Source organism: Nicotiana tabacum, chromosome 20, assembly GCF_000715075.1.
Source record: "Nicotiana tabacum cultivar K326 chromosome 20, ASM71507v2, whole genome shotgun sequence".
In the NCBI taxonomy this organism is placed as follows: Eukaryota; Viridiplantae; Streptophyta; class Magnoliopsida; order Solanales; family Solanaceae; genus Nicotiana; species Nicotiana tabacum.
Window position 1 is genome coordinate 151,576,474 of NC_134099.1, and position 72,089 is coordinate 151,648,562.

Sequence of the window (72,089 nt, forward strand, 5' to 3'; positions counted from 1 at the left end):
CGTAATGTAAATACAATTTCTTTGTCATCAACAATAAAGTTTCAAATTCGCTAGAACTACCACCTAAAAACGTGATCATGCTTTGCAATTTTTTTATCACCTTATAGTCAAGATACTTACTGAAAAAAATCTAACTATAAGATCTCTTAAAATAAAATCTGCAATTTAAAGATTTATCAGACTTTTTATGTTGACAACCAAGCAAACAGGGAAAGCACAAATCGTCCCTTTCCTAGTGCGGCCTTCTGCAGTAAAATAGACTTAAAGAAGAGGAAAAGGTGTAACTTTTTTTTTTGGCAATGGAAAAGCCGTAACTCATTAAGTTAAAGAACAGAAGAAGAGGAAAAGGCGTACTGAAGAACAAAAGAAGAGGAAAAGGCGCAAGGGTAATTAAGACTATTTATTGGACGTGACTTTTTTTTTTTTTAATTAGCACATTAATTAAAAGGAATATATGGGGAAAATTGACAAAAAAAAGGAGAAAAAATATAAGGAGGTTTGCTTGTTCAAGAAATTGCCACATCACATTGCATAAGTCCCTCAATTATATATATATACTCAAAATTTGATTCAATACAATAGAGGAAAAGATCGTACAGTTTCCTACCGAGACAAACTCTCAACGGATCCTTCGCGCACTGAGAATACCTCTTCCGTGCGTCTTTCTCATGGCGAGAACAGAACAACAGGGAAAGACCCAGCCCAGGGCGAGCTTTTAGCCAACTAATTTTCTGACACTATCATCAATCTTTCATAAATATTTTGTATTATTCGTATACCAACTAAGTATGAGAAGAATAGTGAGAAAACTACTAATTCTTTTTTAAAAAATAATTTTGAGGAAGACGTTTTCCTTCATATACAACAAAAAAATGAGAACATCTATGAAGGGAGGAAAGAGAAAGCATGCACAAGATAAGAGGGTCGCATGATTATTTCCATCCATCCCATTAGAAGAAAATTAGACTTGGGCCAAAAATCTTTGTTCAATTGGCCTAAATATTTTTCATTCATAAAATATATGACAAAAAGATATATCTATACACATATTTTATGAAATTTAATCTCACAAAACAAATTGGACATGAATGTAAAAGTTCTTACCATTAAGGGTGTGTTTGGTATGAACAAAAATATTTTTCAATTTTCCCATGTTTGGTTGGCTTAAATGTTTTGGAAAATATTTTCCTTATCAAGAGAAAGGAAAATATTTTCCAAAATTCTTCTCAACCTTCCCCGCCCTCACCAATCCACCCCACCCCCTCTCTCCAAAAAAAGGTTTTTTTCTTAAAATTTCAGTTTTTCCGTTACCACCCACCCTACTTACCCTCCACCCCCCACCCGCAAAAAAAATTATGTTTTTACCTTCTTTTTTTCATTTTTCTTCACCACCCACCCCCTTTCCCCGGAAGAAAATATTTTTTAACTAAATTTTTCAGTTTTAGTTTTTTTATTTATCGGTTTAAAGGTTCAAATTTTACAAATTCCAAAGTTATGAGTTCAAAGTTTTATGTGTTTGAAAGTTTATGTGTTTAGAAATTGTAAAGTTTACGTGTTCGAAATTCCCACGGTTTCAAAAGTTTATGAAATTTGTGAGTTTGGAAGGTTGTTGGTTTGAAAGTTTATGGCTTCATGTTTATTATATCTAAATTATTTATTAATACTCTTGAGAAGTCACTTCATCCTTAATTTGCATACCAAACACCGGAAAATGAATAACATTACTACTTATTTTCCAAGAAAACATTTTCTTGAAAAATATTTTTCACGGAAAACATTTTTTCGTTATACCAAACACACCTTAAGTCTATTTGAAATAACTATCAAGTTATTATATAAATACTAGTTTTTCACAACTACAAGTCCTATATTTTCTGGCATAATCTCAATTGTCTAACCTAGAATGAGATTGGCGACAAAAAATGCATTCTCGATTCAATTCAACACATTAGTAATTGATAAAATTTATCTGAAAAACTTTTTCAATTTTGTTCCTAGTTTTGCACAGAGGAGAGCATTATTCATCAAACCAATCAATATTTTATGAAATACACGCATAGAAGCATTGCTAATATAAAATTTATAAATGTAAAGTATTATAAACTCTTTAATTTCTCTACTAAATTTATCTAAAACAACTTAAATACATCACAAAACCAGTTCATCGACATTAGGCAAGGGACACCTTAAAATTGCAGCAATTTCTGTCAATTGAGCAAGTCTTTATCCTGCATCTTAATTACATTGGACAACTTTCCCACCAGCTTTCTTAACTGATTTTTCTATTCCTAAATATTTTTGAATGTCTTCATTTTTCAAGACTTCCTTAGTAATTAAAAGAGTCTCAATTGCCATCAACTTATGTGCATATTCCACATCTTTAGTACTATAACATACGCTTTTAGAATTTTCACAAATTCATCCAATACCTTTATATTCATTGCATTCTTTGTATCCTTTATCATACTCATCACAACCTTATCATGCAAAATCTCTTTTACATTATTCTTATTCACTAGAAGAATATGTGACTTGTTATTCTCAATTGATTTTATCTTTGACTTATGTGCCTCTAACAATAAGTAAATTCGAAATTCTATGTTTTATCGATTCACAACTCACAATAACCACATAAGGAATAACATTCATATCGATATTCTTCCTGAATGAAACAAAAACATACTCAAAATTAAAACCTCTTAGAACCTTGTATTGTTGCACAAGGACTTGTTGCACTTTGTCCAACCAAGAAAAGCTTAGCTAATCCTTCTTTCCTTAAAATAACAGCTAAATCAGCCTTTGAACCATCACTCTGATCGGATGCATCTCTTAATATTCCTATTGTTTCTTCATCCCAAAGCTTCTTTATGAGACTGAATTTTTTATTTTTTCTAACTCCAACGTATGAAAAACTCTTGACTTGACATGATCGTTTGACGTTATGGTCTTGCGACAAACACGAATAATGGAACAACTTTATTTCAAGTTCAAGTTTTACCTTTGATGTGTTCTTTTTTTTGTTGGTCGAATATGAAGAGGTTTGTTTTTCTTGTGGTAGGGGCAAAAATTATGTCACCATTGGCAATAAGATTGTACAAAAGCCATAAATCATCTGGTTATTCTGGGATTATGGTAATTGTACTTGGTTGATTAGGAACTAATTTTTTACCTAAAAGCTTCATTTTGTTTAATTTGTGAATCTATTGAAGGTATTTTTCTTCTCCTTATTTGTGTTTTTGTGTTTGTTATTATATTGTTTAATAGGGTATGGTGTTAAGTTGACGATTTAATTTCCTTTCCTACTTGTTTTGGTTTATGATTCCCTTTTCCTTACAGTTTTCTAATAAAACACTTTCTTTCATATTGTGGAATTGAATTTATACTACTCCCTAAAAAGAATAAAGCTAGGACTTTAAAATAATATCGGGGAGACTGACTTTCTGAACTCGTTAATTAAGGATTAAAGTACATTTATGTCAATAAATTTTCCTTTCGAACGAGTTTATTGAAAAAGAAAATTTGCACTTTTGATTCCTTAGTTTTTTTTTATGTAAAGTTCCCCAGAGCTCTGGGTGTTGTATTGCAAAAAGAGATCAGTGAGGGGGGGCCATGTCTTACCTCAGAAACAAATACAACATGGTGATTCCTATCACCCAAAAAAGGACAGCAAATTAATCTACCAATATACTGTCATAACTATATATACATCAAATTCAACTAACAAAAAAATTGTTCTTCTCATATTTTGTTCTAATACTAGGCATTTGCCACTTATCCATAATGAAGGCGCATTTAGCTTCTTTTGGTAGTTATTCGAAGGATTGGCATATCAAATTCGTGCCAGAGATAGAGGCAATTTTAGCTAAAGCATCAGCTACATGGTTGTCTTCTCTATAATAGTGTTGGACTATTGCATTTGCATGCTAGACCAATCTTGTAATTCTATCCACTACCATCTTTAGTTTCATGTTCTTGTTTCCATCTTGATTGACCATGTTTACTATGATATTTGAGTCAAGTTCGAGAACAAAATTAGTGAAACCTAACTGGTTACACCATTTTCCTCCGAACTTAGCAGCTCGAGCTTCGGCCATGTTATGACTGCCACAATCAATTGACATTGCAAATTCCATGATACAATTTCCATCCTCATCTCTGATGATTTCTCCTATACCAGTTTTCCCACTTTCTTTGATGTAACTTCTATCTGTGTTAATTTTGAAAGAATGGAACTGCCACCAGTCTCCGACGACTGGGCAGTACATGCCTTTATACAGGGTTTGAACGAGTGAAGCTCGATTGCTTCTCGTCAACTAAAGCAGAACTTGATCGAGTATCCAGTTGTGACAGATGTGCACAACCGTTACCAATCGAAAATCAGGGTTGAGGACGACCAAATAGGAGCCCTCTCGGGTTCGGTTCATCCTAACAGGTTTTTGGCCATGCCCCCGAGGGATATGAATAGGGAATCAAGATCGAACAAGGAAAGGTATCAACCATATGTCGATCGAAAGAACCACAGTTCAGGTCGAAACGCTCCTCGAAACGATCGGAGAAATGATCGGAGCCAAAGTTCTCAGGGACTCATAGGCAAAAACGGGTTCGATAAGCATATCGATCTCGAAGAGACACCACGATTATCGGAGTACAACTTTAGCGTGGATGCATCGGGAATTGTATCAGCTATTGGAAAAATCAAAGATACCAAGTGGCCCAAGCCCATGCAAACCGATCTTTCCCAAAGAAACCCGAGCCTGATGTGCAAATATCACGATACACATTGCTATATAACAGAAGATTATTGGCAGCTAAGGGAAGAGGTGGCTCGAATGTTCAACGAAGGCCACCTTCGAGAATTTCTAAGTGATCGGGCTAAGAATCACTTTAGGGAGAGATACGCAAGGAAAAATGTGAAAGAAGAACCATATCACGTAATCCACATGATCATTGGCGGAGTCGAAGTCTCTCAACGACCTATATTCAAGAGCATCAAATTATCAATCACAAGAGAGAAACGGACTCGGAGCTATGCGCGCGAGGACGCTCTATCATTCTGCGACGAGGAAGCAGAGGACGTATCCCAGTCTCACAACGACGCCTTGGTAATCTCCATCCATTTTAATAAAGTTCAAGTTAAGTGTGTTTTAGTGGATCCAGGTAGCTCGGCGAACATAATCAGATCGAGGGTCGTGGAACAACTCGGCCTGTAAGATCAGATCGTACCTGCATCCTGGGTGCTGAATGGCTTCAACTTGGCAAGCGAAACAACAAACGGAGAGATTGTCTTGCCAGTAAATGTAGCCAGAACCATACAAGACACCAAGTTCCATGTCATTGAAGATGACAAGACACCAGGTTCCTCGGGAGACCATGGATTCACAACATGAGGGTAGTGCCTTCAACTCTCCACCATATGATGAAATTCCCGACAGAGGAAGGGGTGAAAACGATTCACGGAGAACAACATACTGCAAAAGAGATGTTTGCAATCAAGGAAGTGGTGCTGATACTAAAGCCCTTGGCCTCGGAGAAATCGAGCTCCAAAGGTAAGCAGGCGGCTAAGTAGAAGGTAACTGAAGGCGAAGAAGGGAACTTCCTTGCTCTCCGAACCTTCGTTGTTCCCGTGGAGTCCGATGCTATCAAGTCAACCGATCAAGAGAAAGGTACACTTGGGATCAGGATTAACTCCCGAACTTAGGAAAAACTCATTTAGTTTCTTATTGATAATATGAATTGCATTGCTCGGTCCTGTTTGGATATGATAGGGATTCCGCCAGAAATCACCACACATAAGCTGAGCATTGATCCTAGGTTTAAACCAATAATGCAAAAAGGGAGGCCTTAGACCAAGAAGCTATGTACCAACATCCAGTTGACAGGATGTTCGAAGAACAAGCATGTAAAAAAATGAAAACCCATGTTAATGATGTGACTGGTTAAGTCCCTGTGCGCAGAGGACCATTTTTATTCATTTGTAGGAAATACTCAATGTTTCGAAGCAATGCGACACAAAGCTTAACCCAGAAAAATGTGCCTTTGAAGTCGGCTCGGGTAAGTTTCTCGAACTCATGGCGTCAAATCTGAGTATCAAAATCATCCCCGATCATGTCGAGGCTTCGAAGATATCACGATTGCAATATAAGACCGTATTGAGCCCTTAGAGTTGTTGGTAGAGGATCTTACAAGATCGACACGATGGAAGCTATCAAAGGCGCGCGATCTCGAAGACGCCCTTTTTACACGAAGGTCTTAGGTTTTAAAGCATGCATTGCACTCTTTTTCCCTTGGCTCGGATTTTGTCCCAAATGGGTTTTACAAGCAAGGTTTTTAACGAGGCAACAACTATGTGCTGCCTAAGGAAAACTCAACATTATCCAAGGTTTCTTTTTAATCAACCTCGAATACTATGGGGGAATCACCCTCGAAGGTTATATTTTCAAGGAAAATACTTCATGCCTAAGAGGACCTCGATAGGGAAACTTTGTAATGGGCCAAACGGTCAGATGAACCGTGTCCATATAGTAGTCAAGCCCCGACAAGCAAAACATGTATGCATGTATGAATTATTTGAATAAGTGTTATGTTAATATCACAAACACTTTGTGCCTCAAATAAGTCCACTATTACATGAACTCTACACTCATAATCCTACGGGCAACTGCTCAAGAGCCAAAGCATAAAAGCACCCCCCGAACACTCGACGACTGTCATCGACAGTCAGTATATTCGAGTCATCGAAAACTCGAACTCATAAGACCTCAAAGAGGCAACCCCCCCCCTAAAATAAAGGCCAAGTCCAATGTACTCAGGGGCTAACTTTTCGAACAAATTCGGAAAGTTATTGGGAAACAAGTCCAAGTGACATACCCGAAGGCTACGACCATACTAAAGACTATGGTCATATAAAGGCTACGGCCAAAATAATGCAGCTCGAGTACGTCCGACTTTCGTTATAAATTAAAGTCATTTAAACATCGAAAAATCAGTTAAATCATGCTACCCTCGGCAAAAGAAAAATCTAAGGGCCTCGATAAATTCAGCCCTTGAAAAATCCAAGGGCTTCAATAACATCGGCCTTTGGAAATACCCTAAGAGGTATTTAATTATGTTTACACAAATATATTACCAATAAGGTTCTGATACGTCAAACCTTCAAAAAATCGACGGGTACAAAAAACACATGCTAAGGCATAATTAAATTTTCACTAAGTCTTTTAGCCGAAATGAGGGAAAAATTATATAGCTATTCTAAGAGCCTAAGGGGCGATATATAAGATCCCAAGAGCCAACCTAAAGAGCCTAAGTACCGATGTATAAGAGCCTAAGGGCCAACTTCGAAAGGCTTAAGGGCCAAAAACATATTATACGAGGATTCGTTCTCACTCTACCCGAGCTCAAGGATCATGATATCTTGAAGTTCACATCAGATCGATTTAAACTTGGCTCGAGGATTATTGTACCTATCAATAAATATCTAAAGGTTTATTCTCAAGTCCGAGCCAATTCTCTGACCAATCATTCAAGTTATGCAAAAGAAGTATTCCGTAAATAAAGACAGCATGAAACCCAGCACAAGTCAAAAATGAGATAACAAGTTCCTCTTATATTTCCAAAGGATGATTACAAGGAATACTTACATAAGGGACACTTGCACAAAAACAAAATAAGGAAACCTAAAACTACTTCGGAGAGACATCTTCAGCAGTCGAGTCCTCGAGGGCCTCATCTTTGGGGACTTTATCTTCATCCTCTCCGCTCTCGGAGCCACTGGTAGAATCATCGTCATCGGAAAGTAGAGTGGCAGCCTCTTCTTCCAAAATCTTTGCCCTTTCGATATCGGCTAAGAGATCGAAGCCACGAGCATGTACCTCCTCCAAGGTTACCCTCCGAGATTGACACCTAACATGGTCAAGTGCGCTCGATAACTTAACTTTTGCTGCAAAAGAAATCTCCTTCACCAGAGATTAGCTGCTTCAACATCAGCTCGATACGAAGACATAATTGCCTCAGTGTCAAATCTGGCCTTAGCCAACTCAGCAGCAGATTTAGATTTAAGCTCCACGATGTCGCGGCCTCGGGCTAGGCTCTCCTCATTCGCACTCTGAAACTAACGTTCGAGTGAAGCCAGTTCTTCTCGAAGAGTTTCTTTCTCAGAAGCGAGATTGTCCATGCTTTGCCTCCACCCCAAGGTCTCGACCTCTTTCATCTTAAGCTCCTCTTGAAGCTGCGCCACCAATTCGGTCTTCTGGTAAAACTGCAAAATTAAAAGTATTAGTCGTTAAAACAAACAAGTACATAACAAATCTCCAAGGGTTGTATTACCTTCTCAACATACTCGGTCTGACCTCGCCAAGCCTGCGAAAATTCAATTCGAAGATCGTTGATCTCTACCTCTTTCTTAACATAGAAGGTTTTAAGAATGTCCCTCTCTTCCTAAACCTTCTTAAGCCTACCCTCACATAGAGCGAGATTAGTTCGAGACTTGGAAAATACCCTTTTATGGAGCACCACATCCTTCATAAAAAAGAGGGAAATATGGATTCACAACAGCAGGAATAAAGGCGCGGGCATAAAAAATGGGAAACTCACTTATTTGAAAGGTCGACGAGCCTCATCAAAAATGAAAGAAGCATCTAGGTCGGGGCCATCTTCAAGCCCCGCAAGACATTCTCAGAAGATGTCATGCCCTTCATGGCTCGCTTCTACTTCAGAAGACCTCAAATTCTGAGCATCTCGAATTTGCCCCTCAGAGAACTCAGGACCCGACGGCGAGTCGTCCGCATCAATTACCCCAAGTGACCCACTCAGGGCATTCTCCTTTGTTTTTAGGGGCTCGGGATCGGGCCGTTCAAACTCACCTTCCAAATGGCCTCCTAAGCGAGGTGCCTTTTTTCTGCACGATGGCCCGGGGACTTTGTTTGAGCTCCCCTCGGAGATTTCTTCGGCTATAGAATGAGCCACATCAACCATCACGGCTCGACGGACATCAAGGCATCGGCATTTCCTCTTTTACGAGCTATCAGTAGACAAACGTCATCTTCTTCTTCCTCCTAATCCCAAAGTCGTTGGACCATTTCCGGAGATAAGGCCGTCGTATCGACCTTAGACCTCCGAGCCAAGCTCTTCTTAGGCTTCGGGGGATTTGCAGATGACTCTCTTTTTCTTTTTCTTTCTTTAGAAGACTTCGAAATTTCTTCTTCATCAGCCGAGTCCGGCCGCATAGCAATGACATCTCCAAGACATATACAAAACCGGAGTAAATATCCCATAAGGGAAGTATAAGAAAATTCACCGTGGATTTTGGCCTCCCATCGACCCTTGACCAAATCTTTCCAGCAACACTCCGAATAAGAAGAAGCGGAAGCTAGCTTTTGAACCCAGCCTTCGAGGTTTGGGACCTCACCAGGAAACCAAGTAGTGGTTGCGCCATCGGAAAAAGGGTTAAACTAGGGAAAAGGATAAAACTGAGAAAAAAAAAGAAATCGGGGTGTAAACCTGCTATGTACTTACGTTTCATGTTCCATTCCTCGGGGAACGGCATCCAGTCAGCGGGAATCAGGTCGGAGGTCCTGACTCAGATAAACCGACTCATCCACCCTTGGTCTTTGTCCTCGTCGATACTACAAAAGAGGGATTTCAAGGATCGACATTGAAATTTATCAGGCCACCACGATAGAGTCGAGGACTGTACAACCTGATCAGATGGTCGAGGGTACAAGACATCCCCTAGACCTGGCTCGAAAATAACCTGATCAGGTAAATAATTCGTCAAAATGATGGGTAGATCTGGCCAAGCGTCACTTGGTAGTGTTGGCAAAAGTTGAGGATAATTGGATCTATGGGACCCTGTGACGGAATTGCAGGACCCAACGTGAATGGGTAGGTGTATACGCTCAAGTACCCTACTTTATATGTAGTGATTTCCTCCTCGGAGGAAGGGATTGTAAGCACGTGATTTTTGACCCTCCCCTGGAATTTTTACGTTCTTAAGCTTAAATATCTAATTTAGGACTAGTATAGCTATTTTAACTATTTTTACTTTATTTCAGTGCAAAAAGAAAATTTCAAAAATATATATATAAATTTTAGTTTATGTATCTCTCATAAACTTGAAAAATACAAAAAATTGTACTTTATTTTGGTACTTTATATAAATTCGAAAATTACAAAAAAAATATATATAGTTCTATTAATGTTTGCGGTCATTATAATTTTGGAAATATACAAAAAATATTACTTTATATTTTATCTTTATATAAAAAACGAAAATTACAAAAAATAATTTTATTAATATTTTGTAGCTATTTTAAATCTTGAAAAAGATATTTAAAAAAATATATATAGTTTTGTTTGAATACTAGTCTTATTTTTGGTAGTTATTTTGCTTACATAGGACTAGTTAAGCAATGTGTTCCTATTTCTCGGGTCCGGGCAAAAGAATAATATTCGGGTTCAAACTACCCGGTTTTAGGCCTAATTTTCGGACCTAGCCCATAATAAACCGTGTCCAGGACACGTGGGGAACCCCACCACGCGTGAGGGACATATGCCTTGAACCCCACCACGCGTGGGCTCATTTTTCGGGGCAAAACCCATGCTAAATACACGGGTGAAACAAAGGAACAGGGGGGATTTTTGAAAAAAAAGAAGTACTGTACATCTTCTTCTCAAAAGAGAAGAAGCAAAAACCCTACAGGAGGACTACTGTTCAATCTTCTTCTTCAACAAGAAGAAGAAGAAAAAAACCTACCGAAAAAACGATCCCAGCTCCCCCCCTCGTCACCACTGTTCGCCACCTTCTTCCTCATCGTTACGACCACCAGTCCAAAACCAACAACCCGTCAGCCACCTTCCTCGTCGGAACTCCATCGTCGACCACGTCCAAACACCCAGCAAAACCCAGCAGCCATCGTCGACCACTATACACGATGACCTCCGTCGTTACTGTCCCCAACCCACTGTCCAAGCGCCGAACCCTCCTCCTCTCACCTTCACCATCATCTCAACCCAACTCCTTCCAGCTCCATCCTGTCCGACACCACCAAAACGACCAACGAACCAGTCGAAAACCCTACTCCAAACACCAACACCAAACAGGCCCGTCACCGTCCCCTCGACCTTGCTGTCGCCACCAGCTTCGTCGCACCCCACGACCAGCAAAACCACCAGAACCAGTCCGCCATTTTCAGTCCAACGTCGTTAACCTCCAAGCAGTCGTAGCTGCGTTTCCGAGCAACGGTGGGTTGCTTCGATCCTGCTTGGCCGAGTTTTCCGTTTTCCGTTGAGGTCGTCTTTGGTTCGTCGAGGTCCAGTACGTCGAGGTTGTTGTCCGAGGTTTCGTCGCGGGTCCAACGCATCGGACGATAATATCAAGTAGGTCATCTCTGTCCATGTCCTTCATATTTGTTGTTTAGTAACATGAACATGTGTTCGTTGAGATACAATCCTAGTTCATGCGAATAGTATGCAAATGAGCGAGACATATTCACATGATGTTTGTAAGTTGCTATTCCTTGTTAATTAACTCCGTATGATATTGAAATTTGTTCGGGAATGTATTTCTTTTGTTCCGTCATGTTAAGTAGTTATTCGGCATTTTGTTTCTTCACGCTCAGATTGTTGTTATCTCAATGTTTGTCTTAATAGTTGTTTGAACATGTAGTAGCAGTGTTAAAATCATAGTAGTAATTTAATCCCGCGGAAAAATACTCGTTTCATCAAATAAGTTTAATCTACGATCCATGACCTCGCGAAATAGCAAAGAAATGTAGTCATTTTAGCCTTGTCTTTTTTTTAAAAAAAAAATAATATAAAAAAATATAAAAATAAATAATAAATAATAAAAATAAATAAAAAAGAGACGAGATTCGCTAAATAAAAATGTACAAATTGCGGAGCCCTCGCAAAATATATGTATTAAATACTTAGATTCCGGGACGGGCCGTTTAGTAAATTTCACGGCCCTACCCCAAAATAATAATGCGCTAGTTGCTTTAGGCGCGCCTTTAATAATGTTATCTCCCTAAACTCGGGTGCACATTTATGTGACCCAAATCCAAATCTCAACGGAGTCGAAATATGTCTCTAGTCACGGGCGCATTGATTGTGGCGTGGCCCGGGATGCATTTCCATGACGTTGCAAATTCTTTAAAAAAATAAGAATGAGATGAGCCTCGCCGAATAAAAAATACAAATTGCGGGGCCCTCAGTAAATACTTGTATAAATTACTTAGAATTCAGGAGGGTCGATTAGCGAATTTCACGGCCTCCGCAAAATAATAACGCGATAGTCGCTTTAGGCGCGTCTTTAATAATTTAATTTTCTTAAACTCGGGTGTGCATTTCATGCGACCCAAATCCAAATCCTAAAACATCAAATAAAATATGTTTCGGATTGTGGGTGCATTTCATGTGACACAGTCCAAAGATATATTTTAAGCGATGTTCACATTCTTGTAAAAACAATAATAATAAAGTGGTTAAAAGTTAGAATTTGCATATAAGGTCATACTTGTATAAAATCAGATAATCAAGCCGAATATAACAGTTGAGCGACCGTGCTAGAACCACGGAACTCGGGAATGCCTAACACCTTCTCCCGGGTTAACAGAATTCCTTATCTAGATTTCTGGTACGCAGACTGTAATATAGAGTCATTCATTTCCTCGATTCGGGATTAAAATTGGTGACTTGGGACACCCTAAATCTCCCAAGTGGCGACTCTGAAATAAACAAATAAATCCCGTTTCGATTGTCCTTTAATTAGAAAAAACTCCCCTGCGCCCCCTCGGGCGCGGTAAAAGGAGGTGTGACAGCTCTGGCGACTCTGCTGGGGATTAAACCCAGAACCACTGGTTCAGGGTTAAGAATTCGAGCTTGAAATAATTGTTATTATTTGGCTTTATTTATTATCTGGTTTTTTTTTTACGTGTTTGAGCCTAATGTGCTAAATGCTGCTTTTACTGCTTTGATATTATTTGGATTGTATATATAAACTGTGCCGAAACCCCTCTCTTCTCTCTCTTGAGGAGTGCACGCTGGTCGTGGCTTCTTTCTGTTAGTGTCATATACCAAAATAGAACGAGGATTCGGTGGAGTTGCAAAATCGGATGGCCTTTTGGTTACCGGTACACAGCTCCCATCCTCGGCTCGAGTTGTCCGCTCGGGTAAGCCAGGTCTAGAACAAACACCTAGGCTTTAAAAACTTAGTATAACAAAGCCTCATGCCGGATCCCTAGTAGGAACGCTTATTTGCATCATGTGCATTTGACTTAGGGGACTCAACACAGGGGTTGGGTCCGTCTAGGACTAGCAACCTGATATGAAAAGACCATCCTGATGCATCATATTTGTTTTCCGTGCATTTATTTTGTCTCATTGACCGGTGTTTGAATATTATGAATATTGTGAAATTGAAAAAAAAAAAGAAATAGCGGTTAGGGAATTGATTGTTTATTTTTGAAAAAATCCAATACCCAAATACTGTCAAAACTCTGCCGAAATTTTGAGAAAAAAAAACGTCTTATTAGTTTGTTTTATTAAAAGCAAAGGAAAAAAATAGAAGGAAAAAAAATCGTTGTTCTGTCTCGGTTGATCAAAAAAAATAGAAAAAATAAACAAAATAGTTTGTTTGCTAAAAAATATTTTGTTTTGAAAGCGGTTTTATTATTAGTTGCAAATATATATATATAAAATCCAAAAGTTTTTCTTTATTTCCAAAAATGTATATATATCTTTATTTGTTGCAAAAATATTTGTCTTGCAAAGTCTAGAAAAGTTCTTTTAGACTCCCAGTTTTCGAAACAAAAATCCAAAAATATTTTCCATTATTGACTTCTTTAGAAAGTTTTTTTGTTTAATTATTAAAAAAAACGTATATATATATATATATATATAATAAAAAAAATCCGAAAATATTTTCCCTCTTCTTTAAATATTGAAAAGAAAATTCAAAATTCAAAAAAAAATAATATTTTTTTTTAGAAAGCATTTCTTTTATTAAAGGTAAAATTTCAAAAAAATTATTTTCTTTCTTCTTTAGAATAAGAGAAAATCAATCAAAAATCCAAGAAAAATATAATACTTCCTTTATTCTGTTAAGCAGTTCTTTCACAAATTCAAAAAAAAAATAATTAGTTTATTTACTTTATTCTTGATTGCCCGAACTACGCGGGTTTGATTCTCACCGGATGTGAGATACGTAGGCAAACCCCATCGGGTCCAACCCCACCTTTTGCTAAAAAAGCCAAAAACAAATAAATAATAATAAAAAACAAAAAAACAAATAATATGTCAAATTTTAATTTTGTTATAAATAAGTCAGGTGATGCTGTTTTGTCATAAATAGCCGAATGTTCCCGAAAGGGACGTCGGAAGGCTGACTTTGCATAAACAGCCACCTTTGGGTCATTTTTAAGACTTGGTCCAGTTGACCCCCACAGCCTAAAAATCTTCGTCCCCGAGACGTTGAAAGGCCGTGTTTGCAATATTGACTTTTCTAATTTGAAAAACGATAAAAAAGAGTTATAAATAAGTCAGGTGATGCTGTTTTGTCATAAATAGCCGAATGTTCCCGAAAGGGACGCCGGAAGGCTGACTTGGCATAAACAGCCACCTTTGGGTCATTTTGAGATATGGACCCACACAGCCTTAAAAATCTTCGTCCCCGAGGCGCTGAAGGGCCGTGTTTGCAACACCAGGTTTTTATTGCAATTTGAAAAAAAAAACAAAGAGTCAGCGGCCAGGTGAATACCGTTTGGATTTTTGGTCAAAATAAGCCGAGCCAGCTTCGGCCGCGTCTTAAATCGTTCTTGCCGAAATAGCCTTAGAGTATCTTTCAGTTGTCGAAAGGTTATTTTCGTAAAAGAACGGACAAGTTTGTAAAGTGTCATAAAATAATCCTCCCCGGCCTCAAAATTCATGTGAAATTTGGAAGGGGCCACATTTGCAAAAATAACCGTTTGGTTGCATTTGTCGAACAGGGAAAGGGAGCTAGCCTTTTGTTTTTGAGTTTATAAATCTCTTGATTAGAATATATGGGTTGTTTGATTTTCGAGTTTGTAGGTCATCTTTAAACCTTTGAAACCCAGTTTGTTTTATTATGAAAATTGATAAGAAAATATGTTTATTATTGTTTATCTTTTATTGGTCCGAACTACGCAAGGTCTGATTCATGCGGGGTCATGATACGTAGGCAATCTCCATAAGATTCGACCACAACAAAAAGAAAAGCAAAAAAAAAGAAAAAAAAAAGAATGAAAAAAAAGAAAGAAAAAAAAGGGAAAAGAAAAGAAAAAAAATGAGAAAAAAAACCCGAAGAAAAATGAAAAAAAAAGAGAAAAGGAAAAAATCGAAAAAGAAAGAAAAAGAAAGAAAAAAAAAAAGAAAGGATGTTGTTAATAATGGGGACCGACTGAGTCCATTCTAACCTGTTTGTTTTGCAAAGAAAGTTAAGGTGGTTGGTTTGTGGTAAGCCAGACAATGACACCCAGAATCCTTTACTTGCATCTCATGATACACACTCTGCTGGGATCAGGCCTGATAGCAGAAGCACTCGAATCCTATTGGGGACTTGCTGACGGAGGTTGATGATATTGAAGCTGGTAATGGTCTTGGCAGTATTGATGCGAAGTTCAGTGGCTAAGATGCCAGTTTTGAAAAAGGGGAGGACGCTCTGTTCCTTGGTTAGCAAGAGAGAAGCTTGTGGTGGCTTATTTTGTTGTCATTTCTGTTGTGCGGATTATTAAGGTTGTAATTTGGATTTTGTCCTGTGTCAAACCTTCTTATCTTTCCATTTTGTCATAGCAGTTTGTTTAAATTTTGTCTAGCTTGTGTTAGGATTTTATTCTGGTTGTTTTGTTTGTTTTATTATTCAAACCATTTCGCCGGTAGTCTAATACAAAGCCGGTCTTTTGATAGTTCTAGTCGTCTTTTTGTTTAGTCCTTTTATCATTTCGTTCAATGCCGATTCTAGGGACATGACATGCGCACACAGTTTGGGCCTAGCATTTAAAGTTAATCATAAAACCCCGAAAAGGTGATCAGACCATTTAAAGAAAATAAGGACGGTTTGAGATTATTCAGAGCTCGAGTCATGTGGAACTGGGGCAAGTTAAGCACAAAGAAAACTGTTAAAAGCAAGATTCGCCAAATCGGCATGAGGGTCGTTCATGAGAATGAGAGTGTCGCCCAACGGTGCTTTAGAAGTGACAAATCAACAAACAGATGTTGAATATAATTGTTAAGTCCAGCACCATCAGAAGAGGCTACGAATTTAAATTGTGTTGTTTGCACTTGGCATGTTTTGAAGACTGGAATGACGAAGGCATTTTGTTCTGCTACCCAAACACTTTATCCTTCGTTACCCCTTTTGAGCCTTATTTATTTTTCTTTCATACCCCTCGTTCGGAATCAGTAGCAACGAAAAAAAAGAGAGAGAAAGAAAGAAAACAACAAAACGAAAAAAAAAAGAGAAAAAAAGAGAAGAAAGAAAAGAAAACAACAAAATGAAAAAAAGAGAAAAAGAGAAAAGAAGAGAAAAATGATAACAAAAAAAAACAAAGGAAAGTCAAATAAAAAAAAAGGGGAATTGGGAACTACGTTTGACCTGATTCCTCAAAGAGGATACGTAGGCGCTTCACGGCTCGGTCATAGTTTTGAAAAATGAAAAAAAAATCAATTAAAATATCCCCAAGCAAGAAACTGGGGCAGATGTTGCGTTTGTTGTAAATAAATCTAGTTCCGAAGGTTGTAACTAATAACCCAAAATCGACGCGTTTTTGAGCCTTTGATACCATTTCTTTCTAACCCTATCCAAAACCCACATTACGGTCCAAAGAAAGACCTTCCGATCAGTTTTCAAAAAATGCCAAGTCAGACAAATGAAGAGTCTTACCGGCGAACATAACATTCTGTTCCACAGCAGAAAGGACTCTAATCTCCAACAGGAAGAGTCGTACCAGCAACAATCCAAATCCCCAGCTAGGGAGAGTGATACAAATGAGAGAGTCTTATCGGTGAAAACCTTCACAGGCACCATAAGGCGATGAAAGCTGAGAGAAAAGCCAAAAATGAGAGAGACTTGATAGTGAAAACCCTTTGGGCACTGCAAGTCGAATAAGATTAAGAATCAGATGAGGAATCACCAATTGAGGATCTTGAAAGATGATTGACGGTAAAGGATAGGCCCCATATGCATGTCATGGCCATTAAAGTCGGTATCTGCATTTGATAGGGTTTTTATTTATAGTTTCTTTTGTAAAAGAGTCATCGTTTCCTTTGTCTTTTATTTTGTTTCTGTTATCTTTCTCATTTCATAAAAAATTTCCCCAATAGAGTCTGTCCGGTCAGAACAAGTATGAAATGACTTCAAAATATGCCATCAGCTTTCCAAGATAAGATCTGACTAGTATATCCAAATGGTATAGTCAGCAAGGAACAAGTGCGAGGTCAGTGTCAAAAAAGATATCCCCAGCAAAGGGAATTTACAAAAGGATTGACGAGCATCAAGAGGGATATCCTTGCCAAAATCAAGGTTATAAACCTCAAAGACAAGGCCCGTGAACAGAGCAAGGAGAGCAGTGAACATGATTTGGCGAAATCCATACTAGACTAAAAGGTCGGGAAAATGCCAGTTTCCGAGCTATGCCACAAAAGAAGATGGATATCCCCAGCAGGAAGGGATTATCCCCAGCACATAATATCATCCCCAACAAGTTGTGGAACACAGAGCAAGGAGGGAGAAAGGGAAAGTCATCCCAATAGGAGTATCACAACCAACCACCATGTTTTAAACTAACAATTTTGTTTGATTTGAAACAGGTAAAGGAAATGGCATTGAGGCAGAAACGCATGCCACAAGGGATATTATCAAACTGGGGCAGAAAATTTTCCTTCCATTTAGAAAATTTTCTGGAAGTCAGGTACCCCCAGCTGATAACATTTTACCACCCAACAGGTAAGTAAATAATTCCCCAACAGTGTTATCCCTAGCGGCTGCGAGTAGTCCAACACAAGGTTGGAAAGTCGGTATCCTCAGCGGTTAGACTTCGAAGGAAGAAAAAAAAAAAAGAATAATAATAAAAATTGGGGAAGGTAGAAAAGGAAAATTCATCCCAATCCCCAGCAAGTATTCGAGGTAAGACATTTTCAAGTCTTAAGGATATTTTGGGTTCATCCGCCCTCGAATAGGATATTTTGGGTTCATCCGCCCTCGAATAGGATATGTTGGGTTCATCCGCCCTCAAATAGGATATGTCGGGTTCATCCGCCCTCAAATAGGATATGTTGGGTTCATCCGCCCTCAAATAGGATATGTCGGGTTAATCCGCCCTCAAATAGGATCTGTCGGGTTCATCCGCCCTCAAATAGGATATGTTGGGTTAATCCGCCCTCAAATAGGATCTGTTGGGTTAATCCGCCCTCAAATAGGATCTGTTGGGTTCATCCGCCCTCAAATAGGATCTGTCGGGTTCATCCGCCCTCAAATAGGATATGTTGGGTTCATCCGCCCTCAAATAGGATCTGTTGGGTTAATCCGCCCTCAAATAGGATCTGTTGGGTTAATCCGCCCTCAAATAGGATCTGTCGGGTTCATCCGCCCTCAAATAGGATATGTTGGGTTCATCCGCCCTCAAATAGGATCTGTCGGGTTCATCCGCCCTCAAATAGGATATGTTGGATTAATCCGCCCTCAAATAGGATCTGTTGGGTTAATCCGCCCTCAAACAGGATCTATCGGGTTCATCCGCCCTCAAATAGGATCTGTCGGGTTCATCCGCCCTCAAATAGGATATGTCGGGTTCATCCGCCCTCAAATAGGATCTGTTGGGTTAATCCGCCCTCAAATAGGATCTGTTGGGTTCATCCGCCCTCAAAAAGGATATGTTGGGTTCATCCGCCCTCAAACAGGATATGTTGGGTTCATCCGTCCTCAAATAGCATATGTTGGTTTCAGTCTTTACATTTCTTGACCAGGCGCCCACCTGAATAACGAGAGGAATACATTTTCTGTCTTTTCATTTCTGTTCAAGGTCACCCACCAGTATAATGCGGGCATATCATTTTTCATGTCTTTACCAGGCGCCCACCTGTATAACGAGAGGAATACTTTTATGTCTTAGTTTAAACAGGCGCCCACCTGAATAACGAGAGGAATACTTTTGTCTGTGCATTTCATATTCTAGGCACCCACCTGTATAACAAGGGAATACATTTTGTGTCTTTACCATTAGGCGCCCACCTGTATAATAAGGGAATACATTCCACGTCTTTACCCATAGGAGATGCATTTCCTCCTAGGTTTGTTTAGTTTTACCCATAGGAGATGCATTTCCTCCTAGGTTTGTTTAGTTTTACCCATAGGAGATGCATTTCCTCCTAGGTTTGTTTAGTTTCACCCATAGGAGACGCATTTCCTCCTAGGTTTGTTTAGTTTTACCCACAGGAGACGCATTTCCTCCTAATTTAAGTTTTACCCCCTAGGAGACGCATTTCCTCCTAAGTTTTAAGTCAGTTTCACCATAGGAGACGCACTTCCTAAAGCAAGTTTCACCAATAGGAGACGCACTTCCTAAAGCAAGTTTCATCAATAGGAGACGCACTTCCTAAGTCAGTTTCACCATAGGAGACGCACTTCCTAAAGTTCAGTTTCACCATAGGAGACGCACTTCCTAAGTTCATTTCACCCATAGGAGACGCACTTCCTAAGATATGTTTCACCATAGGAGACGCACTTCCTAAAGTTCAGTTTCACCATAGGAGACGCACTTCCTAAAGCAAGTTTCACCAATAGGAGACGCACTTCCTAAGCAAGTTTCATCAATAGGAGACGCACTTCCTAAGTCAGTTTCACCATAGGAGACGCACTTCCTAAAGTTCAGTTTCACCATAGGAGACGCACTTCCTAAAAAGTTTCACAAGTAGGAGACGCACTTCCTAAAAAGTTTCACAAGTAGGAGACGCACTTCCTAAAAAGTTTCACCAGTAGGAGACGCACTTCCTAAGTTCAGTTTTACCATAGGAGACGCACTTCCTAAGTTCAGTTCTACCAATAGGAGACGCACTTCCTAAGATAAGTTTCACCAGTAGGAGACGCACTTCCTAAGTCAGTTTCACCAATAGGAGACGCACTTCCTAAGCAAGTTTCACCAATAGGAGACGCACTTCCTAAGAATAGTTTCACCCAGTAGGAGACGCACTTCCTAAGAACAAGTTTCATCAATAGGAGACGCACTTCCTAGATTCATTTCACTCATAGGAGACGCACTTCCTAAGTTTAGTTCTACCAATAGGAGACACACTTCCTAAGCAAGTTTCACTAGTAGGAGACGCACTTCCTAGGTTCAGTTTCACCAATAGGAGACGCACTTCCTAAGCAAGTTTACCCAGTAGGAGACGCACTTCCTAAGAACAGTTTTTCCCAATAGAAGACGCACTTCCTAAGCAAGCTTCACCAGTAGGAGACGCACTTCCTAATTTGATTCATTTTAAGTTCGACCATAGGAGACACCATTCCTAGTCCAGTTTTTTGAAGTTTACCCGTAGGAGACGCACTTCCTAGTCGAGATTTTATTCATAGGAGACGCACTTCCTAGTTCTAGTCACTGAAGTTTTCACCCTTAGGAGACACACTTCCTAATTTAGCTCATTCCGATTCAACCATAGAAGACACACTTTCTGGTTTGAGTCATTGAGGTTTTACTTTAGCAGACACATTTGCTAGCAAGAGTTTTGGTTTTACTCATAGGAGATGCACATCCTAGCCTTTAGTTTACTCTCATCATTGCATCAGTAGTGTAAGTGAGTTACAATTTTGCTAACGACTCACAAACCTTCCCAGTACAAACTGGGTTAGGAAATTTTGTTTGTTTTGTTTGTTTTGATTGTCAGGGACCCGCCTGTAGAACGGAGAAACATTTTCAAAATCAAGCAGTGACCCATTGGAGAGTAGAAGGATTACAACAGAAATCCCCAGCATTCAATCCAAGTTAGAAGCTCGCCTCAAGAGCGCGAATCAATAGTCTGGGATGATCAACAGAAGCTGGTCACAAAAACAAAAAATAAAAACCAAAACAAAGAAAAAAAAAAGAGAAGAAGAAAGAGAAGAGCCCAAAATACGGAAGTGGAGAACAAATGTGGTCTGCTCAAGAACTAGCACCTACAACTAGCAAGTATCAAGGTTCAGATCCAAAGTCTGTATGAAGCACCATTCAAGATTCAAGACCAAGTTTCAGAAGACTTAAGAGATAGGAATCCTTGTAACTAGTGCTGATAGGCTTAGTTAGTCTTTTTCAATTTTCATTTTTGTTGTAATGACAGGACCGCGGACCGGAACCTCAATGGAACGGCACCTCGATCGGCTCTTCACCTCGGTACACTTCACTATCTCTCTCATATCCGAACTACACGTGGCCTGATTCCTGTAAAACCAAGGATATGTAGGCAGCTCAGATACCAGGGCTCGGTCACATTCCCTCCCTTTCCTTAGTGTAGTCCGTCCAAGTAATGGTCGGGTCAAAAACACGTCTAGTCGTTCTTTGTCGGAAAACTCTTCGTGTTTCCAGTCAAAGAGGGGCAGCTGTAAGCACGTGATTTTTGACCCTCCCCGGGAATTTTTACGTTCTTAAGCTTAAATATCTAATTTAGGACTAGTATAGCTATTTTAACTATTTTTACTTTATTTCGGTGCAAAAAGAAAATTTCAAAAATATATATATAAATTTTAGTTTATGTATCTCTCATAAACTTGAAAAATACAAAAAATTGTACTTTATTTTGGTACTTTATATAAATTCGAAAATTACAAAAAAAAATATATAGTTCTATTAATGTTTGCGGTCATTATAATTTTGGAAATATACAAAAAATATTACTTTATATTTTATCTTTATATAAAAAACGAAAATTACAAAAAATAATTTTATTAATATTTTGTAGCTATTTTAAAACTTGAAAAAGATATTTAAAAAAATATATATAGTTTTGTTTGAATACTAGTCTTATTTTTGGTAGTTATTTTGCTTACATAGGACTAGTTAAGCAACGTGTTCCTATTTCTCGGGTCCGGGCAAAAGAATAATATTCGGGTTCAAACTACCCGGTTTTAGGCCTAATTTTCGGACCTAGCCCATAATAAACCGTGTCCAGGACACGTGGGGAACCCCACCACGCGTGAGGGACATATGCCTTGAACCCCACCACGCGTGGGCTCATTTTTCTGGGCAAAACCCATGCTAAATACACGGGTGAAACAAAGGAACAGGGGGGATTTTTGAAAAAAAAGAAGTACTGTACATCTTCTTCTCAAAAGAGAAGAAGCAAAAACCCTACAGGAGGACTACTGTTCAATCTTCTTCTTCAACAAGAAGAAGAAGAAAAAAACCTACCGAAAAAACGATCCCAGCTCCCCCCCTCGTCACCACTGTTCGCCACCTTCTTCCTCATCGTTACGACCACCAGTCCAAAACCAACAACCCGTCAGCCACCTTCCTCGTCGGAACTCCATCGTCGACCACGTCCAAACACCCAGCAAAACCCAGCAGCCATCGTCGACCACTATACACGACGACCTCCGTCGTTACTGTCCCCAACCCACTGTCCAAGCGCCGAACCCTCCTCCTCTCACCTTCACCATCATCGCAACCCAACTCCCTCCAGCTCCATCCTGTCCGACACCACCAAAACGACCAACGAACCAGTCGAAAACCCTACTACAAACACCAACACCAAACAGGCCCGTCACCGTCCCCTCGACCTTGCTGTCGCCACCAGCTTCGTCGCACCCCACGACCAGCAAAACCACCAGAACCAGTCCGCCATTTTAAGTCCAACGTCGTCAACCTCCAAGCAGTCGTAGCTGCGTTTCCGAGCAACGGTGGGTTGCTTCGATCCTGCTTGGCCGAGTTTTCCGTTTTCCGTTGAGGTCGTCTTTGGTTCGTCGAGGTCCAGTACGTCGAGGTTGTTGTCCGAGGTTTCGTCGCGGGTCCAACGCATCGGACGATAATATCAAGTAGGTCATCTCTGTCCATGTCCTTCATATTTGTTGTTTAGTAACATGAACATGTGTTCGTTGAGATACAATCCTAGTTCATGCGAATAGTATGCAAATGAGCGAGACATATTCACATGATATTTGTAAGTTGCTATTCCTTGTTAATTAACTCCGTATGATATTGAAATTTGTTCGGGAATGTATTTCTTTTGTTCCGTCATGTTAAGTAGTTATTCGGCATTTTGTTTCTTCACGCTCAGATTGTTGTTATCTCAATGTTTGTCTTAATAGTTGTTTGAACATGTAGTAGCAGTGTTAAAATCATAGTAGTAATTTAATCCCGCGGAAAAATACTCGTTTCATCAAATAAGTTTAATCTACCATCCATGACCTCGCGAAATAGCAAAGAAATGTAGTCATTTTAGCCTTGTCTTTTTTTAAAAAAAAAATAATATAAAAAAATATAAAAATAAATAATAAATAATAATAAAAAAAATAAAAAAAAGACGAGCTTCGCTAAATAAAAATGTACAAATTGCGGAGCCCTCGCAAAATATATGTATTAAATACTTAGATTCCGGGATGGGCCGTTTAGTAAATTTCACGGCCCTACCCCAAAATAATAATACGCTAGTTGCTTTAGGCGCGCCTTTAATAATGTTATCTCCCTAAACTCGGGTGCACATTTATGTGACCCAAATCCAAATCTCAACGGAGTCGAAATATGTCTCTAGTCACGGGCGCATTGATTGTGGCGTGGCCCGGGATGCATTTCCATGACGTTGCAAATTCTTTAAAAAAATAAGAATGAGATGAGCCTCGCCGAATAAAAAATACAAATTGCGGGGCCCTCAGTAAATACTTGTTTAAAATTACTTAGAATTCAGGAGGGTCGATTAGCGAATTTCACGGCCTCCGCAAAATAATAACGCGATAGTCGCTTTAGGCGCGTCTTTAATAATTTAATTTTCTTAAACTCGGGTGTGCATTTCATGCGACCCAAATCCAAATCCTAAAACATCAAATAAAATATGTTTCGGATTGTGGGTGCATTTCATGTGACACAGTCCAAAGATATATTTTAAGCGATGTTCACATTCTTGTAAAAACAATAATAATAAAGCGGTTAAAAGTTAGAATTTGCATATAAGGTCATACTTGTATAAAATCAGATAATCAAGCCGAATATAACAGTTGAGCGACCGTGCTAGAACCACGGAACTCGGGAATGCCTAACACCTTCTCCCGGGTTAACAGAATTCCTTATCTAGATTTCTGGTACGCAGACTGTAATATAGAGTCATTCATTTCCTCGATTCGGGATTAAAATTGGTGACTTGGGACACCCTAAATCTCCCAAGTGGCGACTCTGAAATAAACAAATAAATCCCGTTTCGATTGTCCTTTAATTGGAAAAAACTCCCCTGCGCCCCCTCGGGCGCGGAAAAAGGAGGTGTGACAGGGATCACTACTTCTTTTTTCTCCCACTTGTAGTCCTCCCTTACTTGAGCAAGCTCGTCCTTTGTTATCAAGCAAACATATCGAGACATGGGCTCGTATCGGCCTGGTGTCGACACAGGTTTCTCGATTTTGAAATCAGATGTTATTTGAGATGGTGGGGGGATGCACTCCTCAATACGAGAGATTTGCTCTTGGTCGATCAAGAAGATGAAGAAGCTTTTTCTTTTTGGGGAACCAGTTTAGAGGTTTTATCCATCCAATGTGGAAATTCAAGAAACTGGGAATGTTGATAGAAAAGTAGAAGAGAAGGAAGAATTCAGGGAAATTGAAAGAGCTAATGAGACTTTGAGAATAATATGAGAATAAAGTTTGCAAAGGTGTGAAGTTTATCTATTTATAGGGGTCATTGAATCGTACTTTGGAATCCAAAAGGCCGACCGTCAGCCGTCCCCAATTAATGACTTTGGGAACCGCACAAAGGGTAACTGTTCAGTCAATTCAACCGTTGATGTCACGAGATTGGCATCAGGATCAAGGCGTCGAAGATTAATCCGCTTTTTATCGACCTATTTCGAGTTCGATCAAGCGCTAGCTCGGCTACTGAGCCCACGGACTACCCAATTTTGGGAAAATGCTCACTCGGGGACTGCCTACAAAGCCTAAGGGCTAACTTTAATTCAAGTTCGGAACCCTGCTTGAACTCAAAGCACCGATGTCTCGAGCTTACATTAAATCAATTTAAGCCTAACTCGAGGGTTAACAAAAACCTTAAGGGGTATTATGTCGATCGATTAAAACCTAAGGGTATATTATGTTCCGAGTCCAGTGTTCGGGCCAGTCACCAAGGTTATGCGATCAAAATTTTTCACAGGTAAAGATAGAATGAAAATTCAACACGAGCCAAAAATAAGACAAAGAGATCCTTTTATATTTACGAAAGATGGTTACAAGATATCATTACAACATCCACGAAGGATCCTTACACGGAAACAAAGGAGCGAAAAACAAAAATTAAGGACCTAATCTACTTTTAAGGTCGCGCCCTGGGGAGTGACATCTTCGGGAACCTCCTTCTCAGGGGCCCTTTTCGATCTTTGAAAATGTCCGAGTGATCGAAGAGATTCAGGGCAGAGAGCCCTCGATGAGTGTAACTGTATTTCCAGTAGCGGGGATTGAGCATTCTATTGAGATTTCGGCCCATCGTATGTTAATGAAAAAGAGCGACAAAAGAAAAAGACCAGAAGGAAAGACAAGAAGATGTAGCTTCACCTTCTACCACAAGAAAAATCAAAAGGGTTGCAAGATGCACGAACAACGATCCAAGAATGATCATCCTTGGGACATTGTTCCGGTGTGGGATGCAAAAGTTAGAAGATGATAGTGCCACCTCATTCCATGGAAAGCAAAAGGAATGAAATGCCACACCAGGCTAAAGTTAAGAGAGATAATCAGCAGTGTGAAGTTCACATGTTTTTTGACGCAAGAAGGGTTCGGCATCCTTCTCATGTTGTTTCAAATCGAAGCTTTGAAAAAGGAGACCTTGGAATAACTGGTAAAATTGCTCCCGTATGACCTTGTGTTCGCAGGTTGGAACCATGGAAATGGATGATTAAAGAATGAAGCAAAAAAGGGAAAAGATCAAAAGAAGATAAAGATGAGAAAAGTACAGTTCTTTGTTCAGCAGAGTGCCTCCTATTTATAGAAGGGCGACGATGAATCGGCAGCGCTAGTGACCGACCAAAACTGACACGCATTTGATGTTTTGGGGAAGAGCACCGACGTGACATTTCTGGACATTTCAAGCACCTACATCACGAGCATGACATCATCATGAGAAGCTCGAGAAGATTGAGGTGAACATCGTCTTATCATCTTTTCCTAAGAAACGCCGGGATATCTGTATACGGTCAAAATTATATGCCCCCGATGTGAAAGATCGAGGTTCCATCCTTGGCTCAAGTTCGGAAGAGGTCGAGTTCGAAATCGGTGGACCAGACTCAAGCTCGAAGACAGAGCATAGTGCCCGGAGACAGGAGTTCGAGGAGTATCAACGTCGAGTGCGCTCGACCTCGAAATAGTACAGTTATGGATTTGTACCGGAGCGAGCTAGATTCTTGCCACGTCCCCTAAGTCATGGCATAAATCACGGAATAGGATTGTACAATTTTGTACTAGACGGTTAGATAGTTGTACCAAGAATATTCCTTACTGTAAATGGAAGTATTCCTTATTTAGGGTTCCCTCCATTATATAAGGGGGATCCCAATCATTTCTAAGATTATCTTTTACTGAGCAAAGAATAGACTCTCTACTTTTTGCCTGTTGTTCATCAGAATTGTCCCTTAGCTTAATTGTTCTTACTTTGATCTTCTTACTTTATTGTTCTTATTGCCCTAAGCCACCTCGAGGTCACCTTCTCGAGGTCACTGCTGCTAACTAACATTGGTTTGATTCACTTCTATCTTTCATTTCTACTTCATATTTCTTGATTATTAATTGATATTGAACTAAATTACGTATCTTTAAAACCACAAATCAAGTTTAATTGTTGCTCGTATTTTCGAGGTAAACAATTGATTTGCTGCTTTGATTCATTACTAGAATATTAATAACTAACAAGGTTTTTGGTTTCATATAGAGATTATTTGTTACTTTCACTCAACACATATATTATTTTGATTAATCAACCAATTTTCTTTGTTATAAAATTTCAAATACTTTTAAATATAAAAGGCATTTAAAACATTTCATGTACAAATGTACTATAGAAAAGTACATGAATTTTTTTTCTCATTGATATAAATATATTCTCTTCCTTAATTCTCTCCTTTAAGGAAGTAATATTTCAAATATCATATTATCACATGGAATATTATATTGGAACATTCTTTGACATGCTTTACAAACTTTATTTGAAGCCTTTCTTTTTTTTAAAAAAAATAAATCCAAACGCTAACTCTTTGGTTCTATGGATTGCCTGCGAAAGAACATTTCAGAGGAAAAGTTCAGCTGCTCGTTCAAACCCTAACTCTTTGGTTCTATGGATCCTCGTCGTCCCTCTCGGGTTATAGATCCAAAAGTTCGTCGGGTGGGTTTTTTCGCACCCGACCCACACATTAACGACCCGGATAACCATCCCGGGCTTTCCTCATCTCCATCCGGTAATTCAATGATCCCTCATGCCTTCGAGAGCGTCTCACAGGCTGTTCCTGTTCCTAATTCTACGTCTACGTCGCGGCCTCGGCGGTCTTCTTTTGACGAGAGTGAGCAATTGGTAGGAAGCTACAATCCTATGCAGTCGGTGCTTGGGACTTCGCCGGCGTCTAGTGGAATTGGCGTAGAGGGAGAGTTTTCCGAGGACTCAACACACTGGAGTCGTCAAACTGACGGCTTCGGTTTGACTTCAGCTGCCCGATTGACAGAGTCGAAAGACGATCAAGGTACCTCTAGCATTCGTAATTTGGCCCATTTAAACTGGGCATTATTGTTGATTTATGATTCCCTAAGTTTTCGTATAGGTATTTGCAATGCTAGATAATGTGGAAAGCGTCTTTGTATTTGTGTAAACTGGCAGTACGAACTTTTGCTCTCTTTCTTTATTATTTACGACGGTGGCGTTCGAGCCAGCTTAGACACATTTTGATTATTCCAGAGGTACGTGCTACCTCCCCAACATACCTACTACCTCCCACCAGTACCGAGATACCTGCTACCTCCCACCAGTACCGAGATACTTGCTACCTCCCACCAGTACCGAGATACTTGCTACCTCCCACCAGTACCGAGATACCTGCTACCTTCCACCAGCACAGGTACCTGCGACCTCCCACTAGCACAAGTAGCAGTTAACTCTGCCCACCAAGGCTTAGGCAGATGGAGACTTTTCCTCATTGCATTCGTTGCTCGATTTGGAGTACATGACAATTAGATTTAAACTTTTGAACCCGATCCTAATATCAACTGAACACAAGATCCAGAGATTCTATGTAGTATACTCTTCTGAGACCATATACTCTGCACATTCAGTATCATCTTGTAACTTGTAATTCTAGCTTTATTTATGAGGCACTATATGGTAATGTTTGATCTTATAATTAGGACGACATGTGGAGCATTGTTACTGATGTAGTTCAAAAGTTTTATCTGAGCTATCATTTCTGACTTTTCACATCTTAGGAGCAAGAATGCTGGTGATAAATAATGCTTTCCTGCTCACATTATTTGCACTAAACCCCTTTATTCGTCAATTAACAACAATTAGGTGGGCTGAAAAGCGAGTTCTTCCTCCCAAGAACTTTGATCTTGCTAGAACCAGTGTTTCTCAGATGATGATAAAAAACATTTTTGTCTTGCAGAACTGATCAGTGCACAAGTTGCTGAAACTTCAAATGAGGTAGAAAGAAATGCAAAGCCACTGAAAGGGAAGACCACCAAAGCTGAAAGGCGTGCACTGCAGGAGGCTCAAAGAGCTGCAAAAGCTGCTGGAAAAGGTTTCAATCATCTTCCCTATTAAGTTAGGAAAGCAACCGCTATACGTTATCTTCACACAGGGGAGTAGGGTGGAAACAAGGATTTTAGAGTTTACTTTCTTTGTGATACAACTTCTGTTAACTAGTTTGTGTCTTTATTATTCAGACTTCATCTGGGGCTAACTTGTCTAGCGAAAGAATTTGTTATTGTTCATTTTCTAGAATCATATGATTTTCTGCTTACATACTTGTACAACGTTGTGATTTCTATGAAACGCCTCTCTCCGTCAGCAATCCCCACCTTTTCCAGTTGCTTGTGCTTCTTTCTTGTTAATGGATGCCTCTGTTTATTGAATGTGCTGCTTTTGAAACATCAATCTTGTTGTTTGATTGTCATGCTTGATAGTAGAATTGATAGAAAAAAAGAAGAAGATAATGGAACTGATAGAGGATAGAGTATATACTTGTTTAGGTTTTTTTTTTTATTTGATAAGTTATACTTGGTAAGTTTTTATATGACTGTGTTTGTGAGACTCCATATATCCTGATTTTCTTTCAGAGAAAAAGTTATGCCATCACCTGGCATCTATTTTTTTTTTTTTTTGATAGGTAGACCTGGCATCTCTTACAAGTGTTATTAGCTTTATTCTTAAAATAGCCATCTCTTTGTGATGTTGAGAATATCTAGTTGTGTGTCTCTGAGTAAAGATATGAAATGTACTAGCTGCTAATACACAGCATATGTATTTGCATCCATAAGATTCTCCAAGGACCTAGGTAGGTCAATGTCGAAGGCTTGCTTATTTTCATTTGTAACCACCAAATTGTGTCATAGAAAATTATTAGTCTTAATTATTATCTTCACGTTCTCTTGAAACATTGGGGGTTGGAGTGAAACGGCATTAAAGAAATGAATTGGTTCCTCCTATTTCACTTTTTATTTGCTTTCTTCTTGAAACATTGGGGGTTGGAGTGAAACGGCATTAAATGGAGCAAAATGAATATTGAAGATTCATTAGTCGAACACTAGTCCATGACTAGCTCGGACTTGAAGGCATAGTAGTAATAGTTGTTCTTGCTTTCTTTTTTGAAACATGAAAGAAGGTTTATAGTTGTGACTTGTGACATTACCGTAAGAAGATTTCTGAATAGTGAGTACATGATGGTAATTGGAGCTTCCAAAAGCTGTATGCTAATTAAAGTTAGGTCAAAAAATCTTTTTGCGGAGTCATTAAATCATCTTTCTGAAAATTTATTTTATTTTTGGATCATATATAGGTGGAGAAACATCTGGGACAAAGTTACATGGACAGTCTGGTAAACCTTCTAAGAAGCCTTCACAAAAGAAAGATGGTGGCCCCGTGATATCATCTGTAGCTACTTCTCAGACAAAAGGAGGTGACCGACCACTAGAGAAAGATCGCAAGAAAGATGTACCTGCTCCTAGGATGCAATTTGATGATAATAATCGTGTTGAAAAAGCTAAGAAACGTGCAGTAGTTAAAAAGACTGAAGCTAGAAATAGGGCAGAACTGTTTCGGCATTTACCTCAGTATGAACAAGGAACTCAGCTACCTGATCTTGAATCAAGGTTTTTCCACCTTGACCCTATGCATCCTGCAGTTTACAAGGTAACTTCCCCATGCGTCATGTCCCATTTTTGTTTATTTCTGCTTTGAAATGGGAACATTTCACAGAAGTAGTTGTCTAAGATACTAAGCTTGTCATGGAGGACTTTATTCAGCAAGTAACAAGAAGAGATGCACATTATCATCTTGCTTCGTGATATTGCATCTGTTGTCAGATGCACTAAGACTGTATTATCACCGGACTGCTGAGATCCCTGCTGTTTTGACTTTCACTATGCCTCAGTCCCAACCTAATTTGAGTCAGTATATGAATCCTCTATATTTATTTCGCTTTGAACCAGTTTCATTATGTTACTCAATAATTTAAGTTTCTCAAACTCTAGATATCCCCTACAATTTCTATGGACATACAAATCTCTAAACAAACTAAAAAGAACTTTAGCAAACATTGAATGATTGAACCTAATGGAAGTGTACTAGTATGACAAAACCTTAAATCTCATAAATTGGTATTACCTAGGTGGAGTTTTTGCTTTCTTTCCTTTTGATCTTTTCACTAAGTTTGTGTGAATTTCAGGAAATTATAAGTCTTTTGAGATAACTTCATTCGGTTCGTCCCATTTTAAACCCTCCAATCACTGTTGTACCTCACCTGCCGATGGATACATCTGGAGATCTAAGTAGTACATTGCTAGATCATATCAGATGTTCTTCTCTCATTTTATCTTCTATATTTTCTTACTTTAGGAAGCAGATGCTCTAACTACTGAGCTACATGCTCTTTTCCTAATTTTATCCTCTAAATTTTCTTACTTTAAGTTAATTTTATTTGCTTTATGATATCATTATACCCAATTTTTTTTTAGTTAAAAATTTGAATACAACTACTAGTTGTAGTTTGTGATTAAATGTGGACTTAAAGCATTGTTAATTCTAGTATGACACTAAGTGGTTTAGAAATGTCACATGTCTCCATGATTGTTTCTGAACTTCTTACCAGGTAGGACTGCAGTATTTGGCTGGGGATGTTGTTGGGGGAAATGCTCGCTGTGTTGCAATGCTGCAAGCATTTCAACAAGCCATCAGAGATTACTCTACACCTCGTGAAAAAGCTCTAGGTAGAGATTTAACAGCAAGGATCAATGGCTATGTTTCATTTTTTAACGAGTGTAGACCCCTTTCTATTAGCATGGGAAATGCAATTCGCTTTCTAAAAGCTCGTATAGCCAAGTTATCTTTAACTCTTTCTGAGTCAGAAGCAAAGGCTGCTCTTTACTCAGATATTGAGCGCTTCATTAATGAGAAGATAGTACTAGCTGACAGAGTAATAATAAGACAGGCAGTTACGAAGGTCAGAGATGGTGATGTTCTTCTCACATTTGGTTCTTCCTCTGTTGTTGAAATGATTCTGCTACACGCTTACGAGCTTGGGAAGCGATTTCGTGTAATAGTGGTAGATTCTCGCCCTAGACTTGAAGGCAAGGCACTACTTCGGAGGCTGGTGAAGAAGGGCCTGTGTTGTACATACACTCATATAAATGCTATTTCTTACATTATGCATGAAGTCACTAGAGTGTTCATGGGTGCTGCATCTGTATTATCTAATGGGACTGTGTACTCTAGAATTGGGACTGCATGTGTTGCTATGGTTGCTCATGCATTCCGTGTTCCTCTACTGATTTGTTGTGAAGCATATAAGTTTCACGAGAGAGTGCAGCTTGATTCTGTTTGTTCCAATGAGCTAGGTATGTCCTATTCATAGATTATATTTCCTGCCATATATTGCAATATTATCTGTGTGGCTATATTGTCTATTAACTCAATTGCAGGTGAACCAGATGCCATTTCCAAAGTTCCTGGTGGACTGGATGTCAATTTTTCGGATAACTGGACAAGCAATGATAATATTCAGCTTCTGAATTTGATGTGAGTGGTTTTCTTCTTTTAGAGTCTGTTTGGAAAGTCATCCTGTAATTGGAATTGGTGTAATTAATAGGGTAGTAATTACACAGCCTAGTAATTTCACAGTTGTGTAATTACGACGACTTGTTTGTTTGTCATAGTGTAATTACACTGTAATTACAAGTTTACTGTTTGGTTGCACAAGTGTAATTACACAGTTAGATTAAATTTTAAATTAAGTAATTATCAAAACTTAAAGCTAATATAATAGATATATGCCTATAAATTTTTGTAAATATAAATGACATTATATTTGGTATTTAAGATGTATATTTTTTCGTGAATATACATTAATTAGTAATCATGTATTTATAACTAATATTGTAATTTTTTTTATATATATTTATATTTAAATTAGTAATATTTAATTTAGATATTTACAAAAATTAAAGATATATGTTTTGTAAGAACATCATGGAATTCATGTTTGATAAAATAAATTAATATTTATAAAATAATGTCATAACATAATTCAAATGTTTGATAAAACTAATCAATCAATTTTAACTAAAAAATGAACGACATGCAATGTGAGCCAATACTACTAAAACAAGTAAATTGGAACTATGAATATAACACATTTTCAAAATTCAAAAAAAATAAAATCGTTTAACATATGTCAAATTCCAACATAGTAATAGTAAGTTCCACTGCAATTTAAGATAAGGAAATATGATATGTTTATAACCACATTCAACAACGAAATTCCACTTTAATTACATCACTCATTATATGCCAAGTTTGTTAATGACTCATTAATTCTAATATTAGGGGGTATAGTTTCAAAAAAATAGAATAATAAACTACATAAAAAATAAAATATAAGCAATTACATGGAATCACAAGAAATAAAGATAGAGAAATAAAAGATAAATAATGTACAAAGAAAAATATATTTTAAAATTTCAAAAAAAAAAAAAAGTAAAAATAAAATTAAAAAATTAAAAAAATAGAAATAAAAAGTTATAAAGAAAATAAATTAAAATAAAAACAAAAAGGAAAGAAACTAAAAAGCAACCTTGTAATTACACAGTGTAATTACCACCAATTTTCACCTCCCCCTTGAGAATTGGAGAGTGTAATTACACCCCTCCAATTACACCCAATTCCATGCTGACCAAGTAATTACTTGGCCAAACAAACATGTCAAACTGTGTAATTACATCCAATTACACTTAAATCCATTTCCAAGGTGGCTTTCCAAACAGACTCTTAATTTTCTCTCACAAATTAAGGATAAATTATAGTTTCCTTTGATTTTTATAAAGCTCTATCTGTCCATAATGTCCTAATATTGTTAAATCGAGTCTTTAGCATTGGGGAGTTTGTTATGGTTTATCTGCTTTCTTCCCCATCTGCATTAGATACATTACAAGGGCATTGGGGTAGGAACAAAAAACTTCACATATATCTAGGAAAAGAAAAGTTTCATGACATCAAGAAAAGGATGAACCTTAGTTTTATGATGAAATGTGGAGTAGAAGTGCATAACAACTTAAAATCCTCCGAAGCTACCTATTATTTACAAGAACAAACTGAATTGCCCTTGAGCTCCCTAGGAAAAAGTCATTTTCCACTACGCTGCTCCTTTCAAAATCACTGCCTCAACTCCTTAGTAAGCTGTAACTTGCTTAAAGTTTCCGGACTAAAATGGTTACTTGAGAAATCGAATGTTGTCAACTAGAAGTGAGTCGGAAAACAAAGATACGTTGTAGTGCACAATTTTAGGCTAGAAAACATAAATGTGAGTCCTAAGACACTACTCAAAAAGAAAGTCCGACTCCTAAGATGCTCTTCTGGTAATAAGATGTTGAAAACGTATTGACAAGTAGAGAAGAAGTAACTTTTCCTCAGAGAAGTTTTTAGTCAACCCTTAAAGGAAATTAAACAAATAAGATTTTCTCATTCATCTAATACCTAATCCATGATTTTAATAGGTATGATGTTACTCCTTCAGACTATGTCTCAATGATCATCACAGATTATGGCATGGTAAGTGAATTTCACAATTTTGCTTGCAACCTTAGTTCTTTAGATTTCATTACTGCAGTTTGAAATCTTTAGGAGTTGTATCCTTTTATCCCTACTCATTTCATGGTCTTTTGGTGTTTTTCAGATACCAACTACAAGTGTGCCTGTGATTGTGCGAGAGTATGGGAGAGAACACCTCCTCATATGAATTTAGCAATTGGATGTGGCAACGGCTACCAACTTACTGACAAATTTTTGCTGTCATATAATACCTTATAGGAAATGAATGCATTCACTAAAATCATTAACCTCACAGAAAAAAATGAATGCATGCATTAATTTTTTTTTGTCTTGGAGTTTATAGAAATTTACACAGGTCTCAGTAAGATCTTTTATTTAAAATATTATTTCTCTGACAAATTACTAGGTCATAGGTGTCGGGTGGCCCTTTGTTGGACTGATGTTTGTATATTTTACAATACAAAATCTCTCTCGGAAGATTCCGCTAAGATTTTGAGATTCTTGTGCAACTGTTTGTGCAGTTAGCTTCACAAGCAGACTAATATGCATGACTAATACTTTCTTAGCTTACTTAGAGCCCGTTTGGATGAACTTGTTTTAAGTGACTTTTAAGCCAAAATAGCTTTTAAGCTATAAGTTAGGAATTCTAACCTTTTGCTTTTGGCTTGTTTTTTGTCATTTTAGCTTAAAAATAAGTGCTTAAAAGCACTTTTTTACTTTATCCAAACACTACAAAATGACTTAAAAGCTATTTTAGCTTAAAAGCACTTAAAACAAGTCAATCCAAACGGGCTCTTAATCTCGAGACATCAGGGGCGGTCCGACGAATTTTGTGGCCTAAAGTCAAATTTTATGAGGGCATTAACTTTTTTTAAATATTTATTTATTTATTTGAAGTCTATTTTTCTAGCTTTTCTTAGATACAAAGTTTTTAATGATTTTCTTATAATCAATAACTCTTAATAAGTATTTCTCAATTGACAATATAACTAATCCACTTAACCTTTCTTGAGACATTGTGGATCTTTGGTAAGATTTTATTAATTTTAATTTTGAAAACTTCTTTCCACTGAAGCACCGGTAACATGAGTTATTAACATTATTCCATAAGTAATATAGACATTTGGAAAAGAATCAGATCTTTTTATTTGATTGAGTGTATCAATTAAATTGTTATCTTCTAATTGTACTATTTTCCTTAATACTTTTAATTAGAAAATAAATCTAAATCACCAATATCAAATTGATTATTATGCTTTAAGGAACATTCAAGATTAAAGCAATATGTTTTCAAATTTTCATCATCTAGTGATCTTAGTTTTTACCGCTAAATAGAAAATCAAAAATATTTTCATATGCTTCGAATTGCTCAAATATATTTTGAAGTGAAAAAATAGTCTTGTCTATTATGTATAAAAGTAATCAATGGGTAACGTAGGAGACATCTCTATTTTTTTTCCCAGGGAATTTTTGAATTTCCACTGGTTAGCTTTTACGTCGCTCCATAAAATAAAATGTGAATAACCCGTCCTCTAAAGGACTCTTCGAAAGATTTTGAGATTTCATTATCAACATTATCATCAAATTGTTACTTCATATATATTATACATTTCTTATGAAATTTGGGTTCGATATTCATTTCAAGTGCAAATTTCCTTGCAAAAATCTTAGCAGTTGCAAATTGTTATATTTATTAAAGAAAGAAATCGAACTTTTTCACTTCACAAAACTTTTTTAAAAGGCTGAATACATACGGAGACACTTAAAGTTGACACGATTTTTCATTTAGACACCTGAACTTAAGGGTGTTCCTATTGAGCACTTATACTAACCGAAACTTATTCCAATTGAGCACTTCTTTGACAATCAGCCAAGCTTACAAAGTTTGTACAATGCACTCGCTGCTGATGTGGCGAATGGCGAATAAAAAAAGGACATATATTATTTTGAGTAAAAAAAAAGGAAAAACTATGTTAAATCTATTTAATAAACAAAATAATCGGTGGCCTTGGTGTTCTTTACTATTTTCATGTGTGTTCTTGTTCTAAGCATGATTTTAATCCAAATTTTTAAGAGAAACTCCTCCAAATTTGTTATAACTTCAACTAAAGTTTGCCCACGACGACCCGAAGACAGACCCAATATTAATTTCCCAAACTTTCATCAAATCAAATAATCCATTTTAAACCTTCAAGCTTTTTAAATACCCCATTAATGGTGGCTTTCATTTAGTCGCAGTTCTCTGCAACAAGATTTGAACATTTTCTTGCTTGAATCCGGGAATCTCAAATCCCTCCAAAAGCTTCTCCTCTGAAAGTGGGAACACAACTCCTATCTTTGAATGAGGATATTGATCTGATATTTTCATTATCTCAACAGACATTTGCCTTTAGCATCAGCTCTTTTTTCTGCTTTACTTCATTGCTCCTCCTCTCTATTAGCTCTTAATGCATACAGTGAAGCAAGAATTTGGCAAGTATTTGTTTCAAGTCTTTACTAAATAGACTGGTGTCATGCCCTTAGTATTACACGAGAGAAAGAAGGGGGTGTGGCTGCTTCTCTACGGCCAGCGATGTCATGGCAGATTTATTTTGTTTTTGAGGGAGAAGAAGAAAAGAAAAAAGAAAAAAGAAAAAAATAAAAATCTGTTTTTTGGGTTTCACGCGCCTATATCGGATGAAACTCACTTTATGTGCCAACTCAGCAACAAGTGCTCAATTGGAATAAGTTTCACGTAGTATAAATACTCAATAAGAACACCCTTAAGTTCAAGTGTCTAAATGAAAAATCGTGTAAACTTGACTTGTCTCCGTATGTATTCAGCCTTTTTAAAACTAATACATAACCTATTAGGTGTAACAAAAAATGGAGCCTCCACAAATATGGGGCCTAAAGCAATTGCTTTGTTGCGAGACACTTGGTTATGAAAAAATATTTTTGTTATCGTTGGTAGATGGAAAAAAGAAAAAAGAAGAGCTGATAGCATCGATCCCTTGCGAGAAAATTTCAAAGGCTAGACCAAAATGTCCCTATTTCTGTATTCTTTTTTAGTTTGTGTCACATAAATAATACTGTAATTTTTCTATTTTTCCATCTTTTATTTGATGGTTTGAATGTACAAGTAGAAGAAAATGAAAAGAAATGGTTAAAAATAGTTCATAAAGAAAACAACACATACAAATTTAATTTTAAATAAATTTTGATTGTAATCTTTTTATAAAATAATACTGTAGTAAGTATTAATGTGTGTATCAAAGAAAGAACTGTCTCAGATTAAAACAGAGTAAGTTATGTTAGACATATCATTACTTGAAAAGTAAACTTTTCTATATCCTACTTGCTAAAAAAAAAAACCCGGTAATAGTATAGTACTTGATATCAGTATTAGCTAATTAAAACTATATCAAGTATAAAATAATACTTGAATTGAGATATTAGTTATACTACTAGTATTAGTGACACTGAAAATAGAAAAAGCCAAATACCAAGTTATATACTGGAACTTATTTTTTCCTAAATAGTTCCCACCAAACGGCCCTCAAGGGTTTAAGCCAGCAGAACAAGGGTTTAACGACCGAGAAAATTCACATTTCTGCAGAAAAATTGATATCAATGGCGTCTTCACTATCGAGAAAGCTTTTACGCACGATGCTGACGAACCCTATATCCATTAAAGCTTCGCAACTATCTTCTTTTTGCACAAAAATCTCTTCAGCTACAGAGGATTTCTCCTCTCCGGATGCTGACCGCATTGAGTTGGAGTCCGCATCGGACGCCGAACCCGAATCAACTGGGTTTTCATCACCTTCAGCTTCTGATTTTAATCAAGAACGCAAATTCGTTGAACGTCCCCTAGAGAATGGTTTAGAAGTTGGTATTTACAAGGTGAATTTTGATAAATAGAATTGGAATTCATATATTAATGCATTGGCTTGCGCGTTATCAATCATTTTGGACTCTAACCTAATGTTTTTGTATATATTAATTTTTATGTCTTTGTATGATATAATGTTCAAATGTACCGGTAAGAAGGTTTGTGCATACACCTATTGGGGTTTATATGCACGTATATTGTTGAACATTCACTTTGTAGTTACACGGCGGATTGTGATAAATGGAGATAAATTTACACTCTTTATGCATCTGTTAGTTGCAATTAATGGATTAAGAGATTGCTTTGGATAGCATGTACCAAAACAGACAGGATCCTATCTGTACATGTATGAACTTGTGTGTCCCCATAGATAAGGAGGTATAGCTTAGTCAAAAGGACCCCCCCCCCCCCAATCATGAGATTGGGGATTCGAGACACCAAGGGAAGTGGGAAAAGACTGTTGGACACTGGGGGAGGGGAGTTTGGGGGTGATATTTACCAATCTTTTTGGCTCTAAATGTCAATGTCGGTTAAGATGGATTGGTTATGTCCTGAGTGGACTTCCAGATGCATCGGTTTGTAGGTGCAAAACCATGGTGAGTGAATGTGTTAAAAGGGGACGAGGCGGACGTAGAATCACATGGAAGGAAGTTGTCTTAGAAAACCTACAATTTCCTGGAATCTATGCAGACTTAGTGAAAGGTAGGGCAGAAAGAAAAAAAATCTATATAGGTGATGCACGCAGGGGTTGGGTCTAGTGGTAAGAGCGCATCATGTGATGTGTGGTTTAAGTGCACATCGTAGGTTTGAACCCTTCCACAAACAAAAGCCTTACATTTAAGTGGACACTCGAGAAGTTGATACCAATTATTTAGGAATATAGTCATGTTAGTATGTTTACTTTAGATCCTATGCTTTCTAGGAGTCTATTACCCTTTCAGAGATCTTTATGCTTGTAGAAAATATAGTGAATTTCTTTATCGAAAAAGCTAGTAGAAAATATTGTGAACTTCCAGTACACTTTATTTTTATTTTTTAGTTTTTATGTTTTATTTTTTATAGTGTTGGTCTGATATGAATATAAATGGAGAGTCATAGTCGTGTGAGGATTCGTATAGCGGACCCCAAATTTGGGATTGAGGCATATTTGTAGGCATTTAATAGATTAAAACATTATTTTGCATACTATGCTTCATACAGACACAATCCTGACTAGACACGATCCTGACTGTTCAAGTGTAATTTATGTGTCTATGTATGTTATGATATGTAAAGGCACCAATAGAGTTTATGCATACATTTTATGGTGTTTATATGCTTGTAATTCTTTGACGATTGAGTGGGGATTTGTCTGTTTGTTTTTTGCTTTGGGTTGTGATCGGAATTATTTAGTATTGGAATGAAACAGATCCGAGTAGAGCGAAATGGATATAGATGATTCATCTAACCAACCCCTAACTGTAATTGGGATTAGGACACGGTTGATTGATTGAATTGTGTTTGAATTAGCCGTGTGAAGATTATGGTTTGCCAGTTTTGACAGAGAAATTGGTACAACTGCAATACCTACTTCCTATCCCAGCAAATGCAAAAAGATAAGAGGCAAAAATCATAGTCATATTAGCTTTCCGCGAATATAAGTTGGTTTGATGTTTTTCGTTGAATCTGAACAGGCAATCTTGGTTGGTCAAGTTGGCCAGACACCAATACAAAAGAAGTTGAAGAGTGGGAGGACCGTTACTCTGCTATCCCTTGGAACAGGTGGGATTCGGAACAACAGGAGGCCATTTGATAATGAAGAGCCAAGAGAATACGCCAATAGGTGTGCAGTTCAGTGGCACAGGGTCTCAGTCTATCCTGAGAGGTTGGGGGAAATGGCCATGAAGAGTATTGTTCCAGGGTATGCTTCCATTTTTCTTTCATCTCCTTACTTTTGAAGTTAAATATGGGTCATGTGATTGCATATATTCTTGTAATCCTGTGTTCTCTAAGGGTTTTAAGTTTTTTTTTTTTTTTTTTTTGCTTAAAATTGAACCTGAGGGGTTGTGTTAATCTAGAGCTCACTTCTAATTCCTTTTTGTTGTGAAGTCAATATAAGCGCCTGCTTCATGGTTAAGCCTTGAATGAGAGATCAATAGAAAAAACCAATTGACTTATTCACTGCTTTTCATTTTTTCCCTAAATCATAAGAGTCCCAAAAAAAAATTTCATACATGAAATTCTACATCCCTGACGTCTGGGTCAGTGTCATAAAATTACACAATATTTAAAAAAAATATAAAACGAATTGCTAGATTTTCAGCTGATTTTGAGGGCCAACTTCCTCCCAGGAAAAGAAATAGACTGAATTTTGCCATCTGGTGAAAGTTTGGTGTGCATCTTTGACTGAATGCTTACTTTCTAATCTGTAGTTTCATACTTCTGCTTCCAGCTCTTGTCAAATGATGTGCTAATCTTCTGATAGTAGTTTGATGCACTGCATATTGTAGTTCAATCTTGTATGTGGAGGGTAACCTTGAATCAAAAATCTTCACTGATCCTATCACTGGTCTTGTGCGGCGCATACGAGAGGTTGCTGTACGAAGAAATGGTAATTTCAGCCCTATGCATATTTTCTACTACTTCACTAAAGTTAGTTTCTCTTGCATTTTCCTGCATATAGTTTTAAAGCCTGTTACTATTTCAGCCCTATGGATAGCTTTTATTTTGTTTTTTCAGTATGCAATCATTTTGCCATCAGAAATGAGTGAGATTTCTAATGGCTGTATACATGTTTCACCTTGACTTGAAATTGTAGATTCTCTTTGGACATACCAGGTGGAATATACATATATACTGGATTCTAGTGTTAGGTTACCGTGCCTGTGTGGCCCTCTCAGCAACTGCTTCTTTTGAAGGCTGGGTCAGTTGCTGCAGTAACATTTCAGAGTCTGTAAATTGCACTTAGTTGATCCCTTTTCTCCATCTTCTATCATAGCTAGGGGTGGGCATCGGTCGGTTCGGTTCGGTTATGAATATTATCGGTTATCGATTTACAAATATCATAGCTCGATAACCAAACCTATAAGATATTGGTTATCGATTATCGGTTAATCGGTTATCGATCATTATCGGTTCGGTTATCGGTTTACCCGATAAGATAAAACAACTAAAACAGCTTCGCAATATATAAAACTGTTTTGCTAAAACAGTTTTATAAGATTTGCAATGTATAAAACAGTTTCGGTAAAATCAGTGTTCTTAGGATCTTCTTTGTTCAAACGACTAGCAGTAAATCTTTGTGCATTGTTATCTGTTTTTTTACTCTAGTACAGAATTATGTATATAGATTAAAAAGTTTATTAGTTATGAAATACAAATTTTATAACACTGACACAAGATAACTTTGTAACAGCTCAACAATTAAAGCACACTTACGTCGGCCTGAGTCTTGATGGGCGTAATACGATTGACGCCGACCTGAGTCTTGACGGGCTGACTGGTGAGGGCGTGAGGCGGAGAAACTGAGAAAGAATAGGGAAATCAAAGAGTGAACTATGAATTATGAAACCCTAGTATGTATATACTTAAGGGTAAACTAGTAAATTAGTTAATCCTTATTGGGTTATCGGTTTTACCCAATAACAGAATTGCCAAACCGAGCCCGAACTGATAACCCAATAAAAAAAAAGTTAACCCGTTACTGAACCGTTAACCCAATAACCCAATACCGATAACCCAATAAATAATTAACGGTTCGGGTTATCGATTTTACCCGATATATGCCCACCCCTAATCATAGCCCACCCTTTTAAGTTTGAATTTTGAAGATGTCCCGTAGAACTTAAGTTTATGAGCTTCGGGTGAAAGTAACCTAGGGGCTACACTTGAATTACAAGCCAATTTCGAAGGGCTTTAAAGCAAACCATGGATGCATATTGTACCGGCTTCTGAAACAACCTAGAATTCATATGTTAGTGAAAAGTAAGCTATTTTTTTTTTTTTTGAGATGGCTAGGAAAAGTAAGTTATGTCCCTTGACAAATAAGGATTTGTCTCTGAAATCTCATGGTACCACTAATGGTGGCGCTATCTCTATTCCCAAAGCATGTTGTGCTATAGTTTTTACTGGAAAAAAGGTTTTTTGTTCTAAAGCATGGGTGGTATGGTATTCTATCGTTGCCTGTAGTGATCATGCGTAAAACCATATCGGGGAATAGGTCCAGGAAACATGCAAACTTCAATAGAATTTGTTTCATTTGCCACGAAGAACCTTTATGAACCCTAATTCCCTGGCTCTTTGCAGGTCGTCTGGTTTTCCTTGGGAATGGGAATGAAGCCCAGCAGCCATCACAAGCAGAAATCAAAGGGGTTGGTTATTACTGAGAGTGAGCTTGTAATGAAAGTAATTGAATCTTTATGTAGAAGAATTGTATTTGAGTTGTTTTTTGTTTCTTTTCTCCTCACATTAATCCTAAGAGGTTAATTTCAAACCAGCCATCTGATGCTCACTATGTAAACTGAATCAGTGATCTAATAGTTCTGCACCTATTAAGTTGTGTTCTGATAATTTTTTTCATCTGTCTGCTGGCTAAGTTATTCATATTAGCTTTGGGCAATTATTACACACCTCAATCCTCATTGTCTCTTCCACTGACTAATCTGCAAGTGTTTTGTGGAAAGCAATACTTTCCAAAAAGGCAGTTGGTTACTTTAGTCTTTTAGAGCATATGGAGGAGTGTGATTTTGCCTTTGCTATTTTGGGAGGTGTCTTACAAGAGAGCAACTGATGCATAGCAAAAATCACTTGGTAGACTATTTTAGTAATTTTCTCCACAAGTAGGCCCTTACTATATTTCCCTTGTAGCTCCTTGGTTTGGTATAAACACCTGGTGTAGATATATGTTTACCCTCTTCAATGTTCTTGAAAAATGGTCTTCATATAGATGTTTTCTCTTTATACCTATCTAATATTATATTTTAGAAGGCAGTGGTTGCAAGTATATTCATGTCTTCTACTCAAACTCAATATAATCGAAAAAATGGTAGACCGGTGCACAAAGTAGGGCCGCACCAAGGGGTGTGATATAGACAATCTACCCAAATGCAAGCATTAGTGGCTGCTTCCACTGCTTGAACCCGTGACCTTAGGCCACAAAGAGATAACTTTGCCGTTGCTTCAAGGCTCCCTTCCACTCGAACTCAATATAATCTATTATTACAAGTGCACTGTCCTTTAACTACTAAATGAAGCGTCAATAGCAGACAGAAACAAATATAACAAATAAAACCTCTTTAAGTCCACTTAGCATTGGTGATGGTGGTTCTTCTTCTCAAATTAGATAAATTTGTTACATTTTCTATATATTTTTTCATATTCACCAGCCAGTTGTTAGGATCTCCTTGGATTTTCTTTTATGTGTTTTCTTTGTCCACTTTTTCTCTTTGTTTTCAGTTTCGGGAGCCGCGGAATCAATGTATATCACAAACCTTTAATGAATGAATATACCAATTAGATATCAATATATTGCGCATATAATCATTAAAGGACGCGATAGGAAAGTTGAACTCACTCTATCTTTAATCAGGTATTTCGAGATGCCCCGAAAATAAAATTTTACTGATAGCGAATGTTTTATCCCGCCTCATTAATGAATTTGCTTAGAGTGTATTTGAATTAGTCAACCAGTGAATGTTAGGTATCTAATGCCTGCAAAAATGAAGATGGCACACACTGCAAAAAAGGATTTTTCTGTAGTTTATGAGGTTATCTTTAACAAGCATTTCTTAGTTAAGTAAAGCAGCAACCAATGCCTTATGTACAGCAAAAAAAACTTTGAATCTTTTAATAATGATAAGAACATGATCAAAGAAAGACTATTGATCATTGTGATTTGTGAATGTAATCTTAACCTGATCTCTACGTTTGAATGTTGTACTCCACATGCGCCCCTACCTTATCTTTTTGCACTTTGCACAAAGGAAGCAAAGAGCAAATAAATGAATAACAAAGCCAAGAAACTAGGGGACTAATGATAGCTTTTGTTTTTTTTAAAAAAAACCTCTGGATGATGGCCAAACAACCCTATTTTTCTCATAATTAAGTTGTAACTTTTGGCGTTTAAGACAAGAGGATTGCTCTGATGGTAAGTAACTTCCACTTCCAATCAAGAGGTTGTGAGTTCGAGTCTCCCCAAGAGCAAGGTGAGAAGTTCTTGTAGGGAAGGATGTCGGGGGTCTATTTGGAAACAGCCTCTCTACCCCAGGGTAGGGGTAAGGTCTGCGTCACACTACCCTCCCCATTAAATAGGATTATACTGGGTTGTTATTGTTGTTGTTGTTGTTGTTGTTATTTTGGCGTTTAAACTTCTTTAAATAGCTCTTAAAAGCATTATCTTATTTCTCAAATATTTTATTTATTCAGTATATTCTTTCAAGAGAAGGGGAGCCTTGGTGTAATTGGTAAAGTTACTGTCATATAACTAGGAGATTATAAGTTGGAGCCGTAGAAACAACCTCTTACAGAAATAGGTTGCGTACAATACACCCTTGTGGTCCGCAGTGGCGGAGGTAGGATTTCTTGCTAAGGGGTTCAAAAAAGAAAAAAAAGAAAAAAATTAGAAAAGATTGTAGCTAGTGAGAATTAAACCAATAACCTTACAAAAGGCTTTGAACCCCTTGATCACTAAAATATGTTTTTGGGTTGTGATCAAGGGGGTCAAAACATAATAGATAGCAGTAAAAAATAAATTTTGCTTTATATATACAGTGTAACTTTTCGGCGACGGAAATTCGGGTGAAACCCCTCCCGCCCCCTAAATCTGCCCCTAGTGATCCGGTCCTTCCCCGGAGGAACATAGCGGAAACTTGGTGAACCGGGCTATCGTGTATTCTTTCAAGATCCGATTTCTCGAACTTAACGATTTACATTAATGAAAAGATAAAACTAAATTTTGCAGCCACATCACCTGTCAGTCTGCAGGCAAGAAAATTTGATTTCACTTTTGAGGACTTCTATGATTAAAAAATAACGCAGTTCAATTTATTGGGATTCTCATGTTTCTTTGATTTAATCCACACCAAAGATACGCACCATTATCAATGATTGAAACATGTACTAACATTTATTCCCTTTGTAGCAGATGCAGAAATTTCACATAGTAAAGTATTAAGCAAGTTGCCAGGAAAAGAAACTAAAGCTTTAAACTGTGTAAAAAAGCAGTCAAGAAAAGAAGGAAATTGAAAAGAAAAGCAGCAAACATTAGCTGATTGGGGGTTTCAATGATGACCATGGTTCAATTTCCTACAAGAGGACAAACATAGGACCCCTATTACACATAGACATAAAATCTAAAGTAAGATTTAGATGTTATTCTCACCTGTTCGGAAACAACTAAAATCATCAAATAATTTTTCTAACGACCATAGTAAACAGACATGAGCAATATGCTAAATAATACCCTCTCCGTCCAAATTTACTTGTTCATTATACTAAAAATAAATATTAACTTTTATTTGTTCCGTTGAAAAATCAATAGATAATTTATTTTCTTATACCTATTTTACCCTTATCATTTTCCAGCGTTTTGAATTTATAATAGTAAAAGTTAGTTTTTCAATAATAATAATAATTTGGGGTGATATATGTCACGCCCCGACCTTGGGGAGCGCGACAGGCGCTCAACCGAGATAACCCGACTGACAAGCCTGCTAGATTGCCTTCTACTCAACTCACTCATAAATAAAGAGAAGATATACATCTCGTTAATTAGATAATGAAAAGTTCATGTGAACAACACCAATTTATCACCATTAGTTACTTCATTTCTAAGTCTCTAAATACATACACTTTCATGGTTCGAAGTGGAACAAGTAATTTAAATACAACAAAACTTGTTTGACTTTTTTTCAACATCAATATACACCCCACACTGTGTCTACGGAGCCTCTGATAGATACAAAAGAGTACTATGATAATGCAAGCAATAAGGAACCGGCTATACCTCAAACACAATACACGGGGAACAAAAGATAGACGACCCCAAAATGAAGTGGAGCTCACTAAATCTGCTGGGAAGAGGGTGTACAGCTATCACTGATCAATGCCACCTGCTGCAGAACCACCTGCATCCATTAAAAATGCAGCGCCCTCGGCAAAAGTGACGTTAGTACATATGGAATAGTACTAGTATGTATGACTAAACATCCTCTCAATAGAACGAGTAATAACACAAGGAAGAACAATCATAGAATCACTGAGAGCCTCAATCAATACCAAAATATCAAGTTCGGAACAAGACACGTTTTTAAGTAAATTTTCATATTTTAGGTTGGAAGATCTTTAGTACCAATATACCACAGTGTATTTAGCACGGAGTCTGATCACAGCCCGATCGGCTAGACTGTCTCACCGAAAGACATTCAATCACAATTTCAAGCACAATCACCACCATATGTGTGGCATGGCGTCCGATCACAACCCGACCGGCTAGGCCGTCTCACCACAATGCCGTATGGATCGACATCACCCTTTTCTAGCAATCATCTCATCCCAATAAAGGGGAATAATCACATCACATCAATCTCATCCCAAATAAGGGGAACAATCACAATCCACTCCAATATCGGCACGTGTAGTTTCAGGGTTAGGTTATTTCAACCTACCCTTCCTCGGTGACTAACGATACTCCCAAAGTTTTTATTATTTAAAGGACTTTCAGCTCATTTCAATGTCTTTTACACGTCTTTTCATTTCATTGGCACTAGTGGCCCCAAATGTAATAGCATTCTTGGCACGTTGGCCGTATTTCATATTTCATGCTCACCTCTTTCACTCTCAAACATCATCATAGATTATCAACAACAAGGCATTTCTATTCAAGTCTTTAAATACATATATGAGCAAATAAGAGTCTTCGGGACAATGAGATTTCTTACACAATTTGACATAATAGCTTTCATTTGAAACACGACTTGAATTCATAACATATTAATACACAGCCTGTTAAAACTCATATTTTCGTACATGAAAATACGCCATAAATAAATTAATGAGAGCCCAGGAGTGAGATGTCACGTCCCGCAGTACTATATTACGACGATGTTGCACCCTGTAGTATTGTGCGTTGAATTTGTTGTAAGGTAATTGTCATCAGTCCAAGGAAAAGATTATTTGGAGATTATAAGGATTGTAAGTGATGAATAAATTCGTGAAGGTGAGAGGGAAAGCAAGTCGAAGAAAATGAATTTCGTTGAAATTTAGTATTTTGGGATAAAATATGGCCCGAGCTAAAATATCTAGTATTTATGGACAAGTACCATACAAGGTACCACATGACCATGATAGTAAGGTATATAAGGTATGTGAAAAAAGAGTAGTATTTTAAGTAAATAAAAATAATTCTCAATCATGCGGGTAATTGGTTAATTACCGAGTAACAGAAAACTACCTAGTTAACCAATAAGTGGATAATTTTTTTTGGATAAGCTTTACAAAAACTTCCACGTGGCAACACCCATTAAGCCCAAGAATGACTCATCAAGTTATTATACTATGTGGCAAGTTATACAAATAAGTCACTAGATTAAGTGACAATTCATTCTTACGCGTAAGGAACTCATGACAACTTTAGTGGAGAAGCATGAGACTTTTCCAAAATCAAGATAATTAACAAGGAGCAAAATTACAGTACTTTCGTCTGTATCACAAGTTTTTACTTTGAAGGTAAGGAAATGAACTATACAACTCTACATTACTTTGTGCTCACTACTTGGCATTTGCTATTTTTCATTCTCACTATCAGAAACGTTAAACCATAAGATGCCATGAAACATTAGCCATTCTTAAGGCTTTATACAGAAACACAAATTTTTGCAAATAGAAGAAATCCAACGAAAAGTCTTGCACAAAACAATTCCAATGAGAATTGTTAGAATCGTAACAACGTAAAATTTTGCGGTTCTACAGGAGTACGGTGCAATCTTCTCCAAGAATATAATACGGAGTTTTCCCTACTCCAGGTATGTTAAGGTTATCCCTTCTTTCTTTTGGCATGATCCATACGATATGAAAGAAACGTGAAAATGCACAAATTCCATAAGTGACTCTACTCATAGAAGTAATAAAAATATCCATGTTCTTTAATTCCCATGTGTCATAATATTTTATCATCTGTTCATGGGTCTCAGAAAAATACGAAAGTTTAAAAGATGTTACTTTATGATATTGCTCAAGAGGCAAAGTGGTCTTATGACCTTCCGAATGATTTTATTGACGTACTTTTCATGCATTGCATTCATGTGCATTGACCCATGACCAGATGGCGTTATATACGCGTATATATGTAAATATATGTATATGGGATATGGGAAAAATGTTACGGCGTTATATACGCACCACCACCTGATCAGTTGGTATATGATGATGATGTTGCCCACAGTGGCCGAAACATGATTCAAACGGCGTTATATACGCATATATATGTAAATATGATTCAAACGGCGTTATATACGCGTATATATGTATGTATGTATATATATATATATATGGGATATGGGAAAGGCTATGGCGTTATATACGCACCACCACTTGATCAGCTGGTATACGATGATGATTTTGCCTACAGTGGCTGATATGATATGATGGGATGTCCTCAGAGGCTAATGATATTATGAAACATGTACCTATGCACGACATGACATTCATATGCATATGCATGACGTTAAAAGTAATTTATGATTTACAAAGTTATTCTGACTTACAGGTTGAGTCATGTACTCTATATGTCTTCCATATCTCTCATGTATTTATTTATGTGCCTTACATACTCGGTACATTATTCGTACTGACGTCTCTTTTGCCTGGGGATGTTGCGTTTCATGCCCGCAGGTCCCGATAGACAGGTCGAGAGCCCTCCAAGTAGGCTATCAGCTCAGCGAAAGATGTTGGTGCACTCCATTTGCTTCGGAGTTGCTCGTTTGGTTAGTATGATTTAGACGTGTATTGTTTGGTATGGCGGGACTCTGTCCCGACCCTTATGACATTTATGTATTCTTAGAGGCTTGTAGACATATGTCGTGTACATAAAAGATTGTACGGCCTTGTCGGCCTATGTTTTGAGTTTATAAAGGATCATGTTGGACTATTAGGCCCGTATGCATGTGTATATGATGATGTATTAAGAAAGATACGTTACGTGGGTACTCGGTTGAGTAAGGTACCGGGTGCCCATCCCGGCCCATCGGTTTGGGTCGTGACAAAAAGTGGTATCAGAGCAGTTATTTTCTAGGGAGTCTACAAGCCGTGTCTAGTAGAGTCTTGTTTATGAGTGTGTCGTGCACCACACTTATAAGCTGGAGGCTACAGGGCATTTAGGATTGTCACTCTTTCTTTTTACTCTAGATCGTGTGGTAGAGCTCACTTATAAGAATTCAAATTCCCAAATTATTTTTTTATTATTCGTAATAAGACGATACCTACATCCGGAAAGAAGGATTAGAAAGAGAGATAGTTGTGGAAGAGGTGAGTCAGAGGAATTGAATTTTTGTATAATGCCTACGATAAGTAAATGTGAGGTCTTTAGCAGATCATGAGTGTACTGAAAGGTGTAGGCCTCTTTATGAGGAGCCTTAAGGCAAGAATGCCTATCCACCTTTATGGTGAAAGACAATGAGAGATTAAAAAGATAAATACAAGTTTCAACAAGCAAAAGAAGCAAGATGAAGAAGGGTACGAGACGCCCAGTTAATGGAGGTTAACAACTTTTATAATGAGGTAGAGGAACATAAGAATTTCGAGTTATATTCAACAGTAACAGAGGTATATACAATTGGTCGCACCCATTCCAGATATGCCCTATGGGGATTAATAGAAGTAGTATAAGAAGATATGATAGATGAATTGTTTGTGTCAGTTGACCTTTCCGAAGGATATTGCAAGTGATCTAAGAGATCTCCTTGTGAGACACCCAGATGGTACACTTTAAAATAGTGCAGCCAGATATGAGTACTACAAAGACATGCACTATAAGCCTTGAAGGAATAAATATTTCCTTAGTATGGCTTCCGCCCCAGTAAAGAAAAAAAATGTTAGGCAATTGAAAGAGTCAAGGGCAAAGGGGATCTAAAAGCGAAAGAATGTCGTATTGAAGTTTTCACAAGAAAAGGGATATGCAGAAATATTAGCAGAGTAATGAGAAGAGATAAGGAAGCATTATGAATAAGGTGTGATACATGGATAAAAATGGTAGAGTGTTACAAAACCTACAGTCAAATGAAGGAAGAAATGAAAGGTGATGGGCCTTATGACAATAAAAGAGTATAGGCCATAAAGTTATATCTTCATTCCGAGAAATAAGTTCGTGACTCTAGCGCGATTACCAAGAGGAAAAGTTAGACCCAAAGTAATAGAAATCAGTATTGGCTGGTGAATAAGATAAACTAAACATGAATTAGGGACTGAGTGACTGATGATATTCGCCATCATAAGAATTTCAGATTTTGTTCCGCCAATAATAGAATGAACGACAAAAGAAGATTCATGAGAAATTCAGAGAATGGTCATTCAGGAAAACGTTTTCCTACAGCAAGCCATGTGAGCAAAGTTCAGCTTAAGGGACTGTATGTGCCAGTTATATAAAATTTCACCCTCGTGAGTAAGGTATTTTGTTATCCTTGGTACGGAAGGATTACCGCAAGGCGAGTAGGAGTCATCGATAATGTGAAAGGATACCAAAGATGAAAAGGTGAAACATCTATAGGCAGGTCGTCGTAGCTCCAACTCTTAGTACTCCCCTAAAAGGAGGAATATGGAATGATAAAAGGAAGAATGCGATAAAAATGAGAAAGGGATGAGATTGCACTTATCCAAATACTATAGATATGCTACGCTTCCAGAACATTATGCAAACGTGACGTCAAGAGAAGAAGTAAGGGTTCCTGCCCGAGATGTTACTGATAATTAAGGAGCTAGTGCAAGACATAAGTTAAGACCAAGGAAATAACCCAAGAAAGATTTCACGGAATATTGACATGAGGATGGGCCAATGAGTAGTTAGTAGTTGATTCAGAAAGAGCCTAGCTATGGCTAGTCAAGAAGATACAAAACAAGACAGCAGGTCGCGCAAATTAAAGATAGTAAAACCCAATATAGTGAATTTAGCCCCACAATTATGACATTGTAATACTTGAGAAATATTCAAATAGGAGTTGGGGAAGTTAAAGGTACCGAATGAGTGTTACGGAAATAAAAGATAGCTCCACTGGGAAGATAGTCAAAACTTCAGTTTAGAAGCAGCCGTACGAGCAGATGAGTATGGAGGTAAGTAACTAAGGATAATTACAAGTGAGCACGAACATAAAAAAAATTCTATCGGGAATACGGTAAAATAAGCTCACATCTTTACAAGAGTCAAAGGGTCTTCCCTAAGTACTACAATGAAAGACTAGCTGAGGAGATAAGAAAGAAGGCTTCAACCCAAGTACAACGACCTAAAGAGGAAATGGTCGTGTAACAACAATGTCGCAACAACATTGTAAGCATTCCAAAGGAAAGTGGCACCTACCGTGGCTAATGAATAGGAAGTAAGAGTTAAAAGTAATATTCAAGATCATATGAGTTGTGTGAAAACTCTGGCAAGTGTAGGCACTAAGATAAGCTAAGTATGGATGCAACAAGGGGCAGAAAGACCAGGAAAAGTAATAGATTACATTGAAAGAAAGCTAAGAGGGAACGAAAGAATCATTCGATCAATGATCTAGAGTTAGTATGTTATGGATACACTCAAGATTTTGGAACATTATCCAGGCAACATATTTGTTGACAATCATACAGCCATAGAAGACTCCGGTATAAGTTAAAAGAAAGAATTGAGCCCAGGACATAAACAAAGGATTGAATTATTAAAGGATTGTATCATGCATATTCCATAACTCCCATGAAAGGCTAAGGTAATAACTGATACCACAAGCCACAGATTGGGAGATATCTTAAGCCTACATAGAGATCAAAAAGAAGAGGAGACTAAAGGATTACATTGACTAAGCAAAACAGGAAGGACCAAGAGAATTATAGACCTCAGGATCACTCTTAAGTAGCAGAGGTATAAGAAAGATAGTACAATAGCCATATTTTATAATAGCTCTATGATGAAAGCCAACTGAAGAGTACCAGCCTCATAAGAAGTTAGTACGAAGCTCCCACCGGATTGTGTATGCACCAGAGATGTAAGAATTACAATAGAGCTTCAAGTTATGGATGTGAATTATACCTATGTGGAAGGGAGGTCATAAAAGAGATAGAAGATACGATGCGAGATTATAAGGTAAGAAAGGTAAATGTGAACAACATACAAGATACTTAAGGCAGAATATGTGAATAGTCCATACTTCGGATAGAAGGATAGAAGTGTTGGGATTCATTATCTAGGAATAATAGTGGCATAGTCAGTAGCATACCTTCTAGCCTATGGTCTAGGTATCGAAAAGCTTGACTAAGAGAGTAAAGAAGAGTTGAGACGATGTAATGTCTCGCTTGACGTTCCAAGAATAACATAAGAAAATCTATGGTGCAAGCAAGTTGAAGGAAAGTTTATAAATGGATATGTATAGGTCGCAAGCTAAAGTATGGTAGAGCAACAAAGTTTTAAGGAAACATGAGTAAGGATGAGGAAAGGCAAGGGAAAAGGTGATGAGAATAGATAAGTCCTCAGGAATAAGTCTGAGATAATGGTTTCTCTATGTTATGGAAAGTCCAGTATAGCCTGAATGAACTCAAAGGAGTCTAACACTAATAACATTCAGAAGAGATGGAATGTTGCCCTGTTAATAGAATGAGGGTGTAATTATTATAGAAAAAAAATGACGTTTGGACCTTCGATTGAGTAATGATCTGACGAATAAAAGAAAGGGATCTCATGAATTGGACAGGATTAAAATACTCACGCAAGGTAAATCACATTGGGATTCCATGAGATACGGTTATGAAAGTATGGTATCGCCCCAGGTGGAATAATCTAATCATTTTAGATGTTCCCCGATAAAACGTGAATCCTAGCAGAAATATTACATAAAAAGTTAAGTTATCAAGGGTGGATTATGGATCAAAACTGAGGTGAATCAACAATGGATGGATAAAAGTTATAAAGTATGAGAAGAAATTATGTTGTCACTCTTAAGATGAACAGTAATGTGAAAGCATTAGAGGACATAGATTTATACGTATGGGATAAGCAATGAAAGTAATCTGGGATTTGGTAGCAGACCTTAGTAACGAGAAGTCGAAGTAAGAATTATGATATAATATGACCTATGTAGATGCAGTAAAGTCATACGAATGGATAACCACGTCTATAAAATAAGATATAGCAATATTCGTAAGTTCGACAAAAAGTGAAGAACTTCAGGATTGGCTAAAAACTAGAGGAAAAAGGAGAGGAGAGTCGCATTAGCACACTTACAAGGTCAGTATCATAGAAGCTGCATGATGGGAGTTAGCAACAGTTATGAGATTGGTAGGAATTTGATCACAAGTCATGGTGTGGGAAAGAGGCCTAAAGGGGGGGAATACCCTTGCCTTTGAACTTATTCACAGAACAGTTGCCTAGATGGCAAGAGGATTACTAAAGTATTCGCAAGAGCTATGGGATATGAGAACGATAAGCACATCAGTCAACATTCGAGGACGAATGTTCCAAAGGGAGGAATGATGTTATACCCCATATTATCGTACATGAAAATACGCCATAAATAAATTAATGAGAGCCCGGGAGTGAGATGTCACGCCCCGCAGTACTACATTACGACGATGTTGCACCATGTAGTATTGTGCGTTGAATTTGTTGTAAGGTAATTGGCATCAGTCCAAGGAAAAGATTATTTGGAGATTATAAGGATTGTAAGTGATGAATAAATTCGTGAAGGTGAGAGGGAAAGCAAGTCGAAGAAAATGAATTTCGTTGAAATCTAGTATTTTGGGATAAAATATGGCCCGAACTAAAATATCCAATATTTATGGACAAGTACCATACAAGGTGTCACATGACCATGATAGTAAGGTATATAAGGTATGTGAAAAAAGAGTAGTATTTTAAGTAAATGGAAATAATTCTCAATCATGCGGGTAATTGGTTAATTACCGGGTAACAGGACACTACCCAGTTAACCAATAAGTGGATAATTTTTTTTGGATAAGCTTTACAAAAACTTCCACGTGGTTGCACCCATTAAGCCCAAGAATGACTCATCAAGTTATTATACTATGTGGCAAGTTATACAAATAAGTCACTAGATTAAGTGACAATTCATTCTTACACGTAAGGAACTCTTGACATCTTTAGTGGAGAAGCATGAAACTTTTCCAAAATCAAGATAATTAACAAGGAGCAAAATTACAGTACTTTCGTCTGTATCACAAGTTTTGACTTTGAAGGTAAGGAAATGAACTATACAACTCTACCTTACTTTGTGCTCACTACTTGGCATTTGCCATTTTCCATTCTCACTATCAGAAACGTTAAACCATAAGATGCCATGAAACATTAGCCATTCTTAAGGCTTTATACAGAAACACAAATTTTTGTAAATAGAAGAAATCCAACGAAAAGTCTTGCACAAAACAATTCCAATGAGAATTGATAGAATCGTAGCAACGTAAAATTTTGCATTTCTACAGGAGTATGGTGCAATCTTCTCTAAGAATATAATACGGAGTTTTCCCTACTCCAGGTATGTTAAGGCTATCCCTTCTTTCTTTTGGCATGATCCATACGATATGAAAGAAACGTGCAAATGCACAAATTCCATAAGTGACTCTACTCGTAGAAGTAATAGAAATATCAATGTTCATTAATTCCCATGTGTCATAATATTTTATCATTTGTTCATGGGTCTCAGAAAAATACGAAAGTTGAAAAGATGTTACTTTATGATATTGCTCAAGAGGTAAAGTGGTCTTATGACCTTCCGAATGATTTTATTGACGTACTTTTCATGCATTGCATTCATATGCATTGACCCATGACCAGATGGAGTTATATACGCGTATATATGTAAATATATGTATATGGGATATGGGAAAATGTTACGGCGTTATATACGCACCACCACCTGATCAGTTGGTATATGATGATGATGTTGCCCACAGTGGCCGAAACATGATTCAAACGGCGTTATATACGCATATATATGTAAATATGATTCAAACGGCGTTATATACGCGTATATATGTATGTATATATATATATATGGGATATGGGAAAGGCTATGGCGTTATATACGCACCACCACTTGATCAGCTGGTATACGATGATGATTTTGCCTACAGTGGCTGATATGATATGATGGGATGTCCTCAGAGGCTAATGATATTATGAAACATGTACCTATGCACGACATGACATTCATATGCATATGCATGACGTTAAAAGTAATTTATGATTTACAAAGTTATTCTGACTTACAGGTTGAGTCATGTACTCTATATGTCTTCCATATCTCTCATGTATTTATTTATGTGCCTTACATACTCGGTACATTATTCGTACTGACGTCTCTTTTGCCTGGGGATGCTGCATTTCATGCCCGCAGGTCCCGATAGATAGGTCGAGATCCCTCCAAGTAGGCTATCAGCTCAGCGAAAGATGTTGGTGCACTCCATTTGCTTCGGAGTTGCTCGTTTGGTTAGTATGATTTAGACGTGTATTGTTTGGTATGGCGGGACTCTGTCCCGACCCTTATGACATTTATGTATTCTTAGAGGCTTGTAGACATATGTCGTGTACATAAAAGATTGTACGGCCTTGTCGGCCTATGTTTTGAGTTTATAAAGGATCATGTTGGCCTATTAGGCCCGTATGCATGTGTATATGATGATGTATTAAGAAAGATACGTTACGTTGGTACTCGGTTAAGTAAGGTACCGGGTGCCCATCCTGGCCCATCGGTTTGGGTCGTGACACAGCCCATACTTAGATCACATTCCCGAAGAATAATACAATAAGATAATAGCGTTCGGAACACATCTTAAACATACATCTTTCGACACAAAGCTTATTCGGAATAGTCAAATTTATAATGAACAACTCTGGGCTTACAAGAACATTGTGGGATTCAGTTCTAAGAGAGAAGTTTAGCCAGCATACCTCGCTTTGAGCTTACTTAAATTACTACAATGTTCCAAAAATCTTAGCAACTTCGATCTATTTGGAAATATAACAAAATTAAACACAAATTAGGAAGATATTCGTGGTTTCAGCTCTCTTGAGCATTTTAAACACTAGGTAGCCATTATGATTTCAAGATCCTCCTGTGGTGGAATCCTTCATCCCACAACCCAAAGTTTACCCATTTGAGCTCAACAACCTTTCAAAGAACCTGGATAGTACATGCATGCATAAATAACACTCTCACACCCCAAGAATCACACTCCTCATTAACCATCTTCTACCCCAAATTCGAAATTGAAACTAGGGTATAGAACCTTACCTCTTGGATGAAGAATTTGTGAATTTTCCTTGTGTATTGTCCAACTTTTGAGCAAGGATTAATGAACAAGTAGCTTAAGGACTTCTTTCACTCTATGGCACCGCCTCTCTAGAAATATCATATTTTCTCTTTACAAATGGTTCTTAACGTCTATATATCGAAATAGGGTCGGGTTATAAAATCAGAAAATGGACCCTCCGATTCCAACTCTGCGGTCGCAGAACAGGTGTGCGGTCCGCATAAGGGACCGCAAAATCACTCTCCAAAACTCGGCTGCTCGGGTCAGGTCTGCGGTCCGCAGACTAGTTCTGCGGCCAATCCTCCTCCGAAAATCTACGTGTTGGATTTGCGATTGATTGTGTGGTCCGCAAAATGATTATGCGATCGCATAATGGACCGTATAATGGTCCTCAAACTTGGCTCAATTTCTGCTTCATTCCGAGGTCGATCTGCGGCCTAAAAAATGGTTCTGCGGTCGCATAGTGGACCGCAGAAATGCCATGTTCAACAAACTTTTTCCTTCAACTTCCCGGCGTACTGTACAACCCAAAAGTCCGTACCGCGGCGAGCTTTGCTACAATCCTCAAACATATTAGCTTACCTCGACACCACGAAACCCCGGATTTTAGGTGAAATTTTATGAAGCCTTACAATATAATAAGATTATCATGTTATTTATTATTTCAAAAGAGGTGCGTCAAGTCAATACTAGTTCAAAAATTTCAACTTGACCCCTACCGAACAGCAATGTGAGAAAAGAAAGTAGTAGCATAATGCCAACTTTTGATGAAAAAACAAATTAATGAAACCAAAGGATATTGTATCTGACATTAGAGAACAAAAACAATGAACAGATGACACTACTAAAGCATTCATACAAGCTGGTAAGTGAGGGAAGGAGGGTTATTTATCCTGCATTTTTCTTATTTGATTATGTTGCAAACCATTCAATTGTGGATATAACTTATTTATAAATATTTCCACAATTAGTATATTATAACTTTTTCGTGTAACTTGCCTCATTTTCCATGTTACTAGTCCGACTTTTACAGACGATTATCACTTAACTGACCTAGTGTAATTTTTTTTACATTAGTGTATAAAAACTAAACTCTTCAATTGAAATGGGAAGTATATTTGGTAAAGCAATAAACACAAAATTCCATTCCACCCAAAAGAGAAAAAATACAGTATACCATTAACCATAAACCATCCTCTAACCACATTTTCTTCAAAACAAGAAGAAAAATACTAAAAACATTGGACGTGGCTAGACCTCCATGCCTTTGGAAGTTAGATCAAGAAAGGATTATAGTTCAGTTTAACTCTCTTAAAGAAAAGAGAAAAGCAAAACTAAGTCATTGAAAATTGGGATCTTCCATTGACTGCTTAGACTCTAAGCAAGTAGAAACTAAGTTCAGGAGCTCCATTTCTATCAGGATTCATCATATAAAATGCCTCTGAATCTCTAGAGCCAACAACTCTCTCAAACTTAGCCCTCATATACATAATCTCACCAGAGTCAGTACCCCCATTTTCATTCCCTGGCAAAACACCAGCACCTGTTGAAATTGGCTCCACAGCTTTAAGTATCTGCAATTCTTTCGGCCCACATTCCCGTCTTGTCGCATAACCACAATTCTTTCCATTACAGTAAGTTTTCCATTTAGGCTCATCTATCAGTCTTGCCACCTTTTTTTCTTCTTCCTTGTCACATTCCAATGCAATTCTAACCAAGCCTGATGCCATTTCTTGGACTAGTACACTTACAGGAGTGGCAAGCTCAATCAAGAAAGCTGGTTGTGAATTGGGATCTTTCTGAAATGCAAAATGTACGTGTCCACGCTTGTGGCCGAAAAGGGTGCCTACAACTCTTGTTCCAAGACCTTGTTGGAAGTGTATCCTGTTTCTGCCAATTGCTATTAGGACAGACTTTAGCCTGGCCACTGTTATTGTTTGCAGTTTCCTTCTTGTTGTTGTAACAGATGCTGATGAAACTGCTGTAGCTGATTCTTGATTTAACTTCTTGTCATCTGTCTTGTTGTCATGGATAGTGTTTAAAGATGAAGACTTGGAGTTGGTCCTTGAGACTTGAGGGATTACTTTTGAAGTTATGTTTTTGTTTGAAGAGGGAATTAGGGATGGATATTCTTCTACTTCTGCTTCTTCATTGCTGATTTTGGTTGTCCAGTGAAACTGCCTCTTGGAGGACAGGTCTTGAAAACTCTTAGCCATGTTTGTCTTCGTCTAACAACAACAACAAAATCAGTGAAATCCCACAAGTGGGGTCTGGGAAGGGTAGTGTGTATGCAGACCTTATCCTTACCCTGAAGGAGTAGAGAGGTTGTTTCCGATAGACCCTCGGCTCACAAAAAGACAAAGACAATAGATCAGTAACAGTAGCCAGACAGATAATACCAGTATCGTTAGGACCAGGAAATAGATGGTATTGTCTTCATGACTTCATCTAAGAAAGGGAGGAAAAAAAAAACTAGGAACCTTTTAAGTGTTTTTGTGTAGGAGAATAGGAGTTGAGGGGTGTAGAGAGTCTGTTTTGTTCTTTTGAAGGGAAATCTACTTTCTTTCCTTAATGTTTTGCTTCTACTACTTTTAGATATAGGAATCTGACAAAGGGAAAGCATAAGCTACCCCACCAACTTTGATGGGAATTAGGAATGAAATACAGGTCCTATAGGGTTGTGGGGGAGAATGCAACAGAGAGAAAAATTGTACATAAAGAAAGGAATCTCAGGGAGACACAGGATATGTTATTTCACTTTCTTTTTGGGGTATGGTGCAAAAGGAGTAACTTGACTGACTCTTCTTTGACTTGAACAGTTTATTTTTTCTCTTCAGAGAATAATCTGAATTTTATGACAATGTCAAGAATTTTTTTATCACTGTTTCTTATGCCGAAGGTTTATCGGAAGCAACCTCACTACATTCACAAGGTAGGGGTAGAGTCTCCGTACACATTACCCTCCCCAAATTACACTTGTGGGATTACACTTAGTTTGCTATTAGTGTTGTAAAGATCTTTTTGATATCAGTGTAGTTTAAACTACAATAGTAGGTTAGTTACCATTTTTACCAGTTTAGGATTTAGTGTTTTGTCTTAGAGATATACAAGTAGTTACGTCATTATTGACAAGACCATCACTGTATAGGAACTTAAAAGGCTTTTTGAAAAATGAGCAAGTTGTCACTGAAATCACAGAGGAAGAGAACCAAGGATCAGTCACTGTTTACAGTAGATATCCTCCCAGCACAATGTTCTGCCTCATGTTTGCTGCTTGTGATAAACCTGAATCCAAACCCAAAGGACAGCCAGTGATGATGTTGGATTCAGCTCGAGCAAGCACTCATATTCTGTCCTCAACCCCTAGAAAAGACATGAAACATAATGATACCAATCAAGAACCTGCAACACTGATATAAAGCTGAAGTTGGCTTTTAGGATTCACTGTTTCCTTATCCTCTTTCACTGAGGTGTAAAATCACTGCTCAACAACAAGCAAAAACTGATTTTGGGGCTAAATCAAACAGCATGGGAGGTGTATTCTCTTTTCTCAATACTGAATGGGATCACTAATTCAACAATGACCAATTAAATAACCATCACATTCACCATTCTTTCCCACAACTTGACAATTTAGTTTTATTTGGGTGGAACTGGAAATGCACACCCCAAAGATATTGACCACATTTTGCTCCTTGGGGCAGTGGCTAAGTTGAAGGGCCTTTATAGTGACAGAGAGCAGACTCGCCCATAGCGACAAACACTGAAAGCACTTGAAGAATGTAGATCATTCTGCTCATTAATTACACACAATATATGGAGACAAGTACAAATTGAAGGAGAGTTCACATAACTAGCACTCGGGACAGGAGCTTTTTGTACATAAAGATAAGAGAAACCACTTATAGAAATGAGTCAAAGGTGCTTGCCTACAGAACAAACAAAGAAGTCCTAAAATTAACTAGTCAAGTTTTGGTCCGCCTCTGAATCAGGCTGTTTCGAGGGAACTGTAACACCGCTGTTCATCCCTGCATGTGCCTCAGCAAACATTCTCTGTTGCTCAGCTAGTGCTTCTTCTGAATCAGGCTGTTTTGCGGGAACTGTAGCACTGCCATTCATCCTTGCACGTGCCTCAGCAAACATCCTCTGTTGCTCAGCTAGTGCTTCTTCTTCAGTCATTGCAGCGCCATTGCTGCACCTCCCTGATCTAACCGTGTCCTGTGGTTGAAGATACAGCAGAAGGCAATGCATTTATCAGACTCTTTGCTTCTTTTTTTTTGAAAAGCTACTTTATTTGGGTAAACCACATGCATGGGTTCATGGAGCGAGGGTGAGGATGAGACTGATTTTTTTTTTTTTTTTTTTTGGGGGGGGGGGCTAAGATGACAGTTCCACGAAAATGAAAAGAGGCAGTGGCTCAATAGATGGATAAATCTAGCTTCTTTTTTTTGTCCATAGGTAAATCTAGCTATTCAACAGGAAGTCATTGAAGCATCCTACATAACAGGTCAAACTAATGCACGAAGATATAGAAATGAGCAGTTACCATGGTCTCTAGCCTGTGTTGTTCATATGCAGCATAAACTTCTTCAATATATTCCCCAAAGCCAAGAACCTGAGAAATCATTAATTAATATAAGTTGTGAATGCGTATGTCAACTGCAAATAATTATCAGCATGTTATGATTAGCAAATCAGGTCATTAATTATCACTCTCATTGTAAAGATGCCATAAAGGCTTTCATATGCTTATGATTAAGAGGTAACCTATAAAGATACAAATTGATCAAACACTCTTGTTTGGTCACAAAAGTAACTGTAAGAATACTGAACAACATAAAACTGGTTCAGTTGATCTTCATAATGAATTGTTTAATCCTTTTTGGATAAGGTGGTGAATATTTGTTCCTTGAGACCTATATAAAATAAAATAAAAGATTTCACCATAAATGTGGATCAGTTATGAAAGGCCATTTGCATCAGATCATATATCTGGCCCAATATAACCTCAGACGAAAACTTGAAGGGGGAGAACAAAATTTACAATTGGTGTCCTTCCCACTCTACTATCACCTCAAAGTTAAACCAAGTTTCAAATGGCTTATATCTCCTCAAAGTAAACTCATATATAGCACAGTTTCAAAGTGATATGCCGCAGAAAATTGCAAAGCAAAATCAACATAAAGAAGATGAACATAAAAGATGAACTGCAAGATCAAGTCTAGTACCTCCAAAGCCTTGAGTACATGTTCTGGTGCAATTGTTCGTCTCTCTTCTCTATTACAAACTTCATTTGATTCTGATGAGATAAGATTAATGAACTCTGCAGAGATCAGAGAGTACCAAAAATTAATGCAAATTAAAAAAGAGAACCCCAGTACAATGATGCTTCATATACTAATTGAATCAATTATTTTGTTATCTAATCGTGGTATGTGAATAGATAACACTCAATTATCTGTTTTTCTTTTCTTTTGACTGTTAGATAACATTCAACTATCTATAAAGGGACGAACAGGAAGGAGAAGGGACCTCATCCTGTTCAAGCAGTAGAGACATGTTATCACGATTCTCTTAAAATAAGCTTCAAATGTGTTAATTTATCAGCTTATTTTAATATATTAACCTACACAATGTCTTAAACATGTTTTATGCTCATTAGTCACTACCATGCACTTGTACCATACTCTTCTTAGTTCTTACTACAACTCACCATACATTATTTGACTCGACAGCTTTTAGACTCAGTTTCCCTTTAGATCCATAATCCTACACTGGAAATATTAATTCTAGTCATGTTACATATTCCCTTAAATTTATAGAGAAAATCAGCTGCTATTATACGCAAAGTCACAAACACCACTAACAATAGCAATGACATATCACCAAACTTAAAATCTGAACCCAGCAACTAAATCAACTCACCTACACAACATTCAATCAAAAGATCCTGAGTATCTCGAGCAACACGGACATCTGGGGGCAACATCTCCTTAATAATTTTTGTCATAGTTGCTGAAAAGAAATAACAGCAGTATCAGATAGCCAAACAACAAATCAATTATAGAAGTAAAGCAACAACCAAACACATTGAGACCTCCTTAATAACGAACTTCTGCCAAAAACTAAATGAGCTTCAGAGTATAAGGCGAACCCAGACAACAACAACAACCAGTAAAATCCCACAAGTGGGGTCTGGGGAGGGTAATATGTACGCAGACCTTACCCCTACCCAGAAGGCGTAGAGAGGTTGTTTCCGAAAGACCCTCGGCTCAAGATAATAAGAAAAACAAGAGAGAATATTAGTTTCACCATAGAGATCATAGGAAAAATAGGAACATAAATTGCAGAAGAAAAATACAAGGCAGAAATGATGGCTAGTAAATAGATTTTGCACCGAAAAGAGAAAGTATTAAGACATGGCAATGCCCCTAGTTATTTTAGACTACAACCTTACCAGACTAGGCTCACAACAGTACAAAGTAACGCGAGACTCAACTACCTCCTAGCCTACAACCATAATACTCGACCTCCACAACTTCCTATCAAGTGTCATGTCCTCGAAAATCTGAAGCTTCGCCATATCCTGCCTGATCACTTCTCCCCAATACTTCTTAGGCCGCCCTCTACCTCTTCTCTTGCCCTCCACAACCAACCGCTCACACCTCCTTACTGGAGCATCTGGGCTTCTCCTCATTACATACTCGAACCATCTGAACCGCGCTTCCCGCATCTTGTCATCAATGGGAGCCACGTGCACCTTCTCCCGCATATTATCATTTCTAATCTTGTCTATCCTAGTGTGCCCATACATCCACCTCAACATCCTCATTTCTGCTACTTTCATCTTTTGGATATGTGAGTTCTTAACAGGCCAACACTTAGCCCCATACATCATAGTTGGTCTAACTACCGCTTTATAGAATTTGCCTTTGAGTATCGTCGGCACTCTCTTATCACACAAAACTCTAGATGCTAACCTCCACTTCATCCATCCTACCCCAATACGATGTGCGATATCTTCATCAATCTCTCCTCCCCGTGGATAACCGACCCAAGGTACTTGAAGCTGTCTCTACTTGGGATAACCTGTGATTCAAGCCTCAAATCCACGCCCACTTCCCCCGGATCAGTGCTGAAAATACACTCCAAGTATTCTATCTTCGTTCTGCTCAGCTTGAAACCTTTAGACTCATGAGTCTGTCTCCAAACTTCCAGTCTCTCGTTAACACCGGTTCGTGACTCATCGATCAGAACTATGTCATCAGCAAATAGCATGCACCATGGCACCTCCCCTTGGATATGGTTTGTTAACGCATCCATCACCAGGGCGAATAAGAACAGACTGAGCGCAGAGCCTTGGTGTAAGCGCAGAGCCTTGGTGTAACCCTATTTCAACCGGGAAATGCTCAGAGTCGCCTCCTACCGTCCTAACCCGAGTCTTAGCCCCATCATACATGTCCCTAATCGCCATAATATAGGGAACCGACACACCTTTTGCCTCCAAGCATCTCCAGATAATTTCTCTAGGAACCTTGTCACACTTTCTCTAGGTCAATAAACACCATGTGCAGATCCTTCTTTCTCTCCCTTTACAGCTCCACCAACCTCCTAACAAGATGTATAGCTTATGTGGTTGAACGACCCGGCATGAACCCGAACTGGTTGTCTGATATAGACACTGTCATCCTCATCCTCGCTTCAACGACCCTCTCCCATACTTTCATGGTATGACTCAATAATTTGATACCCTTATAATTGTTACAACTCTGGATATCACCTTTGTTCTTATACAATGGAACCACCATACTCCACCTCCACTCATCCGGCATCCCCTTTGCCTTAAAAATAACATTAAACAGCCCAGTCAACCACTCCAAACCTGCTCTCCCTACACACTTCCAAAATTCCACTGGGATCTCGTCTGGTCCGGTTGTTCTGCCTCTACTCATCTTACGCATAGCCCCCACGACCTCCTCAACCTTGATACGCCTGCAATGCCCGAGGTCACGGTGACTCTCGGAATGCTCCAATTCGCCTAGCACAATATTCCGATCCCCTTTTTCGTTCAGAAGTTTATGGAAGTATGTCATCTCCTCTTAATCTGGGCATCTTCCATCAGTATCTTACCATCTTCGTCCCAGAGGCAACAATAATTCCTATAATACCATTGTTTTCAATTGAGATCATCAATCTCATCAGCCTAACACAATTAGCATACTGTACCACAAAGCGAGAGAGAGAGAGAGAATATGTGACAGAACTTCAGTAATTTTTCACATCATATAATAAGAAAACCTAGAGAAATTGGAACATACAAGAACCAATAAGTTATCAAACTGATCTAATACTTTAGAAAGTGTTCACTGCTCAACCCAATTTCTCAACTCTATTTTCAACTACGACACAGAAACCCAAACCACTGGAGACACTTTATCCAATGTTTAGCAACCATTCATCTGAGAAGATTTTCTCCAACAAACTTTGGGAAAACAAGGCAAACCCTCTATTCCAGCTACAGCACTCGTCCACATATGGAGAAGGACTGATCATCCAGTTTTCTAGTATCTCAATAGTGCTAATATTATCCTAAGGGAAATATAGAAAGTTCCAGCTATTATACAATTCTTCTCACCGAATACTTCTAACTTTTAGTCAAAAGGGAACTCAATAAATTTCGTACAAACAAATCTGAGGGAAAGCAGTGACATCAACATGCATGTGCTGTTCCAAATTTATAGCATTTACTTGCCACCGTAGTTCACAGAGAGGCCTATACATGTCAACTACTTTAGTCATTGCAAGTCAATGCATGCTCCATAAATTGTATTAAATGCATCTCTTAGATTTCAGAAGAAAACCTCCCCTCCCTGAATCATAAAAGTCGCAAAGGCATGCAACTATATTGGCATAACCCAATACCTTCCAAACAAGCACTTAATCATCAACCCTTGCGCGATTACATCATATTCATCCACTCAAAAGCTCTTCAATTACAAACTATGCCAAATTCCAAACTAGTCTGTGCACAGCTATACAAGTCCTGAATATACATTCCACTCCATTCGGAGCCGTTCCATTCCAATACTAAATAATTGTCCTTTCTTCAAGTTAGGTATACAAAAGTGAAACATAAACTTTGCACTCAAGGGTGCGGCCTAGTGGTCAATGAAGTCGGTGGAAAACCATGAGGTCTCAGGTTCAAATTATAGCGATAATAAAAAAATATTAGGTGATTTCTTTGCATTTGTCCAAGCTTTGGTGGACACAGTTACGCAATACCAGGGATGGTGGGAAGTGGTAGGCATATTTAGTAGCTTAATCGAGGCGCAAACATGCAAAAACAAAATAGAACATGGAATATAGGGAGAAGGGAAGAAAATAACCTTTGGGAAGCGAAGCATCCTCCTTATTTTTACCAACAATGTCCATAGGTTCCATATTAACCCTAAAAAAACCAAACACAAAATCTCAAATACAATATACATAATACAAATACGAAAAAAATTGTTTATACGAATCAAAAAGGAAAGATCTAGAGCTATCGAGTGAACTAATCTCACCTTACGAATTAGAAAATCGCGAGTGGCAGATCGGATAGAGGACGACGATTTTACAGAGAATACAGCAGCAGCTCCGCCAATTGGAAGATAATCGGAGGGAGATCGAAGGAGGTGATCGGAATCGGAAACGGTGGTTCATGATGCTGGATATAGATAGGGAAAAAGGAGAGAGGAGTTTGCAGATGACTAGGGCAATTTTTTTCTGAATTCAATGGCGGGTAGTCTGAAGCACGAATGAGGGAGGTGTGCTTCAGAATGACATGGGTCCCACAAGGTGTGAGTGATGATTGGGACGTGGTTTGCACGTAAGTGTTGGGTGCGTGAGAGAGTCGGCGATGATAAATATGATTCATTTGCTTATACATAATTTTCTTCTGGGGAAAGTGGAGAAAATTTGCGGACGCGTGAAAATCTTCCAATTGAGGCCTAACACATATGCCCCAATATGGTATTCTGTGGAATATCCATTTGAGAATCAAGCTCTTTCTATATCTAACTTCTTTTAATTAACGAATTTTTTAAATTTTATGGTTTAAACTCGAGATTTCTAATTAAGAGTACAGGAATTTCCTCAATTCCACCGCAACCCCAATGCTATACCTAATTAATTTATCACTATTTTAAATAAGGGGTCGTTTGACATGGTGTATAAGAATATTACCGAATATGGTGTATTAGTAATACTATGATTAGTTATTTTGAGATTCTTTCTTATTGACTGTTTGATTTGATGTATTAACTCAGTTATGTCTTTTATACATGTTTATTCATGTATTAAAAAATTATGATTTTGCTAATGGCCTAATGTCATGCTTTGCTATATATAATTGAATATAGTGTATAACTATTACAAGAATTAGTTACACATTGGTTGAAAAACACTAACAAATAATTGATCAATATTACCAAAACTAATACATATATTATTTTTCCTAATACATCCTACCGAACTACCCCTAAAATTATGAAATTCAGTTTTAAGTAATATTGTGTCTCTTTCCAAAAAAAATGTTGTGTCATCACTGTCTAGTTAGACATTTTTAATATCCTATTAATTAAGTACATAAGAAGAAGAAAAATTAATTTATTTGCCTGTCCATGTTCTCATAATTGATATAACTATAGTATAGTAATAATATTGATGTATAAAGTGTATTCTAAAGTTGTCAATCCAAATGTAAAAGTGATTATACACATTTTATCGTTAGTATTGAAATATGGGTACCAAATTGGAACTGGACACCATATTGGACCTTGCTTTGTACAGGGATTAGAGAGTTTTCATTTTAAATGTTGAAGTGATTAGCCATCTCGTTGACTACAAGAGAATTTGATGGTTTTTGTCATCTATCCCTCATTTTGTCAATAGACTATAAAAATTATTGCAAATATTATTAGGAGATCGAGCTCTTCAAGTTATTCCTGGATTGATGTAATGTAATGTAATACACTAACAGGAACCTCCTGAAACAAAATCAAACTTCTACTATATGCTTTTTATACTAGTAAATTTAAGTGATAATTAAATGTCATACCACTTAAACGAAGTTTGACTTTCTTTGTATTATTTTAACTGCGTCTCGTTAAAATTGACTGAACTGAATGGAGCTTTCGTCCAGTAATTAAATCGTGTGATATCCATCAAATTTAGGAGCATTTCTAGTAATTATTATTATTTTGAATAAGTCTACTACTTTTTTGGAGCATTTTTACTAGTAGATATGCTCCTAAATAATATGAGACTTATTCAAAATAATAACACGAATTAAAAAACTAAGGAATCATACAAAAGATAAGGAATCATCCTTTTCGGTGCACACTCCACACTAGGTAACCTGCTCATTATGCAATAGCTCGTAAATTACACAAGAGATGTAAACTGCACTAGGCAAGCTCGGTGCGACGAGTAATCTGACTGAGGAGGCTGTTGGTAAGAGGAATTAATCATAGGTCTTTCGTGTGGGAAACCACTCAGCCAAACCCGTAGGCGTGTTGCGCGTGCAGCTTAATACATCCAAGTACCAAGAAAAAGCATCCTGGGGCCTGATATGCTACCATCACATTGTCTCCATATTAAGTAAATTACTTGTAGCTTTAGTAGTACTCATTGTCCATTTCCAGTTATGATTATCACTTGAGCAACTTAATTTGTAAGACCATTTCCAGGTGACCTGACTGCTGCTCAGACATTGAAATTAATGTGTACCAAGATTTATATCTTGATTGATATCAGATCATATCAGAGAAGGAAAAGGGTAAGGCTGGAATACCTTGTCTTTCATCTAGTGCTAAAAACAAGATGATTGTCATAAGTTGGATGTTTCTTCAAATTAAATTTCTTGCTCAGCAAAACGTTTCATGTTTATCTTTAATTTGACTACCTAATTGCATATGTATTCTTGAAATATTTCAGTTTGAAGGGTTTACCAAGTAAGGTGAGGAAAATTGTAAGAAATTCTAACAAAGCGAAGTAGTGGCTCAATAGGGGCGTACATAGGTCGGGTTGGTTCGGATTTTATAATTACCAAACTAAATCAATTGTGTCGGATTATTAAATCTAAAGACCAAACCAAACCAATAAAACTCGGGTTTTTCACTCTCGATTTTTCTCGGGTTTTCGGGTTTTTCGGGATTTTTTCCGGTAAAATCTTCGTAGAACAAAACATATAAATTATGCTCAAAATATTTCCTTAGTCCTAGTAGAATACAACTATATAAAGTATTTTCCAAGAAAATAATACAAAATATGAGATATGTCATGGCATTATCCTAAAATATTCAACAATAAAATTATGTAATATAAATATTACTAATTAAAAAGCCATAATAAAAATAAACATAATCTAAAAGTACTAAGTCATGCTAAAATAAGTAGACTAATAAGAGAGTATTAAATACATGACTAAACGTTACAGAAAAATAAAAATAGGTTATGTATTTTATCTAAATTATTGCAAAACAAAAATAGATATTCAATACATTCCCGTTCGTAGTATTGAATTAAATTTCTTTTGTTAGCATTAGTATTGATTTGATTTTGGTTTGGGCTTTTGTTAACACTATTTAATTTACTAATGTTAATGACTATAAAACTTTTTGGAACATTCAAAAGTTCTAAATCCAACCTAGAAATAATACCTCAAAAAATAAAATTATGAAATCTTTTAAGAAATATTTATAAATTACATCACAATAAGTATATTTATATATTAAATATATCTAAAATTTCTATATATGTAATGTCGGGTTGGTTTGGTTTCGGTTTGATTTTCTTTAGTTAAAACTAAACCAAATCAATTATGGTCGGATTTTTTTTCTAACACCAAACCAAATCAAACCAACCCATAGATGGGTTTTTTTCTCGATTTGACTCGGATTACCGAATTGGTACGGTTTATCGGTTTCCTTTGTACACCCCTAGCTCTGAGGATACTTTTACTAAATCTTCTTGTATAAGGAAACCTGATGTATATCGTTTGTCTATTTTCCATTATATACATGAAGACTCAGGGGCTCCCGTTGGCAGCCAGACCAGGTAACTTTTGTTCAAATCCTGAATTTGTTTTGTGAAATCCATGATATATGAATAAATTGTGAAGTTATAACCCAATAACTTAAAAAAACTAGAATTTCGAACCCATAAGTTTCAATTCCTAGCTCCGTCTTTAACGATGGTAACAAACTATATTGTCATGACAAAAAACCAAAAAACAAAAACAAAAAAATAAGCGAATTATAAGGGTTGTATGTGAGAAAATATGGACGTGTTAATGAGGAATTTATCCACCTTTTTTTTTGCACTAGAAGATGTCTACAGAGGTACCTGGAAATTGTCCAAATTAAACATTAAAGTACTGTATTTTTCTATGAAAATTTAAGGGGAAACAAGTGTCTATGTATTGGTGTAATGGTGTTGGTAATGAACTAGGATAATCCGCCTTCTCTTATGGGAAGGCTTGTACTATCTATTACCACTTTAAGGGATAAAATAGGATGGGCTAGCCGATTTTCGGACTAATAATTGAAAAATAGTTAGTGTTTGCAAAGTCGTTGAAAAATAACTGATATTTTGTTGCAACACGGAAAGTTCCAGCATAATATACTGGAGATTAGTGCACATGTGTATGAACTTTCAGCATATTATGCTGGAATATTTTTCGGATTTTGAACAGTATTTCATTCAAATTTATCTTTACATGAAAAATGGCTAAATTTTGATTACTTTTAAAATTATGGCTATTTTTTAATGACTACTATAAATCTGTCTATTTTTTAATTTCTCCGTGGTTGAGCAGAGGCGATGGTCTACGCTTGAAAAGCAATTAAATATCCCACTCAAATTGAAGGTCTAATTGTCAATTGGGAGAAGTGTCATGGGCAAGTTTATCAGAACCGTGAGCTATTCTATAGTAAAAATTGCATGGGGTGCTTTATTTGGTCGCCCCCATTTAACATATACCTATTTTTAAAATAAAATTAACTTGTACCCACTTTTTAAATAATTTCAGCCTCCTTTCTCCTCCTCATTCTCCTCCTTCGTTTTTTTTTTCTTCTTCTTCTTCTTTCTTCTACTGCTATTAGTGCTACTATAGAACTTCAGTTCTTAAATTATTTAAAAATAAATTATAAATAATTACGTAAGTTAGTAGATAATAATACGTGAGTCACTAGACAATGCAATTAATTATGGAGAACTGACTTACTGACTTTCAGCATTCTCCTACTGTTATGACCAGATCAATATCAACTTTGAAATAATATTCAAATATTGCTTCAAGCAAAGCAACTTCATTTAATGAATTGCATCCTTTCTCTTCTTAAAGGTCAACAGAACAGTGTCGTCGCAGTCGGTTTTCAGATATGATGTTGACTAAACTCTGGATTGTTTCGATAGTTGCACAATAAAAATTTCAACTCTAAAATTGAAGTTCCCAGTTATAAAACAAAAGTTTTGTCAGTTAAAAAAATAAAAACGCCAGTTACAAAACAAAAAATTCGCCAGTTACAAAAATAAAAACTTCAACTCTAGAGCTGAAGTTCGCCAGTTACAAAATAAAAACTTTAGCTCTAGAGCTAAAGTTCGTCAGTTACAAAACAAAAACTTCAGGCCCGGCTACTAGAATGCTGAAGTTTTGCATGATTGTCTTTGCTACTTCAGCCCCGTATGCTAAAGTTATGCGAAAAAACGGATACGCTTGCAATTTTTTTTGCAAAGCGAACACAAATTAAAACGTAACACAAAAAGCGGGTATAGATGCAAATGTCCCTATTCTATCTTGAAAAAATTACGGCCTAATACAAAAATAGCATAGGCTAGCTAGTTTTCGGATTGGTTATTCAAAAATAGTCAGTATTTGCAAAGTCATTAAAAAATAGTCACTATTTTGCTGCAACAGAGACCGGTCAAGCATAATATACTGGAGATTGGTGCACATGTGTATGAACTTCCAGCATATTATGCTGGAACTCCAACACGCGGAAAGTTCCAGCATAATATACTGGAGATTGGAGCACCTGTGTATGAATTTCCAGCATATTATACTAGGTCGGTATATTATACTAGAACTCCAGTATATTATGCTGGAACTCCATTATAATATGCTGAAGTTCTAGTATACTTATGTTAGAACTCCAATATATTATGCTGGAGTATTTTTCGGATTTTAAACAATATTTTTGTTTAGATTTATCTTTATATGAAAAATGGCTAAA

General features: G+C 37.4%; 4 protein-coding genes across 5 annotated transcripts; 2 read left to right on the plus strand and 2 right to left on the minus strand.

Moving 5' to 3' along the window:
* Positions 1-27,353: 27,353 nt before the first annotated feature.
* Positions 27,354-34,972, plus strand: LOC107816033 (uncharacterized). The gene is made up of 7 exons (XM_016641711.2): positions 27,354-27,891; positions 28,807-28,941; positions 30,199-30,551; positions 31,510-32,254; positions 32,339-32,435; positions 34,409-34,463; positions 34,588-34,972. The coding sequence occupies exons 1-7, from the start codon at positions 27,492-27,494 to the stop codon at positions 34,648-34,650; spliced, it is 1,848 nt and encodes a 615-aa protein (XP_016497197.1). The 5' UTR covers positions 27,354-27,491; the 3' UTR covers positions 34,651-34,972.
* Positions 34,973-37,966: 2,994 nt separating this feature from the next.
* On the plus strand, positions 37,967-42,894 carry LOC107816032 (single-stranded DNA-binding protein, mitochondrial). Its single transcript, XM_016641710.2, has 4 exons — positions 37,967-38,348; positions 40,011-40,237; positions 40,827-40,927; positions 42,622-42,894. The coding sequence occupies exons 1-4, from the start codon at positions 38,076-38,078 to the stop codon at positions 42,699-42,701; spliced, it is 681 nt and encodes a 226-aa protein (XP_016497196.1). The 5' UTR covers positions 37,967-38,075; the 3' UTR covers positions 42,702-42,894.
* A 15,166-nt stretch (positions 42,895-58,060) lies between these two features.
* LOC107809434 (protein MIZU-KUSSEI 1-like) lies at positions 58,061-59,173 on the minus strand. Its single transcript, XM_016634069.2, has one exon. It carries the CDS (start codon positions 59,028-59,030, stop codon positions 58,185-58,187), a length of 846 nt encoding a protein of 281 aa, XP_016489555.1. The 5' UTR covers positions 59,031-59,173; the 3' UTR covers positions 58,061-58,184.
* A 1,514-nt stretch (positions 59,174-60,687) lies between these two features.
* On the minus strand, positions 60,688-66,838 carry LOC107809435 (protein Dr1 homolog). Of its 2 annotated transcripts, XM_016634070.2 has the most exons (6): positions 66,378-66,838; positions 66,201-66,262; positions 62,740-62,829; positions 62,043-62,137; positions 61,361-61,429; positions 60,688-61,032 (listed from the first exon to the last, which is right to left on the minus strand). In XM_016634070.2, the coding sequence occupies exons 2-6, from the start codon at positions 66,253-66,255 to the stop codon at positions 60,772-60,774; spliced, it is 570 nt and encodes a 189-aa protein (XP_016489556.1). In that variant the 5' UTR covers positions 66,256-66,262; positions 66,378-66,838; the 3' UTR covers positions 60,688-60,771. The 2 variants fall into 2 exon arrangements, with proteins under 2 accessions (XP_016489556.1, XP_075096795.1); XM_075240694.1 differs by lacking the exons at positions 66,201-66,262; positions 66,378-66,838 and adding an exon at positions 63,041-65,691.
* Between the last annotated feature and the right edge of the window lie 5,251 nt (positions 66,839-72,089).

Excerpts from the sequence above, each read along its gene's own strand:
- LOC107809434 (XM_016634069.2), bottom strand. The coding sequence starts at position 59,030 with ATGGCTAAGAGTTTTCAAGACCTGTCCTCCAAGAGGCAGTTTCACTGG.
- LOC107816032 (XM_016641710.2), top strand. The coding sequence starts at position 38,076 with ATGGCGTCTTCACTATCGAGAAAGCTTTTACGCACGATGCTGACGAAC. Across the intron at positions 40,238-40,826 it reads ATGAAGAGTATTGTTCCAGG|TTCAATCTTGTATGTGGAGG; the intron begins GTATGCTTCCAT and ends TGCATATTGTAG. Across the intron at positions 40,928-42,621 it reads GGTTGCTGTACGAAGAAATG|GTCGTCTGGTTTTCCTTGGG; the intron begins GTAATTTCAGCC and ends GGCTCTTTGCAG.
- LOC107816033 (XM_016641711.2), top strand. The coding sequence starts at position 27,492 with ATGGATCCTCGTCGTCCCTCTCGGGTTATAGATCCAAAAGTTCGTCGG. Across the intron at positions 28,942-30,198 it reads TGCAAAAGCTGCTGGAAAAG|GTGGAGAAACATCTGGGACA; the intron begins GTTTCAATCATC and ends GATCATATATAG. Across the intron at positions 34,464-34,587 it reads TCATCACAGATTATGGCATG|ATACCAACTACAAGTGTGCC; the intron begins GTAAGTGAATTT and ends GGTGTTTTTCAG.
- LOC107809435 (XM_016634070.2), bottom strand. The coding sequence starts at position 66,255 with ATGGAACCTATGGACATTGTTGGTAAAAATAAGGAGGATGCTTCGCTT. Across the intron at positions 62,830-66,200 it reads GGATGCTTCGCTTCCCAAAG|CAACTATGACAAAAATTATT; the intron begins GTTATTTTCTTC and ends ATTTCTTTTCAG. Across the intron at positions 61,033-61,360 it reads AACACAGGCTAGAGACCATG|GACACGGTTAGATCAGGGAG; the intron begins GTAACTGCTCAT and ends CTTCAACCACAG.